Genomic DNA, 72,089 nt, shown 5'->3' on the forward strand with positions numbered 1-72,089 from the left:
TGTATGAATCTTTATATAAGTTACCAAGGTGTGATTTTTACTATATAAGTGACCAAGTGGTGATTTTAACTAACAGACTTTTTTAAATACGCAACAAACGAAGATTGGCTATATTTTTTTTGGAAATCTGCATCTGTTAAATATAACGTCTAAGGGGAAGTTGTTTCACATTGTATTTGGCCAATGGATTAACAAAGTTGACCTCTGAGCCAAAGCTCTACCTTGTTATAGGGTTTAGCAAAATGCGGGATATAAAACAGTTTTATGTTGACACAGTTACAAATCTAAGTAAGCCTAAGTGAGCAGAGAGAACTGTGCAAGCTACAGGTCAACGGCGTACATGATTTTTAATATTTTGGTAGATTTTGTCTAAAATCTAATGAACATATCTTTTAACACCAGAAATTTAAGCTATATAATCTACCATTTGAGTGTCCAAAGATTTATTAAAACACTATATTTATTTATATATTCAAAAACACTTTTTAATTACCAAAAAATACAATCTCACACAAAATTTATCACTAAATTAAAAAATCAAAAACATAAAAAATCAAAAACGTCGAATAAAACTATGCCTATGTGTTATGTGGAATCACTATCATCATTTGTTTCCGTTAAAGTTTTCGTGTCAAAGTGTCTGATCACAAAATCTCTTTGTGAAAGTGTCCATGTTGGCTGATTTTTCTCCTTAACTTTACATAATGGTATAAGAATTTTTTTTGTTACTTTACCTTTCTGAACGCGGAAAGTATTTTACAGTGTATGCTACAAACATTTAATTTGTTCTCAGCGTACTAAAATATGATATGATGACTGTGATACTTAACATTTGAAGGTTGGGCGAAGTAAATGGAGCTTAAGATAGTATGGGTTTGTTGTTAATTTGTTTTTTCATTCTTATCAAAGACCGTAATTATTTAATTCAAGTAATTATATGGTTTTGTAATTAACATAAATTTATATTAATTCTAGATTTATCATGGACAGAAACAGATGAAATCTCTAGAAATGTAAACATTTAATTGATTATTTACATATTAGACGATGATAGGTTCCTTACGATTTCTAACCTAAGTATATTTTTAATCACAAAAGCAAAGTGAGTCTGTTTGTTTTAGAACTTTCAGAGGATTCTCTCAAAGTATTCAAATTTCTAAAATTTTATCCAAAAAGAATCAATTTTATGTACGAAAATCTTTCCCATAGAGTTCTTAATTCACACTGCGAGACTGTAAAAAAATGGAGCTGATTTATTGCATTGTTACCTTATGGTCCAGAAACTTTATTTTTAAGTTTTAATATATGTTGATCTTTTCCATTATTAATACAATCTCTTTTTCAGTTTTATAATTTCTCCATTGATGGTCATACTTAATATACTTCGAAATTTAAGGAGCTTTATTTTTCATTTCATTGGACACACTGTTTTGCACCTCCTGTATATGTTCTCAAATTGAGTTGGCATTTTGAAAATTTCAATATCTGATTGTTATACTGGGCTCGCATACTATGACAAATCCAATTTTATGTTAGATGGGTTATGTCCTAGTCTCTTGAGGGAAAAGTTTGGAAAGTGAACTGCTTGATTTGAATTTTTGTTGATTTGATGAATTATACTTGTATCTGTGCAGTGCATCAAAAATTGATGAGAATTGTTATACTTGAAAGGGTTTTTCTGTGACCCAAGAAATGGATGGGAAACAAATTGAATCTTAAATAAAAGTTTAGAGAGTTTACATGTATCCGATTTGGTGATCAAATCTAACACTAGCCAGTGAGATATATTATCTTGCCCAATACTTGTTTATGCGGGTAAAGCTCGGGGTATCATATTCAAACCCTGTTGCTTTTTAATTCTACCCAGATTAAATACTATGTTTTGACCAGGCATGCAACCCCACTTTATTTTACAGTGAACAAGGGAGTGAAGATTACCGTCAATGGCTCTACAAAGTAGCAGTGATAGAGAATTCATATGTAATTTCTCAAAATTTGTTAATTGATAAAAAATGTCATCCCAAAAACAAAAGTTTGGAAACCTCATAAGTTATCTTAGTTCAAGTGTTTCTACTTTGTTCTAATACAGGTTACAATCTAGCATCAATATCTTTTTTTAATAATTTACAAATATTTATTATTATTAATTTCACAAAAATACTCTAAATAACTTAGATTTAATTTAACAATTACTAACATAACACAAATACACTAAACTTAAATTTAATATCACAATTAATACAACTTTTATAATTTAGTCTTTTACACTTTTTAAACGACTACTTCTTACTCAATAATAATTCAATTAACATATGAAAAAAAAGTAGCAAGTCCATTATTCATTATTAAACCAATCATAACCTAACTTAATAACTACCCTACTAGCTGCTAGACAAATGTGAATAGCCACGACACATAGTTGTCAGGCCGTGGGCTGCCATGGATAATGGCATTTACATTGTTAATTGTCACTCTCGTCATTCCGGTAACCCTAGATGTCTCCAATCCCCAGTAACCCTGCATTTTTTTTCAGCAAGGCCGGCCATTTCCCAATGACACTGTAGCATTGTATATACCCATGAAATGTTTATTAGAAGGATTCGAAATGACGATCTCGGTCCAGAGAATATCTTTAACTATACTGGAGATCTTGATATCTTGATAGCTCGTGAAGTTTCAAGGTATCATCCAAATATATGCGATATAATCTACCATTCATTTTTAATATGACTTTTCATATGACTACTAGTTATGATGATTAATAACATGCAATTTTTTAAGAAGTTATTTGTATTATTTATGAAATTAAAAAATAGATTATGAAAAATAGATTATTAGTATTATTATAATTTTTTCAAATAATAAATTATAAAAAAAAATAATTAATTATACTATTGTTTAAGCTTTTTATTTATCTTTTTTATGTTTTTATATGTTCACTTTCACAATTATGTATTGGCATTTTTTTTGTTTAGCTAAGTAAATTTTACATTTATGTTTAAATTTGTGTTATTGTTTGAATTTATAAATTGAAACTATTTATAAATGAAGTTTAATTTATAATTTTTTTTAATATTATATATATATATATATATATTTTGTAGAAATTGGCAATTGAGTTAACCTTGTATTCACGTGACATAAGTCAATTTGAATAGTCTTCCTCTCCATTGAAAAATTTACTCGAAGGTATTTGAACCTTGGACCTTTTAATTTACACAATACTTCATCTCATCACAATCTATGATAATAATTTATGTCAAATTTCCCCCCCCCTCACAGCTGGTGCGAGTACAGGCTAAATGTCATACCAGTGATAAACTTGAATGGTGATTCCAATCACCTGCCTAGTCACATGCGCATTTGAATGCACAGGTATAGTTTGATAACTCTTCACACACCATGGGCATTAACGGATTCAATGGACATGTACACTTTCCTGACTTTAAATTATAGGTAAATTATGGCCAACTATAATGGCATGGATTGGAAACTTGAAGTGCGAGAAGGAAGCTATGATAGAGCATGGAAGCTTCCATATTTGGATCAACAATGGTTACAACAAATTTGTATTGTTTATCCCTCTCCTTTGCAGGATATGTTGGCCCTTAATTATCATGTCGTCATTTTCCGTTTCAGGTATGTTTACATTTGTCAGCCCCTCCTTATTCCTTCTTTGGTTTTCTCAAAGTTGGTGTGTATGCATCTCACTACACCTCTTATTTTTCCTTCAACACACTATTGCATTTGCATGAATATTGTGGGGATTAGGATGGCCGGATAACCTAACCTACTGGTTCGTCTCTCACCTAGGATCTTTTGTCTCCTTTTCATCTATCAGACACAACAGGTGGAAGTCTCCAAATCACAAGGGAATTCACCCTCTCCGGGCATAGTACCTCACATTGGAAGTTTACTTTCTCGATTAGTAGCCAAATAGTGATGGCTTCAGGTTACTGTCAAGAATTCTTGCACCCTACAGTAATTGGCACATAAGTGTCCCATCTGTGGAGCTCAATTATCATCATTTCTTTAGCTCAAGGCTCTCAGTTATGTAGGGAGGGGCATCATATAAAAAGAAATAGTTGTCAAACACATGGTCGTCATGACGCTTGTGACCATGGTGCTCGTAGTTAGGTTGCTTATAGTCGTGGTCACACTGATCTTTCTCGGGGTGCTCGTGGTTTCAATGCTCATGGCCGATGCTATGCTAAAGGTTGGGATGTTCGTGGCAGAGGATATGGTTAAGGCACACATGGTTTGAGGCAAGGCATTGCTCTTGCTCTGCCTGTTCATCATAGAACACGTTTTCTAGCTAAGTGCAACCTTATGCACATCGTCTATATTTTTAGCAAATGAAGTCTTTTAAAAGTTGCAAGCTCAATTTTGTTGTTTTGTATGTCAATTGTTGGTTGGTAAATCCAATATATTTTGGAAACTTATTTTTATAATTTGGTTAAACTAAGTCTTCACAACCTCATGGTGATTTACTTGTCTTAATTTCCCTTAGAGCAAAATCAATAAAACAAAAATAATCGTTTGTAATATCTATTTGAAATAATGAAATATCAAGCTTAATTTTTTTAGATGAAATTTATATTTAATTTTAAATTAAATTATTATTTAACAATCATAAACTTTAATATCTTGAAATTCTCCTTAAGTTAAAATGTTTAAATCAAATCCTCTAACATATTTTTTTATAATATAAATTTAAATATTATCTCAATTTCTATATGCAATTACCCAATAAATTTTATAATATGCATTTCAAAATTTCAAAATTTTCATATTTTGGTTGTTTTTTTTAACTAAACTATAATACATTTGAAATATTAATTCAAGAAACAAAAGTTGATGTAAATTTTAAAGTTGATATCAAAATAAAAAAATTGATTTAAGGAAAAAAAGTTAATGCAAATTTCAAAAATTAATTAAAAATAATGTAAATTTCAAAACATTTCTTTTATATATATATATATATATATATATATCACAATTTTAATTATAGTGAAACATCTAATTATATGACTAACTATTTTAAAATATTATATAATTAACTATAATCATAAACAATGATGTATAATCATATACAGACCACTCACCTGATATATATTATGATCACTAAATTTTACCAAAATTTTCATAGTGACATTATATTAATATATATGAAATTCAATTATTTTGATGTAGATTCAAAACACTTAATTTCATAATATTGTATTCCTAAAAGATTACCATAATTTTAAAATGTAATAAAAGATTAATTCATAAGGATGTAAATTTTAAAATTTAATTAAAAATTTAATGTTTAATTGAATGTAATAAAAATAATTAATATATTATATATTTATTTTTAAAATTAATCTATATATTTGCCACTTTTAATTACAACTAATTTAAAAAATATATATATCTCTTAAAAAAAATATAATAATAACTTTAGTATTCTTTAACTTTTATTTATTTATTACAAAGAGAACCCATGATGTTAATATATATCAACCCCTCTCATATATATATATGATAATCACTAAATATTTCAGAGTTACACCATATTTTAATACATAATATATATTAATAATTTGATTATTTTATAATGGAGTGATTAAAAAGTTCAAAACGATGATCGAGTTGTAATGCTTTAACTTAAGAGACTACCATGACTTAGTATACTTTGATATTTCAAACCTCTGTTTATCAGCGATAGCACGAGCGTTGAAATCTGCTCTTCCCCAAACTTATATAAATAAGTTCCCAATATAGTCCACCTTCGCATCTAGTGAGAAAGAAAATAGGTTTGTCATTAATTGAGACTGCGCCTCCTTGATGGCGGAGTTGAATCCAAATCCAACGGCCAGAGATGATGAAGAGAAAGTATTGTTTAACGCCACCCTCCATAAGCATGAGCTCTTGCTGTTTGAGGATCTTCCGACCTACACATGCAGCGGATGCAAAGAATACGGAGCCAACAGGGGTTACAAGTGTAAGAATTTCACTCTTCACGAGGTTTGTGCCGCCCTTCCTATGCCATCCAACACTTGTTTCGCAGCAACGTGATCATCAAGTTTCGTGCCAAGATGTTTTTTAGATATCACTATTGTTGTTGGTGTACATGCGGCTAGTTAGTAATTAACCTAAGTTCAGCTCTAGTTATTGCATGTGATGTGTACTTGATATTAGTTAGTTAACTGTGCTTACACATGGTGTGTTTAGTTAACTCTAGTGCTTGCATCTGCATGTGCACATTAACATAACATAAAGCAGGCTTAGCTTAAGTTAGCTTTAATTATCTACAATTATTGCATGTACAACTAAGCTTAGCTTAGTTTCTTTATGTATTTATCTTGAAGCCAATATTGAGTAATCAAATTTATTATTGGTTACAATTTTCCATTTCAATTTTTTGCAAATTTTTGCATTATTCTTCAACTAGATCCATATTTGTGCTCTATTAATATTACATGGTATCAGAGCTACAGGGGCTTGGAGAAGGTGCATGAACAATATTTTGCAAGTTTGAAGATCAAAGGATTGGTAATTTTTCAGAAATTTGATTGGAGGGTCGAAATATTGGAGAGTTGCCACAATTGTTGCTACAACTACAAGTGAAAGAATGGAGTTCTCATCTTCATATATTCTTACTCCATATAACTACTTCCAATTGAAGGCAAAGACTTTGCTTCACCTCAGAGGGAAAGGCTTGTATCAGATAGTTATGAATACGGAAGCTTAACCAAATTCCGCCATTGAAAAATACAAATAGTTCAACATGATAGATGAGGCTTTTGGTCTTCTATTGTTGTCCATATCTCTAGCATTGCATCTGTGTGTGGACACATGCAGCACTCTGAATGAGGTATGGACAATCTTGGAGAATTTATTTGGAAAGTAGGGTGAGATGCGGGCTCATATTCTCGAAAATGAGATAAATTCCTTGATCCAAATAACTTTGAGAACATTCAAGATTTATTTATGAAATTAAAATATTTGTTTCTACAATTACATTATTGTAGGATTGATAAATCCAAACACGAAGGTCAATTGATCCTTTCTATTTTTTCCAAGTTAGGCCTTGAATATTTTGTTTTTGTTTCTACATTTCATATAGATTGACTTGCAACTGGAGATAAATGGAAAATGCCTAAACTTGGTGCATTTATTGAGTCTCTTATTCATGAGTAGGATAAATTCATCAAAATGGGTTCATTAAATTCTCCAAATTCACATGCACTTGACATGCATGAGAAATGAAGGTCCAAGTCAAAACTAAATCAACAATCCAAAGGCAAGGGAAAGGCAAGGGATCCAAATCCAAGAAAGGGAAAAATTCCAAAACCTCCATATGATTCTTCCAGATCCAAGCGTAAGAAGGGAAAGAAAGGAAACTCAAAGTGTGATTATTGTAATAGAGGTTATCATCCTAAATCCTCTTGCATGTAGAAGACTATTGTTTTAATGGCAAAGACTCTTCAACAAAATAACCTTGGTCATCACATTCCAGAAAGTGCCAAGAAGAAGACAATGGAAAAACCATAAAAAACAAGAGGTAATGGCCATTCTTTGATTTCCCTTCATTCTTGTCACACGGAATGAGTCGTTCTTGCGGGCAAGACTGACCTCCCTAGTACCTAATGATGCGACAATCGAACCAATCAAACTCTATCTTTCACTAAATATGCAATTTACAAATAAAAGAAAACAAGTGTTTTAGGCCTACCTTGGATCCTGTGCAAGTTTGTAGAAGCCAAGCTCCTTTGATCTAAATGAGCTCCTTTATGTAGAATCTGCAGACACAAACAAGAACACACATTAAATAGCACCTGAAAAGCCAATATAATAAAGCATATCCATCATAATGATCACGGAATTTATGAAACAAATCACATAAGACAATTTGTTGAGAAAAATGAGTTTGATTTTATTAACTTAAATCAAAGAAGAACTTTACAACCTATGCCTTGATGCTGTACAAGCTCCTCCCAGGGTCCAGCAAGAAGTTTCCTCTACTTTGACAAGTTCACTCTCTTCCCAATGAAGCCAAAAGATATGTGATCTCTCCTCTCAAGCTTAACTAGGAAGTCTCAATTCCACCAGCATTTACCCTTAAAATTGTTCAACTTCTAACCTCCTTAGCAACTAGCCCACTGCCTTAATTTATAGTGCAATGGAGGGAAGTTACTAGGTCCACCTTCAAAGGGATAACTCCTCTCATCAAGGGATTAGCTCCTTTAATATTGGGATGCATGAACCACCTAGGAGCGAACCATCCACGCCAAGAATCCTTCTAGAATCATCCAGAATCAACCACAAGTAAATTTTTTGAAGATAAACTTGCGCCTTTTTTACTTTTACAGGGGTCCGCACCCACCCCTTTAGAGACAGAGCGGGTAGGTCCGTAGGTAACATGAACAAGAGGTGCGGGATCGCAGGCAACAGTTAGAGAAAGTGCGGAACTAGAGATTTATTGATTTTTAAAGGACTTTCTCTCTTTTAAAAAGATTGACATGAAGAGCTGAGTTTTGGGACTTGCCAAGGAGGACAATATGGATGATGATGGACCCATACTGACTGCAAATAGTCATGGTGACAATATTTTGTGTAACAGATTGCCCCCTAAAGTGCGAAGTCTGTAGTAGATAAGGGTTTCATGTATCATCTAAGAAGAGTGAAGTACTTTATCATTTCGAGGATTATCTTGTGGAGAGCCAGGTTGGAACCTGTAAAAACATTCAATGCAAAATATATATATATGAGATCATATCATCGCTGAGGTAGGCATTCCCATACTCAGATCAAAACTAACTAGCAAACTAACTAGTGCTCTGATATAGGAACGATCTTGCAATACATCGTAAGCATAGACACATGTAGACACAGTATGGACGCAGCCATCTATTTATGAATAGTCTACAGTATAATGAATACAAAATTCCTCGCAGCCTAGATGGTGGAAACTAGATCCAGGGTCTTGATTTCTACTTCCCGAAATAGTACGATTCTATCCATTTGAATGAATGTGTCGAAGTCGAACATGGTAGAAACCACTTGATTATCGGTCAATGATGTAAACCGTTAACAAGTGTGAGAGAAACCACCATTAATGTCAATGGCTCTCAAAGTACTCAGTACAATCCATGAGATGTGAATAGATGTGTTGATGTCTAACATGTCACGGAGTCCTTTGATCGAAGGTCAATGATGCAACCTGTCGTCGAAGGCGAGAAACCTGCCATTGAGGCATGCAGATCCCAAGGTACTGACGATTTCTAGATCATCTTTCTAGATAATGAGCTGAAGTCGATAGAAAGCGATCCATCATAGGCAAGCCCACAACACGAAATCATAGATCAAGTTTGAAGAAATATTGTTGCAAGGACTGGCTCAGGGATGGTCAAGATGAATGATAGATATTTTGGAGATGAATGGCTTATTTGCACGAACCTCTTGAACACATAACGACACAGCAGATGGTTTGGTGACAATTGACCCAAAGTTAATACCCAGAAACCAGCTGAAGACTTTCAATTATGGTTTGATCAACTGTTAGGCAAAGGATTTCCCAACCCGGGTGAATGAAAAGTGTCATGTTCAAGAGTGGTTAAAAGGTCTTTTTTGAGACAAAGTATGACAAACAGGCTCATTTTTCTCTCTTTTCCCCCACCATTTCTGGCAAGTACCTCTTTATTTTTTAACAAGCTTGAGGAGGATAACATTTGCTTAATTATAAGCTCATCCTTCGGATGAGTCCAACTTAGTTTAAATTCGAACCTTAAGAAGGAGTGGTTCGTTCCTGTTTGTAATTGAATAGGTCCTTTACTGTTAAATTTTAACGAGTCCAGTATAGGAGAAACTCGGCGTTTTTCAATTTTAGGAAGTCTAAAAAACTTAAGGAAACTCCATGGTTGTCCTTTTTCGTAAATTTGTGTCTCCCAAGCCCGAAAAAGTATAAAATAATACTTGAGAGAACCGCTTGATCATTACGACCAAGGAGTATTTTTCATAATTAGTGTCTCTGATCTGAAAAAGTAAAAAAGCGATCAAGGACACATCGTTTTATTACCAATATCGAATTTGAAAATACAAAAATCCGACAATCTTTTCGTGTTTTTATGGTCAGAAAATGGCTGTAAGAGGACTATCTTTTTAGTTCCGTTTTAATGAGCTTAAAAAGCAAAACTCGACAATATTTTCATATTTTAGGAGTCAGAAAAGAGCTTAAAGGTGACTCTAATGATTTTTCGTCAAAAATGATCAACTTTAGCTGAAAAATCTATTATCCTACACAAAAGTCGAAACATTACTCATACCTATTTGAAATAGACAAAAATGCTTCAAAAATTACCTTTTCAAAGTGAAAAATAAACAAATTAGCAATTCATTTATCCAAAAAACTTATAAAAATGGCTTTCGTCAATTCATTTTTACCGTTTGACTTTTGAGGTGAGAAAAGAGGGCTTTTGGTCAGAAACTTCCTGTGAAGATTGCGGAAAATCTGACCGTTGAAATCGAATGTCGTCTCCTCTAGGTAATCCACATCATCCTACTCTTCAATTTCATCTGTTTCAATTTGATTTTTAGGGCTTTAGATTATTTTTTTGGGAGGTTTTAGGTTTAAAAACCCGCACGCGGGGGTCCGCAGGTGTAACACTGGGGACCCGCGGACCTCGACTTTTTCGCATATGGAAAAAATTCGGGGGTCCGCACCTGCCCTTAAGGCAGGGTGTAGACCCACGCACTGTCTCTAAAGGAGAGGGTGTGGACCCCGTGCAAAGGTTTTTAAAACCTAATAAACTCAAAATTCACCGACAAATTTTAATTCTATATATTCTAATCCGCCTTTTTACTAAATGTAGATTACACATCATGCTTGATTGGCGAGAACGAAAGCAGGAGGATGTGGATCTGGCCGTCATTAATCATCAACCTTCGATTGATGCGTTGAAAGCATGCAGCTTGTACAAATTCTGGGCCATACCTAGCATGAGGGCCTAGGTGGACTTCTTGCAGTGGCTGGTAGACAAATGGAACGTCCAGGATCAGTGCTTCTTTATAGGTGGTCACCAGCTCGAAATGGAGCTGAAAGACATTTACTTTCTAACTGGTTTGCCTAAGAGAGGTGAACATTTGACTCTATTCGGGACTAGGCCAGGTGGCCAGTCTGTCGATAGCCTCTGGCTAGAGTGCTGCAATGTCCAGACCAGAGACAAAGGGATAGATATCAAGACCATATCCCATCTTGAACTTATGGTTATTGCTTTTACAGTTACCAGGCTCTGCAGGAGCGCAGCACTACATGCGGCCACTAGATCCTAGATGCAGATGGCAGTGGATTGCTTTCGAGGCACCATCTTCAACTGGTGCGCGGCTGTGTTGGCTAATATAAAAGGCCAACTGACCAGAGCCAAGAATGGACAACTGAAGACCTTTGGATATGGTGCTTTAGTCGTGATCTTTGGTCTGGAGAGGGTCCCAATGTTAGTCTCGCAACATCTTACCGTTGAGGTTGGGCTTCCTCGAGAGCCCAAACTGATGCGATGGGTTGTAGTTATGGCCCGTCTTCTTGAGGAGGAGACGAAAGTTGTTCGATTTACTCCTGAGTACTTTCATTGGTTAGAGAACCAAATCTTTTCTATTCAGGACTTTCCTTATGTCGGGGTGGATTGTCAAGGTGACCCGGACATGGCTCTTCCACCAGGAGAGCAATGGGATGACTCAGGTAACATCATTTTTGACATTTTCTAATTTAATAAATTTTTTTTGTTTTTATTTTGTCCCAAAATTGATAACAAAAAGTTTCAAATTCAGATGTAGGTCCACGACAACCAGCCACTCTCCGGCCTTACGAGAGAAAACAACCAGTTGTAGTGGAACCAGCCCCACAGGACGAAGCCACAGAGACTTTGGCCGAGTTGGAGAGCCATCTAGAATGGCTGACAATGGACATTCCAGAGACCACTATAGATGACATTCCTCTCCAGCTGCAGTGCTATGTGATCGGGGTCCTAGGACCTTTTAGGAGGTTCCTTTGTAGGGTGGCCCGTACAGTGGTTTCATATCGTGATCATCACCAGTGATAGGATGATCGCTTATTGTAGACACATATGACATTTTTTGCTTTTTGTATTATCATTTTTGCTGATCATAAGGTGTTTTTCAACCTATGATCGAAGACGATGTATATTTGACACACTGCTATGGTATACTATATCATTAGTACCGGCTTATCTTGCAAAACATGTTATGGAATGTTTTTAAATTTACTTGTATGATTTATTGCAAATGTCTATTTAACATTCGAGAAGCAATTGCATCTGCTAATGTGTTTAAATATCTTGGAATATGCTGATATTCAATGTAATCAAACTCACGTTCCAAGAGACGAACTCTCAACAATAATCTCAATAATATTGGATTTCTAATGACATATACTCTATTAAGCTATAACACAACGAGTTCAGAATCTAACCTCACTATCAAACTCCGAATCCCAAATGAGATGGATTCGGATAATAACTCAATCACTGCACTATACTCTGCAATATTGTTTGTTGTTTGACCGAGGCTTACCCCATGCATAGATACCAACTCGTTAGAGGGCGAATAGATAACCCAAGCAGTGGAAGAAATGTTCCGTGTATTACGACAAGCATCATCAGTGAAACCAATGTATGTTTGGAGAGACGTTGACATCTGCAATATCAAGAGTAAAATCAAGATAAGCAGGAATGATGACAAAAGCATTCTCTAAGCTAAGCACACTTTTAATCTAAAACACACCAGCTATAAAGAAAACTAACCTAACTAAGATCTCCATACCCAAATTTACGCATAATATTTCTTCAAGTAAAGACCATTTCTGGGTTCACTTAAAGAGACCTTGTCAAAATCTACCAGTTCATAGGCCCCTTTTTCCAGCTTTCGCTTGACAACGTAAGGACCATGCCACATGGGTACGAATTTTCCAGCGCCTAATTTATCATTTTCTTGATTGTACAATAAAACTAGGTCTCCTTCCGAAAAATTTCAAGGGGTAACATTTCAATCATACTGAGCTTTAATACGTTTGGTGTGAGCTTCGATTGCTAATGCAACATCTCGTCGATGCTCATCTAGCTGAGATAATTATAACAAACGTCTCTCCTCTTCGGAGATGGCTAGAAGTAATTCGATGGCTATTTCCAATGACGGGATTTCGCATTCAATAGGTAACACAACTTCCAAACCATAAACTAGTTGGAAAGGAGTGAAACCGGTTGACGTTTTTACTGAGGTTCGATATGCCCAAAGCGCTGAAAATAGCATGTTATGCCAATTTGACCTATGAATCCCAATGATTTGTCAGATCATGATAACTAAAACTTTGTTGATGGCTTCAACCAGACCGTTAGCCTGTGGATAATATGGCATTGAGCTATCGTGACGCAAGCCAAGTTGATCTGTAAGTTCAGTCATCATAACATTTCGAAAATGACGCCCATGATCAGTGATAATTGCTTGTGGAACACCAAACTTAGCAATTATATGATTGAACATGAAAATCGCAGCAGTTTTACCGTCTGCCTCAAATGTAGGCATCGCCTCGGCCTACTTGGTAAAATAATCTACCGCAAGGATAATGTACGCATGCCCCCCCGCCGAGTGAGAATTTCGTGTAATAAAATCGACACCCCATTTTGCAAAAGGACTGACGACAATTATAGGGTGGAGAGGAGCATGTGGGGCGCACATCTTTCGATCAAATATTTGGCAGTTGTGGCATTTTCGGACCGCGTTAATACAATCTTTAAACAAAGTTGGCCAAAAATAGCTAGTGCAAAATATCTTTTGGGCCGTGGCAAACCCAGACATATGACCGCCACACGCTCCAGAGTGGCAATCATTTAGAACCCTTTCAGCTTCCTCATGAGTTAAGCAACATAGGAAAACAGAGTCCGCCCCACGACGATAAAGTGTGTCTCCAATAATTTTGAATTGTTGGGACTGGAATTGTATTTTTCAATGCTCCGATCTTGAAATTTCAGGCCGAAAGGATTGGGTTTGGAGATAAACTATGATATCCCCATACCATGGATCTAAAGTGCTAATTAGAAACAAAGATTCATCCGCAATGGGTTCCTCTGCCACTATTTCTGTCTCAGCACGCGGGAAGTCACACATCAACTCTACAAAAACTAAAGATTTCTTTGACTTAGACTTTTCAAATTCCAAGTCAAACTCGTGTAGGATGACAATCCATTTGGAGTGCTTTCCCCCTAGCAATTGTTTAGTTAGAATATAGATCATAGGGTTGCAATCGGAAATTACTGTAGTTTTGCGTAGTAAAATGTAATGACGAAAACGCTGGACAGCTTGAACAGCTGCCAGAGCCAATTTCTCCACATGTGAGTATTTTAGCTCAGTGGGATTTAAAGTCCGACTGAGGTAATATATCAGTGTTCACTATCGAATTCATCTTCCTGAACTAGGACCATCTTGATGGTGGAATGCGAAGCGGCGAGATATAAGAAGTAGTCCTGGTTGTAGTTGGGCGGATGCAACAGCGGTGCATGGGTTAACGCGTGTTTTAAAGCATCAAAAGGTTTGTTAGCTATCTCATCCCAAAAGAATGATGTATTCTGTTTCAACAGCCGGGTAAAACCCTTAGTGATCTCGGTGTAGTTAGGAATGAATCGGCGTAAAAAGTTTGCTTTCCCCTGCAAACTTTGGAGTTGGCGAAGACTCGAAGGAGAAGGCAATTTGATAATAGCTTCAACCTTTGAGGGATCGACGTGAATGCCGGCTTTCGAAACAACAAACCCAAGTAACCGACCCGATATTATACAGAAAACACACTTATGTGGATTCAACCTAATCCGATAATGCCTACACCTCATAAAGGTTGCTCATAAATGGATGAGATGATCAACTTGATGTAATGAATGAGCAGGTGAATCATCGAGATAGGGTTGCACAATGTATTTGATGTCATGAAACGCGTAAGACATGGCCCTTTGAAAAGTTGCCCCGGTGTTCTTGAGCCCAAAAGGTAATTTGCAATAAGAAAATGTCCCCCATGGACAGATGAAAGCCGTTTTTGGTTGATCAGTAGGTAGAATATTTATTTGATTGTATTCGAAAAAACCATCCATGAAGGAAAATAATTCACTGCCGGTACAATTATCAATGATTTGATCGATATAGGGTGTTGGGTAATTGTCTTTTGGATAGGCTTGATTAATATCCCTATAATCGATACATATTCTTATTGTTCCTTGTTTTTTGTTAACAGGAACAATATTCGATACCCAGTCCGTTAATGGAATTGGATAAATGAACCCTGCTTTGAGTAATTTTTCAACTTCTGCTTTAATGGCAGCAGCTTTTCATGGGTGGATATGATGCAAACGTTGCCGGACGGGTTTAGCATCCGGGTAAGTTTTGATCTCATGAACAACAATTGCTGGGTCAATTCTTGGCATTTCCTCATATGACAAGGCAAACACGTCACGAAATTCTTGAAATAGGGCCTTGTATGTTTGAATTTCATCTTCTGTACAAGAGGCACCTATATGAACGTTTTCAACAATTCCAAGTTTAACCGAAATGTCAATAGGATTGGTTCGAGAAATGTTTCCCAAATTTAACTCAGAATCAGGATTTTTCATTGGACTCTGAGGTTCCTTGACATAATCGGTCGAAAAAATAGATGAAAAATCATTTTCAAAATGATCGATCTCAGGTAAAAACGAAGATCTATGATGAAGATCTTCCCATTGTAAATCATCAACGCATAGGATTTCACAAATTTTCTCATCAGTGTGAACAGGTTCGGAAAATGCTATTGACTCTGAGTTCGATGTTGAAAGTGATTCGTCATGGACCACATTCATTAAGTCAATTTTGGTCGAAGAAGGGTCAAAAAATGACTGTACGGCTTGATAAGAAACTTCGTATGGACTCAAAGGCATACCATCACCGAATGAATCTATCTCAGATTCAGAGGGTACGATCCAAGGATCGTCATAAACAATAGTGTCGATGAAACCATATGAATAGTTGCTATAGAAGACGATATATTTGGAGGAGGAAAGGAAAAAGTTCCCAGTAAACCGGAATCTTTAATGAGTCCTACTCCAACATCCTTATAAGGGATGGTTGTTTTTCCGACATGTTGAATACTTTCAGAAGAGGTTGGATCGGATGAAAAGTAACTCAGCTGATCTATAGTTACGATCTTTCCATTATGACGGAACTTTACAAGCCGGAAGACCGATGAAACAACAGCCGTCATAGCATAAGACCAACTACGACCCAAGAGAAGGTTGTAATCCAGAGGGGCATCGACCACTTCCACATCTAGATTAACAGTTTTGCCTTCAACCCCTATAGGCAAATCCTGTAGAATGCCAAAAGGATGGAACCCACGGCCATCAAAGGCCTTTAGAATCATCGGGGATTAATTAAGTGTAGGAGAGCCAAGCGTTCTCCAACACTGGATCGACATAATACACGTTGAGGCTCCCTCATCAATCACAGTCCTATAGCAGGGCCTGTTTTTTACTAACACCGGAATCTGGAAAGCCATTTGATGAGGCAAGCGAGGTGTACTATTTTCTAGATCAAAAATTATAAGGTTCGAGTCCTGAACGTCAACAACTCTTATAGCCGACAATAGCAATTTACGCTGTGCTGGACATGATTGCAGCACTTCCAAAGCCGACATTGTTGAAGGTGAAACAACTAAATCTTCAACAATGTTATAGTTCTGAGCCGCTCTCGCATGAGGATTGAAAGCTGACTTTCGAAGTATACCCTTGGCGGGCGGTTTGATTACTAAGTTTGGGTTAGGTTTCTTGATTTGTAGTGGATCGGAACCGGGAGTTGAAGTTGATGGATTTGAATTAGAAGATTCTGCTTCCTTACCACCAACAGGACTTTTACTTCCATAATCTTACGATCGAGTCGCAATCCTAACATGGGACATCATCATTATGGGTTCTTCAGAGGCATTCGAGGAAGAACCTATCATCTTACTGTCTTGACTAGGAAAAGGATCCTTCAAAACAGCAGGCGTTTGGGAACCTTTGACGATTTTCGCAACCTCAGCTCGATGAGGGCAGTCTCTTGTAAAATGATCTTCTTCACAAATGAGACAAGGATAACGAGGTTTGCGTTTCTCATCAGTAGATTTCGCTTTTTCTGGTTTCTCTTTTGAATTTTTATCTGCTTTATTTTTCTTCTTCCCTTTCTTTTTGCCACCAGCTTTTGATTTGGCTGTAGATGAATTTACAACATGAATATCGGTGGAAATTTCTGTGGAAGAATCTCCTGTCGGGGAATCTGGTGAGGTTATGATAGGAGAAGAATTCTTGGAAGATTTCTTCTTACTTTTAGTATTAACCGTACCAATCATGCCATCAGTAGCATGAGATCCTGAAGGAGCTGTAGCTATTTGATTTTGTTTGGGAAGATTAGGGATTTTCTCGTGCAACGTACCCGACTGCATATAAACTAGGTCAAGCTATTGGGCTTGAGAAATTACTTGCTCTTCAATAACTACTCTCACCTTAGCTACATCCTCAGTAATTTTCGGTAATAACGATTTGACAAACCATTCAGCTAAGATTTGATCCGGGATAAAAACTTTCACTAAACGTCGTCAACGTCTCCATTCATGACTGTGATCTGAAATGTAAGTGGACGTTGACTATTTTAATGAAGTTAATAACTCCGTGCCCTTGTCATACCTGACTGGCAACTGAAAATGAGTTAAAAACGAAGTAGCTAATTGACTAAAGTTATAAAAAGCGGCTCGCGGTAACTCAATGTACCACTTGGCCGCAAGACCAATTAGAGTGCGTTGAAAAAGCCTTAAACGGATTGAATCATCTAAAATGGAGTTAGAGGCACACCAGAGGTGATAAGTCATCACATGGTTTCACGGGTCCTCTCCTGATTTGCCTTCAAACTTGGGAATATCACTAGGAAACTTATTCGGCATTGGCAGCCAAAACAGAAGATAGTTAATTGGATCGTTCGTAAGGCGCGACGAGTCAGGCAAGTCCAAAGTTGCGATAAATGGTAACTGACGATTAGGGTCCCTAAAACTCTGGGTCATTAGAGCAGCCCCAGGAGGAGGATATCCAGGATAGCTAGGAATTGGAATTGCATTTGGGATATTATATCCTCCCAGGAAAGCAGGATTAATCGGATCGTACTGGGGTTGTTGAGGTTGTTGATATGTATATCCAGGGTATGGTTGATACTGATAGACTAGCTATTGCACAGCAAGACCGAATTGGTACTGTCCCTGGTACGGTTGATAAGTAAATTGAGGTTGACTTGTGACAACCGTACTTGGACCAGGTTATCCTACAGGTATTTGAACCAAAGTCTGAATTGTGGGTCCAGACTGAGGTAAATATACTTGAGGAATTGATACAGGAACAGTAGAAAACGGGGTTGTAGATACTCCAGAAGTAGGTGGGGTAGATGGAACAGATGTTGCAGCAGTTGCAGCAGCCGTTTGAGGCGGAGTTCGAGGTGAACTAGGCCCAAGCTGAGAAACCACAGAAGGTGCAGAAGTTTGAACACTAGACTGGACAGGTTGCTAGACTGAACCAGATACTAAGGGTTGTCCAGTTTGAGATGACAACTGCACATCCGATTGCAAGACCTGTTGGGATTGTGATGGATCCCACATTAATTTCATTTCGGGGTATTGACCTATAGCAGTTTGAACATATTGAGGACCATAACCGGGTTGAGGGTAGGGTTGATAATTCAAAGGTACATTTCCAGTTCCTTGAACAAATGATTGACCGGAAGGTGGTTGGAAACCTTGGGTTGGGTAGTGACCTTGGGGTTGATAACCCTGAGGCACATACTGATACTGAGGTGTACCTTGAGGTACATATTGATACTGGGGTTGACCTTGAGGTACATACTGAGTCTGGGGTTGACCTTGAGGAATGTACTGTCCCGTAGGTATGTACTATCCTTGAGGTTGCCCCCCAGGCGGTAATTGGGTACCTTGAGGTTGCCCCCAAGGCGATAATTGAGGACCTTGAGGCTGCTCCCCAGGCGGTAACTGGCCACCTTAAGGTTGCGGATTAGGAATAGTACCTGACATCATAAGAATATCTTCTACACTCAATGGTTTAGTTTTGTTACTACCAGTTAATAAACCTTGTTCAATAGGTTGAGGAGATGCTCCCAAAAAAGTACCGGTAAGTGACTGATACCTAGAGGGAAAAGAAGGACCGCCATATAAAAAGGTTTCTGGAGATTGAGAAAACATGGACGACTGTCTCGACATATTTAACGGAAGATAATAACCCCTAGGTGTTGGGTGAAAAGGAATACAAGGTGGTGAAAAACTTAGTCCTGGGTTTTCCAAAAAATTGGTCAATGAAAGATACGAAGCGTCCCTCCTAGGTGGACTGTAAAAGATCGATTCACGCTCCCTAAGTTCTATAACTGGTTGATTTTCAGGGATAGGGATACCTTCTTCTTCTGGAGTAGCAATTTCTTCGATAGCAATAAGTCCAGAAGGAAGATTTTGGGTAATAACTCTTTCTACCCTGGGTGAACCAGGACCACTGGAAGTTGGAGAGGCTAACCTCGATGTTGGAGTAGCAGGAGGTTCAGGTTTAGGTTTAGATATTTCAGGTTCCTCAGCTAAATCACTAGTAGATGAAAAACTACCAGTAACTTCGAAAAATGAAATAGACTGCGGATTATAATTTGCTACTAAAGCTTGGTAATCAGGATGTACAACCAAAGAAGACTCTGCTTCTTTAGGTGACCCTATTCTACTATCAGTAGGAGTTACAAGGGCTCATAGCCCTTCAAGCTGGCTCGGTGAAAACTCAGGAGGTTGGCCCCGAAGTCTATGGGACTTCCTTGGTAATTCAGCCACGATTAAAAATTTTAACTACTTCAAACGCAAACAAAGAAAAATCTCGATGAAAACCACCTAAAGTCTCTAAAGAACCAAACAATTTTGAATCACACGCCTAAAGAATCTAGGAAGTCAAACCACACACAAACAGTAACTTTCCGTACCAAAAACACTAGTTGGTGATGAAATCCAATGTCGTAGAATTCGATACAGAAATGGCAGTTGGAACAGTTACCCCGACAACTTGCTTAATGAATAGACTGGTACAAGTTCCTCCACTAAACCGTCTCGAGTGAAGAGAACCCCCCAGAAAATCCAAGTGAGTCTAGCTGACGTCTGCTCCAGGTACAGTGGGATCTTCCCTCCACCGTCACCTTAGGAAAGAATCCTATAGAATATGGTCTCTATGCTCACCAACGGAAACAAATATGACTGGGGGAACAATCTACGATCCGATACGCACGCAAGGGCAAAGTAACCAGCTCAATCCCCTTGAAGGCTCCTTGACATAATCCAAGGTTTACCAACAAGTGACCCTAGGCTCCTCGACAATGGTTAATCCGAGGTTTACCATTTTTAATATGTGAATATCTGGCGTCGTTCCCAATGAGGAAGGATTGATTACCTCACTAGTTCAAACACGATATCGTGCTTCTCCTTTAAGAGGAGCTTTCCCAGAGCATAGATTTAACAATTGGATTTAATCTCCTACCATAGGATACAGCTACTTGCTTGTTTTACTGTCTTGGAGTGTTAACTAAAACCTATTCCAAGACACTAGCCTAAGCTAGATTGGTGGAAAGAGCCCTAAAAATAAAAAGATTACTAGATAGATTTTACTTTAAGCATTATTTTTATTGGTTTGTCTTTAAGTCAAGAGGTGCGCAGATGAAACTTGTGGTGTGAAGACTCGACTTGAAATCACTAAAAAAATGCACTTAAGATGAAAAGTAATCCTTTCTCTTCAATGAATTTCTAGCTAGGAGAGAGTTTGAGAATGCAAATACTTGTAAAAACAAATCTTTCCTTAACAATGAAATCAAAAGAAGAGATTTTCCAATACACTCAAAACGAGACAACTAGTTATATTCACGAAAATTTCCCTTTTCATTCAAATGCTACAAAAACAAACTTTTCTTCAAAAGAGATTTTTTTATTTTTATAAAAAACTCAAAACTATTGACAAATCTAATCTTGAGATCTATAAACCCTAAAAAACTATTGAAGTAAAAGCTTACAAGATTTATTTTCAAGGATGTTTTACTTAGCTATAAGCAAACTAAGGACTAATTTGTCCAGAATCACAAGTCAGTCAAAAAACAACTAGCTTTTGTTTTCTTTTCTAAAAATGAAATCCAAAATTCCAACACAAATTTTTTCGAAGTCTCGCAAGGAGAAAAACAAGATGGATTCCTCAACAAGGGCAGATTTTACCAAACGGTCAGACTCATAAGAAAGCTAGTAAAAACCAAGGTGATCTGAGCTATCTAAGGCTTTCAAGCTCCGAGCTACTACAAGACTAGAACAAAAATCAAGCCAACACACAAAGCTTCTAGGAATTTCACCTAAAACCCTAACGCCAATGGAATCAACCTAAGAAAAGTTCTGGAAAAGTCACATGCAGATCTAGGCAGAGGCTAAAAACATATAAACAAATCCTAAGCTGACTGAAAGATAAAATTTCAAGTTTTTCAAAATTTTGACAGGGTACGCAGGCACCCAGTTCACACAGGTGCGGTCCCGCTCTGTGTGCAAAGCAAAAGTGCGGATAAGTCCGCACTGTGCTACAAGCAGAGGGTGCGGTCCTCTCCCAAAAGTATGAAAAACAAAAAATAATTCAAGATCTACTAAATCTACCCAATTCCACACACATCGAGCCAAAAACTAGAAACGAAGACATAGTTTCTGAAGCCAAAGTACAAGCAAAGGAAAAATCAAGTCCCCAGCGGATTTTGTCACACAGATGAGTCATTCTTACGGACAAGACCGACCTCCCTAGTATCTAATGATATCTAGATACAAGAAAACCAACCAAATTCTATCTTTCTCTAAATATGCAATTTATAAATAAAGGCAAACAAGTGTTTTAGACCTACCTTGGGTCCAGCGCAAGTTTATAGAAGCCACACTCCATTGATCCAAATGAGATCCTTTATAAAGAATCTGTAGACACAAACAAGAACACATATTAAGTAGCACCTGAAAAGCCAATATAATAAAGCATATTCATCATAATGATCAAGGAATTTATGAAACAAACCACATAAGACAATTTTTTGAGAAAAAATGAATTTGATTGTATTAACTTTAATCAAAGAAGAAATTTACAACCTGTGCCTTGATGCTGTACAAGCTCCTCCCAGGGTCCAGCAAGAAGTCTCCTCTACTTTGACAAGTTTCACTCTCTTCCCAATGAAGCCAAAAGGTATGTAATCTCTCCTCTCAAGCTTAACTAAGAAGTCTCAATTCCACCAGCATTTACCCTTAAAAATGTTCAGCTTCTAACCTCGCCAGCAACCAGCCCAATGCCTTAATTTATAGTGCAATGGAGGGAAGTTACTAGGTCCACCTTCAAAGGGATAAGCTCCTCCTTCAAGGGTATAAGCCCCTCTTATCAAGGGATTATCTCCTTTAATTTTGGGATGCATGAACCACCTAGGAGCGAACCATCCACGTCAAGAATCCTTCTAGAATCATCCAGAATCAACCACAAGTAAGTTTTTTAAGGATAAACTTGCGCCTTTTTTACTTTTACAGGGGTCTGCACCCACTCCTTTAGAGACAGAGCGGGCAGGTCCGCAGGTAACATGAACAAGGGGTGCGGGACCGCAGGCAACAGTAAGAGAAAGTGCGGAACCAAAGCTTTATTGATTTTTAAATAAGTTTCTCTCATTTTTAAAGCTTGACATGAAGATCTGAGGTTTGAGACTTGCCAAGGAGGACAGTATGGATGATGATGGACCCATACTGACTACAAATAGTCATGGTGACAATATTTTGTGTAACATGATGTATAAGATAGTAAATTTGAGGCACCTTCCAATATGTTCTTAAATATGAGGTTAGTTGATGTCATTCATAAGATCTATTGCACAAACTTCTAGATTGTGTAAATAGGCCAACACAACCTTTGAAACCCTCGAGAAACTCAATTAGAGAAAATATTTGATACCTTGTGGATTTACCTATTCCTAGGTGATCATTGTCCTAATATTTTGTTAATCAAATAATTCTTGCAAGAATCATCTAGTCACTTAAAATAGTAAATAGCATAAGCATAAAATAATTCAGACACATGCACATAATTTTCTTTGTCAAATCTTCTTATCATTCAACTAAGTATTGCTAACAAGGAAATCTCCACAACTACTAAATCCTAGCAGTTGCAGGGTAAACAAATCCACCCCAACTTGAGTTGTATGGCCTACTAAAGATTTACAACATGTAGGGAATTGATCAAACAACAATTGTTATTATACACCTTGTTGTATGGTTGTATGACTTGTGATTCAATACAGTATGACGTTGTACAAATTTATATGGATGTGTGTATTTGTTCTATAACCTTTGTGGTATGGTAATGCTTCTCCTAGCTAATGTGCTTTACTCTCTCGTTCTCTTTCAGTTGTTGTCCATGTATAATAAGGATTGTGCTTGAACCCTATCTTGATTTGTCTTTTTCCTTTTTGTTAAAACCACGACTTACCAAAACACTAATCTCTTGGTGAGATTTATGATTGAGATTAATATTATAGTGTAAATCATTAATGACTAAAATTTCTTTAGACTCAACATCTAAATATAATACTTCTGAAACATTCACCTTGAAGATACATGGAAGTTCTTGTCGAAGCTATATTTCTCAACATAGATAGATCTATTATAAATTTCCCTTGTCTAGTGCCCTACCCCTTACGGTTGCTTGAGAAACTAGGTTTCTATCAAGAATCTCTTTCCCACAACCTTGAATGTCAAGGGAGTTAGGCTTCCATTTTCTTCTGCTTGTGATTTGATCATATGGTCATTTCCTCTAAGTATCGTTGACTCATCAAAGGATACCATTTGTTATGTGTTGGCCCCTTTACAAGTATTGCTAACTCTATTGAGGAGTTTTTATTGTTGCCTCCTCACACATCTTTGGTAGCCAGCATTAGCTTTAGCTCTAGATTAAACTCTATTGTAAGTTTTAACTCTAAGAACCAGTGCTAGTGCTACCCTCCATAGAGCTTGACATTCTCTCTTTTTTCTTGCATTTATACTTTCCAGGACTTTCACCTTCTTTTATATGTTCTCTTGGCTAGATATTTGGGTTTTTAGGTAGACACTTAGCTATTCAATTATTTCTCTTTATCTACTTTGATTATTGTTATAGGAGTTTCTCTAATGCTACCACATTGTATTTACACTAGATGTGTAGTACCCCTTAGGGAAAAACTGCTCTTAGGGTTAATAATAACACATGATAAGATCTATATTCTAACTAGTATCACAGTGTTCTTTCAATATTTGCAAATAGAGCCAATATTGAATACAATAAACAATGTAACCAGCATTAAATTCCACCAATCTTTCATATGCATGAAACCAATACAACAATACATAATGGGTTATAAACCCATAGTCCTTCCAAATTTCACACTACAGTTTTAGATACACAACAATTGCTAATGCATCAACAAACCCTATTATATTAGTACTTTTAGTTTGACCTTAAGCCTCAAGAATAAGCCAAATTTCATTGCCTCTTTGTTTCCACAGTCCAATCACTGCCACAGAACAGCCTCATGGCCTAGATAAAGCCCTAGTCGATAGATTTCCTTAGAGAATGTGATTTGTTGCTTCAACAATCCTTGAAATAGCCTATGCTTCCCCAAATAGTCCATCACTGCCCCAAACTAGATCTCAGGAAGGTTTGTTGCCACAGTTTCCATCTCAGATAGACCCATTGAATTCAATAGAATTTCAAGGTTGATGCATTGATGTTATGTATCAACTGTTGTGATAAAGAACCCTTATGGGGTAGTCTGCAACGATCAACCTCAATAAGGTTTAAGAAATCCCTTATTGTCACAAAGGGTTCCTTTGGATATCTGTTTTCCAAATTCTGTCTTCCTATGTTAGCATTTGAAAATGGGATGTTGCCTCATATTTGGTCTCAGGGCTATTTTTTTGCCCCAAATATTTACCCTTTAAACAATTTCACTTTCCACGAAATGACACTTCAAGGTGGGCCACATGCCTCAGATATGGTTTCAGGGTTGTTTGCTACCAGAACTCACTTGCGAACCCTTGATATCCTTGGAAATGCCTTGAATAGGCCTATGTTGTCAAATATTAGCCCTTTGTAGCCTGAAAAAGGTCACATAATTTTTTGTTGTCTAGCTCCATCAGAACTTGTGCCTTCACATCTTCTACTACATTAAGTTGTTTTTTTTAACTCAGGGTCACTTTTTTGCATCCTATGAAGATCATCCTTAATAAACTAATGGTTCTCCATGTTCAGAATTCTTGTGCTTTCAACTATTCTTGCAAACATGGCAACTACCTCTTTGACTTATTCAAATGACGTTGCAGTGCCTATTTCATCTCTATTTATGATCACATTCTCTTTTGCATGATCATGCCGAGGTGGACAATTTTTTTTTTCACATGGCACAACTACCCCCTTTGTTTGAGAAACATTGGGTTGGGCAGTAACTAGCTCAACGTTATTCTACTTCGCCACTCTTTGTTTCATTCAGGGGTGTGAATGGCTTAGCACTGCCCATTCGACAATTTTGCACCTCAGTAATAATCTCTTCAATTTTAAGTTGTCTAGTGGCACCTATAACTATAATATTTTATGTGACAGTTTCAATTCCATCAGATGAATTTGGGATAGAACAAGGATTAATATTCATATTCTGAGATCCACTAATCATTACCTCCTTCAAAGATACATTTTCAAACTCTTTTCTTGCATATGATGGAAATATAAAGATTTTGTCTTATACTTCCAAATTTTTCCCTTCTAATGATGAAGAAGCATTAGACAGTAGGCACTAATGGCAACCCAACATATATTTCATTTATGTTTCTTTAATGATAAGGTAAAGAAGAAGGTATAGTGGTCGCAACCCCTTCCATGTCCTTTTCTATCGAAAATATTTCATGTTCAGTTGAAGGAATATGACTCATGTCTTGAATGCAAGAGCTTTTAGACATCTGATATAACCCATTATCAAGATAGATTGAGTGTTCTACCAAATCACCCCCTGGAATGGTTTACAAATCTTTTGGTTAATATTGGATTGGGCTAGAGTCTTCAACAAAAAGCCCCCCAAGTTGATTTCTAATGATAGGCATCAACTCCTTGCTATTGGGATCTGTTGGGATCAGACTAGAAGACAAGCATGTGATTGCTTGTACAGAGGTTTTGGCACATATCTATTCAATTTTGGCCTTCCTTGCTTGATTTATGCAGGCACTCTGCGTACTCCTTTCCCAATGGGGAAACTTCTTAGAGATTGTATAATACAAAAGTATATTGTATGTCCTCAAGGAAGGCTTAGAATTAGTCATGCAATATTCTTGTACACAGTTAAGGCTTGATTAATTTCATAGAAGGAATCAGTTGTCTTGCTCTATTTTCCATATCTTTTAATCATAGGTATAAGTTTTGTTAATCCTCCATATCATGAAGAAAACTTGTTCTTGGAAACATCCATTCTCCTCCATAGGAAGTCAATACTTCTATTATGATATACTTTGGACTGTGGGTAAGATTGGTCACCCACAAGGGATATATGAACCTTACTTTTGACCTCAATCCAACCACATCCTAGTTGTTCATTTTTCACTTCAAAGTCATTCATCACATTTCTTGCATTTCAAACCTCAACCCATCTAACAACTGCAATATACATGTTGAATAGAACAATATATGTTGTGAAAACTTAAGGTTCCAACTCAAACGTGTATTCTGCAGTCAATTTTCTCCCCATCGATATGGTCCCTACAAGCAGAAAATAGGGATGCCAACAGAACATGTTAGGTCCAAAGGGCATGACTTAAATGAATACCTCTATGTCATATAGATGATTTGCATGAAAATATGAGCAAGGTAATCTGTCTTAGGTGTGATTGAAAGATCTATACTCCTAGAATTAATATAGTGGTAACCTCCATCCAATAGGACCAAAATGATTACATGTAAAGAGAACACCTATCATGGTGATTTGGTTAGGCTAGAAGCCTGCCATTCCCATTTCCCGAAGGAGTTGAAGGGCATCATTTCCCTTACCATCAGGGAAAAACCAAAGATATTTTTTGTGCCTTCTTGTAGTAGTTATTGTACCTATCTCATAAATTCCAAAGGGAACAAAATGAGAGTTCCTTCATTGAAGGACAATAAGTAATTCTGAAAAAGAAAACCCCTTCCTTTTCCTTTGTCATTACGCCTTCAAGTGTGAGGATGCTCCATACTTTAATGGTATTATATTATAGCTTGGAAAAGGCATGTACATCAGGTATAAGTATTGTTCCCTGACATATCATGAGTGCACATACAAGGCATGGGGTAATTGGTTATGATGTCGTATTAAGATAGTTTCATACTTGGAAAGGATTTAAAGCTTATCATATTACATAGTAGAGTTGTAAAGCTTACCAGATTAGATAGTTATGCGTGTTATCATTGTTGTCTATCATTTGTTGTTGGGAAGGATATTTTATCAAATAATTTTGCATTAAGAAAACTGAATTCATTAAGCCCCAAATGGAATAGTGTCAAAGATTGGGGAACCTCTTCATTTCCAAATAGAATATGGAATAAATTACCCACTTGCAGATAGGGTTGTGTTTTATGTATACATAGTCATTTCTATAAATCAAGGAAATATTCAAGAGAGTATAAGTGTTGAAGGAAATTCTCAAGAAGGGCCATCCTTTCTAACTTTCTACTGACTTCTCGATTGTGTACAAAAATTACAAAAAAAAGAGTGAAATTTGCAGACCCCATCCTCATAATGGTAAATTGGGAATTAGATTAGCATGGTGACCATCTCCAGTTCTCAGAGTAGATAACAGGGTGTGTTACAATGATCCTCATCAGCAATAGGATAAGAGTGCATCTGCACTTACAATTGATAGCAGCCTGTCAAACTCATTCCGTGGAAATGATCAGGTATACAGTATGATGGGGCCAAGACGTGGTGCCAACAGTATTGGTCCAGGAAAGGTAATCATGTGGAAGTATAAGAAGCTCAAGAATATTTAGTTGATTTGCATATGTTTTTTATGGTGTAGACATGTACTGGTACATAAGATATATTTCCATGGTCAATGATAATAGTTTTTATGTTTTTTTTAGTTAAATGAATGGAATTGACTCCAAAATGTAAAATCTGCAAGTTTTCATATTTTCCATTTGAAATTGGGCTTACCTTTGTCATGTTGCGGTCTTGAAAGGATGTCTCCGAGACTCAAAATTCAAGAACAAGTAAACAACCTGGTTCCTCTTCCGGTCCTACAATTGGTTTTGGAACAATGAATAATGATGGCCCTTCCCTAAGCTTTTCACTCTCAACACCATCTAATTAGACACCTAGTGATGTGTTGTCTATGGCAGGTGCATTGTAACACAATGCTAGCTCATATAAGCCTCTACTCATGTATGGATCAGATGGGGCGCTTGCTTCCCCATCAAACCAATTGGTAAGGATATAAAAATTTATTTACAGTTCTGTAAATAATTTTACTAAGCTTAAATTGAAACTTCTTTAGCAGGTTTCCTAGTAAAGTATTCTAAAAAATGTTACATACAGTCTCATGAGCACTCTATTTTGGCAGTATGATGATAAATAACTTTAACTGCAGGTTGATATGGATCGCTTTAGGGAGGATGGAATCTAGATTGTTGGATGACAATCTGGAGTCATTTTTTCATGATGATACATATCTAGGAGATCTAAATGGGAGATGCATGGATGTCACTAAAGGTATGAGAAATAGGTCCAAGCTAGAGCTGTACAAGTAGGGAGATTACTAAATCACTATAAATGTTGCATCAAGCAAGAAATAGAGAGACTATTTGTAAATATTCTATCATTATTTGAGGTTCTCGTGATATTTGTTGGCATCCTTTAGATGAAATTAAATGTTATAAATACCAATCATTTCAACACAAACACATTTTTTTAACTTAAAGGGTTTTCCTTTAGTGGGTTTGGTTGCCTTTGAGCTAGTACGAGTAAAGTTTTATAATGCCACTTCTTTTTTAATGGTAAATTACTATTCAGTGACGGACATGAGCAGAAGGCAAGGAATGGTTTCCATCTGTGTCTGACATTCACAATTCAATTTGTATAAGGACTGGAATGGTGACTAATTTATTATGAAATATTATGTGGGAATGTAAGCAATGTTGTGGAATATGGAGACACCAAGAGTTTGAAGTACCCTTGAACAACATAACTTATTAATTATTGATTTGTGTTTTAGTTCCAACTCAGCTCGCTTGGCTACATCATCATTAAATAAAACAATCAGGTTTTGGGATGAAAAGAATGTCAGTATGCAATTCATTTCCCCTTTTCTACTTTTGATATGGATATTAACTTATAGTTCATCAATGTCATTATGTAATTCATTTCCCCTTTTCTACTTCTGATAAGGATATTAACTTATAGGTCATCAATCATGTGTTTAGAAGCAAATGTTTCCAATTAAAGATAAATGGGTCAATGTTTGTTCTTCCAAATGATATATGCCCTAAATTATTATTTTTTTTTGAATAAAAATATCAATCTTGAAAAAATTCACATGTTTGATCTTTGTACGTGTGTTACTGGGGAACTATCTATTTTTTTTTCTACATATATTTGAAACTTCTGGTACATGCCTCAGAAACATTGAACAAGGAAGACAATAAAATAATAGATTCCATACAGTTAACTTCTTTAGCTTTCAACATAAGTCATCATGAATAGAGAGAGATACTAACAAGAAAAATTCGTGAAATCGCTTTTTATAGCACATTTTTTATTCCATTCATGTGTTTTTCCTTTTTTCAAGTATTGTTTTACCTTTAAAAATTAAGAGATGGTTCAATTATCCCCTCTCAAATAATTCCCATTAAGGGACATGCAAAATAGATTTGCTTCAGATCTTAGCAGCACATTTGATATATTGTTGCGTCTTTCTAATGATCAAGGGCCTTGCATGATAGATTTTCTTGAGATCTTAGTGGCATATTTGATATATTGTTGCAGCTTTTGAATATCGTTATCCTCTTAAAGTTTGAAGACGAACAATTCATCCTCTCACAAAATGATGCTTGGTTGTTTCATTTTCTCTTGTATTTTTGTGACATAATGGGCTTAGAATTTTGTTTTCCTCTAGATATTAGCATTACTTTAGTTATAAATTCGAGAAAAAAAATTCATTCAACATGAAAATACATTTCCTGCTTGATTAACCATTTCATAAATATTAACCTTGGTTTAAATAAATTCTAAGTAGACTAGTTTCTAAATGATAACCGTGTAGCACCTGTTGTTGCTCTCATTAATTGGGCTGCTTTGGTACCTTCTTGGTACATGCAAGCATTTGAATTTTATTTTATTTTGATTTTTTATAATATATTTGGGTGGAGGATGGCCATTATAAGTTGATGTCATCCAAACATTTACTCAATGGGCATTCTCTCTTAAAGAGTGGTTGCTCCCAAATCTTGTATTAGACAAGTCAAATCATTTTAACATATTGTTATTTGTTAAATCCAAGCTATTCATTGAGAATGTTTACCGGTCATTTACGAACCATTATGTCTCTTGTTTTCCACCTAAACATTGATTTTCTCAGCTCTTGTGATGGAGAAAATGAAATGGGTTATTTTAGTGTTAATTAGGGCATTTTCACAAGAACATTTAAGGTAGGCAATTTATAAAGTATAGTTTTTTAGCTTTATGTAATTAATAGTGATGAATGCACTATGCTAGATCAGATGTTGTACACATTAAATTATGCAGGAATTATTATTTATTTCACTTACTTCATAGGGTGGTATGATTCAAGTGCGATTTCAAATAGGAGTTGGCATATTTCTTGCAGCAACTACAAAAAATGTTGTACTGATTTTTTTATGTTGGGACTGAGCACTATTTTCATACTTTACAGGTATGTTTGTGTTATCATGCATTCACATTCAGTCTTTTGTTATGCACACTAAACTTCTAAGTAATATTGGATGAATATTCTGAGTTTGTTGATTCTCTTAGTTTTGCTTAAATTGGTTTACAGGTATCTATAGTTTCCACATCTGATGCTTATATCTCCTAATTTTTTAAATATGTTCTGGAAATATCTTCAGTGGTTTATCAAATTTAGATAAATAAAGGATTGGAAATGATTAGTATCTTTAATATATTTTTTATTTCATAGGCATACAAAGCCCATGCACTCAGGTTGTTGGAATACAAGTGGAGAATATTTTGTGGCTATAGTATGGTCTTTTCATTCTAGAAAACAAGGTGAACATGTACATGAACTAAGCTATATTGGAAATAAATTCCATTCAATGTTCTTTCATCCAAGCTATCCAAAACTTTTGGTAATCGGATGTCAAGTATTGGTTTACCTTTAAAATTTAAGAGATGGTTCAATTATCCCCTCTCAAATAATGCTCGTTAAGGGATATGCAAGTTAGGTTTGCTTCAGATCTTATCAACACATTTGATATATTGTTGTGTCTGTTTAATGATCAAGTGCCTTGCATGATAGGTTTTCTTGAGATCTTAGAAGCATATTTGATATATTTTTGTAGCTTTCCAATACTATTGTCCTCTTAAGACAAACAATTCATCCTCTCACAAAATGATGCTTGGATTTTTCATTTTCTCTTGTACTTTTGTGACATAATGGGCTTATAATTTTTTTTACCTTTGAATCTTTGCATTTCTTTTGTTATAAATTCAAACAAAACCTTCCATTCAATGTGAAAATGTAGCCCTTGCTTGATTAACCATTTCAGAAATACTAAAGTTGGTTTAAATAAATTCTAAGTACTCTAGTTTCTAGATGATAACCATCTAGCACCTGATGCTACTTGCATTGATTGGGATGCTTTGGTACCTTCTTGGCACATGCAAGCATTTGAATTTTATTTTATTTTAAATTTTGATAATAAATTTGGGTGGATCTGGATGGCCATTATAAGTTGATGTCATCGAAGAATTTATTCAATGGGCATTATTTCTTAAAGAGTGGTTGCTCTAAAATCTTGTATTAGATAGGTCAAATCATTCTAACATATTGTTATTTTTTACAACCAGGCTATTCATTGAGAACATTTACTAGTCATTTAGGAACTGTTGTCTCTTAATTTCCATCCAAACAATGATCTTCTCTGCTCTTGTGATGGATAAAATGAAATGTTTTATTGTAGTGTTAATCAGGGCATTTGCACAAGAACATTTAAGGTGGAAAAATTATAAAGTATATGTCTTTTAGCTCTATGTAATTAATCACAATGAATGCACTATGCTAGTTGAGATGTTGTACACATTAAATTCTGAAAAAATTATTCTTGATTTCAATTACTTCATAGGGTGATATGAGTCAAGTGCAATTTCAAATAGGCGTTGGTATACTTCTTGCAGCCATTGCAAAAAATCTTGTATCAATTTTTGATGTTGAGACTGAGCATAATTGCATTTTTTACAGGTATGTTTTGTGTTATCATGCATTCACATTCAGTCTTTTGTTATGCATGCTAAAATTCTAGGTAATATTGGATGAAGATTCTGAGATTGTTGATTAAATTGGTTTACATAAGGAGTTTGCGGTTTCCACATGTGATGCCTATATCTTCTATGTTTTTAAATATGTTATGGAAATATCTTCAGTGGTTGTAAACATTGATCATATTTAGATAAAGAAAGGCTTGGAAATGATTAGTATATTTAATATATTTATTATTTCAAAGGTATACAAAACATGTGCACTTAGTTTGCTAGGACACAAGTGGAGAATATTTTGTGGCTGTAAGTGAGTATTCTGTTAGGGTATGGTCTTTTCATTTTGGAAAAGAAGGTGAATGTGTGCATGAACTAAGTTGTAGTGGAAATAAATTCCATTCATGTGTCTTTCATCCAAGCTATCCAAAAATTTTGGTAATTGGATGTCAAGTATTGTTTTACCTTTAAAATTAAAAGATGGTTCAATTATCCCCTCTCAAACAATGCCCCTTAAGGGACTTGCAAGATACGTTTTCTTTAAGCCTTGGCAACACATTTGATATATTGTTGTGTCTTTCTAATGATCATGGGCCTTGCATGATAGGTTTGCTTGAGATCTTAGCAACACATTTTATATATTGTTCCAATTTTCCAATATTGGTGTCCTCTTAAACTTTGAAGACGAACAATTCATCCTCTCACTAAATGATGCTTGCCTTTTTCATTTTCTCTTGCATTTTTGTGGCATAATGGGCTTATAATTTTGTTCTCCACAAGGCCTTAACATTGCTTTTGTTATCAATTCAAGAAAAACCTTCCATTCAATATGAAAATACATTTATTGATTGATTTACCATTTCATAAATACTAACCTTGGTTTAATAAATTCTAAGTACACTAGTTTCTAGATGATACCCATCTAGCACATGTTGTTGCTTTCATTGGTTGGGATGCTTTGGTACCTTCTTGGCACATGCAAGCATTTGAATTTTATGTTATTTTAATCTTTTATAATAGATTTGGGTGTAGGATGTTTGTTATAAGTTGATTTCATCCAAGCATTTACTCAATGGGCATTCTCTCTTAAAGAGTGGTTGCTCCCAAATCTTGTATTAGACAAGTCAAATTATTCTAACATATTGTTATTTGTTACAATCAAACTATTCATTGAGAATGTTTACTTATCATTTAGGAATTTTTATGTCTCTTGATTTCCAATATCCAAACAATTATCTACTCTACTCTTGTGATGGAGAAAATGAAATGTGTTATTATAGTGCTAATCATGGCATTTGCACAAGAAATTTTAAGGTGGACAATTTATAAAGTATAATTTTTTTAGATGTGTAATTAATCATGATGAATTCACTATGCTAGATAAGATTTTATACACATCTAATTTTGAAAGACTTATTTTTGATTTAACTTACTTCACAGGGTGGTATGAGTCAAGTGTGATTTCAAACATGAGTTGGCAGACTTCCTACGACCACTACAAAAAAATTTGTATCATTTTTTTATGTTGAGACTGAGCACAATTTGCATTCTTTACAGGTACATTTTGTGTTATCTTGCATTCATAGTCAGTTTTTTGTTATGCACATTAAACTTGTAAGTAATATTGGATGAAGATTTTGAGTTTGTTGATTATCTTAGTTTTGTTGAAATTGCTTTACTTAAGGTATATGTAGTTTCCACCTGTGATGCATGTATCTTTAAAAAAAAATGGAAATATCTTTAATGGTTATAAAAATTTATCAGATTTAGATAAAGAAAGGCTTGGAAATGATTAGTATCATTAATATATTTATTATCTCATATGCATACAAGGCCTTTGTACTCAGTTTGTTGGGATAGAAGTGGAGAATATTTTGCAATTGTAAGTGAGGATTCTGTTAGGGTATGGTTTTTTCATTCTGGAAAAGAATGTGAATGTGTGCATGAACAAAGTTGTAGTGGAAATAAATTCCATTCATGTGTATTTCATCCAAGCTATCCAAAACTTTTGGTAATTCGATGTTATCAGGTTAGTCACATTCGGTATTTGACTTCAAAACATTACTTATATAATATGGGTTTTTTTTCGTTGTAAGAGTTGGTAACTTTTGGTAATTATCAGATTATTCATGTTCAGTATTTGAATTCGAAACTATTACTTATTTAATATGAGATTTTTCCTTATAAGAGTTGGTAATGATAGATGTTGTGATTGAGATATGTGATTTGTTGATCTTTATTGTGTTTGATTGCAATCACTGGAGCTATGGAATATGGAAGAAAACAAGAGTATGACCCTTCTTGCACATGATACCCAAACAAGAATTGAAGAAAGAGGAGAATAATAACACTAGAGCAACAAATGCAAAAAGAGAGAGAGAAGAGAACCAGTCTAGTGATACCCTTAAAGCCATATCTTGCATGAGACACACGCATAAAAATTGATGGTCATGCCTTTAGAGTTGGTGAATTCACCTGCAATGCCTTGACAACACAATGATAATGTTTTGAAGTGATGAAACAATATTTGATGTGTAAATTGTAGTCCAACCAATATTTAGTTGGAAATTCATATTGTAATACTTGACATTTCATATAATATAATTTATGTGGTTGAAGTTATTTATAGTTGTACTTGATATTATTTAGTATTGTAATTAACATATGTAATTATTTCGTTTTCATATTAGATGAACGTCCACATTGTATGACATTTTTTTTAATTTAGTCACAAAATAATACTAATTAATTTATGTTGATTAACAATGAACATATAAAATCAATCCAAAAATACTGAATTAGTAGTTTATATTGATTAATGATGAACACAAATAAAATGACAAAATTAGTCATTTATAATAATTATTAATGAAAGAAAATGAAATGAATATAAACTACTAAATCAATCGTTTATATAATGAATATGAAACTACTAAGAAAAGATAAATGACTAATGGAAATGGTAAATTTGTGATTACAAATAACGACTAAATTCTTCATATATATGACTATTAGTAGCTAATTTACAATCTCTTATAACATGGCTGAAATTTAGTCATATTTATTTTTTAACGTACCTCTTCAACCTACCTCTAGAAATTAGCCCCTATGCTCCAAAATTTTAAAATTTGCTTTATTAATTACAATTAAGTTTCAGGGGTTTTCAATGTCTACTTAACCAATTATTGCATACACGGTGATCATCCCGGCTATTATACTCAAAATCTTAACCAAAAATACATCACAAAGGCAATGAGCCCTTTACATACTCTTTGGATCAATCCTCAAGCTTAAATCACAACTTCTTCAAGGTTTATATGCAATTTTTATCTTGCATCTATTCCCGCTAGCTTGGTCATGAATCATACCCCTCTGGAATATACATAAGGATTAGTGAAGGTAAGGTTTAGACAACATGCTAGAGTAGCTAAGCTGGCTATATTGTATGTAAGTATTGAGATATGCATGGTATGGAAACTTCTAAACATTATTACTAGTAGCCTTTCTCCATTGCAATTCCATATGCATTCAGGTCTTAGGCATATATGCATGTCAAGCTAACCAGGAGTATCACTTAAAATCAGAGGCATACTATATTCCCTAAAATGATAATGATCACATTTTAGATTCAGTAGATGTCTCGCACACCCATATAGGGGTAGCCCACAAGCAAATTAATATAACTAATTAAGATAGCTCCCCAACCCTAGGCAAATAACAACTACCTACTACGCTTCTATCTTTGTGATACAGTCGGAGTCACATGCATAAAACAAAATCCTTCATCATACATAATTCATTGTTCTACCACCCTACTTGCTTGTCAGATTAATATGGTTATCATATAGATTATGCACGAGTAGTCAAAGGAACAACATTGGACACTTAACCTAAAAAATTTGTACCATAATTATCCAGTTAAGCCTTACCCACAATTAATAATGAACCATACTATCACATGCATCCATATAAGGAATCTCATGAAATCCATTAATAGAGACAAATCTAATCATACATAATGATTATATACAATTCCTTCATTCATTCATAGCTAGGAAACTCATGCAAATTATTTCATAAACTAAATGAAATTTAGACAGAGAGGGAAGAAACATCATACATAACATTTTACACAAATGAATCCCACTAAAACATTACTTGGAGAGCAGAGCACCAACACCCAACCATGAATCACCTTTGATCCCCCCCAAGCCGAGGTTCTTGCCATGGATCAACTGTCCTCAATTGATCAATGCACTGGGTATTTAATACCCTCTTTCATGAATTAGTTTCCATTAGAGGTGTCCCACTTTTATGGATTTTTTCCATTTTCCTAGGTCTTTTTCGGAAAAGTTCATCTTTATCTCCCATAAGGATTTTCCTCATAAAAGCTTGCCTTTATCTCCCACAAATATTTTATGTCTAATGGATCTTTATCTCCCATCCATCCAATGGATCTCCAATCCATCCAAGCTTTTCTAGAATCACATCTAGAAGCTTTATCATGAAAGATTCATCTCTATCCCATTCCTCAATTGGATTTGGCAAGAATCTCCTCTCTCTTGGTGCTCCACCCTCCAAGATTTATTTTATTAATTTATTTAATAACACATTTTCTTTTCATATTACATATCGCCTAGCTTTCCTCATTTTAGGTTTAGAATAGTTTAACCCACAAAGGAGGGTATCGCACCTAGCTTTAACTCAGCTTAGGTTTACAAAAATTTAGCACGCAAGGGAGGGGTGTTACATACTCTCCCCCTTAAATTTTACACCATCCTCGGTGTATCATTGCATCATGTCCTCATTCACAGGTAGATTCTAAATCAACAGCTCTCATGGCTCTACCATCTGATGTACATAAGAAAGCCATCTGATGCAATTTTTCTGATGTACATCGGTCACAAGGAGTGCTCCTCTTCCATAGCTACATCAATCTGAAGGAGTGTTCTCCTTTCATAGCTACGTGTAACATTGTTTTCAAACCATTTGTGAAAATATATGGATGCAAAATTTTAACTATCATACATATCATAATATGTTACTTAATATTACTAAAGAAACTATTGCCCATTTTTCATTTTATCTGAAGAATGCATGTTTGCTTCTAGCATTCTTTCAAGCCTTTGTGTTCTTTTTTGAACACCTGCTTCTACAGTTTCTTTGCATACAACACATATGTTAGCATATTTTCCACATCAATATGCTTGTAATGTCATAACAAATTAGTTCACATAAAAATATATATATTCATCATATATATTCTTCGAAATCATATGTATGCCAAACTCAACCATGGTTACTTATCCTTGAACCACTTCTTAATTTTCTTCTTCTGTGTAACTACCTAGTCAGTTGTCCTGCCAGAAATCTACCCAATGTCTTCATGTATACCTGCACACATCTACCCAATTTCTTCATGCATACTTGCACACAATGTGTATTATACACACTGATATACATATCATATTTCAATCATGTAACATTTGTAGTCATACGAGTATGGTATGTACTATTGTACATAGTACCATCTGTGCTACAGCCCATCATACCATTCCCATGGTATCACCTACATGACAAAAACTTTATCCACATATTTTTCTACCATGTTAATATCATGCCAAACATTCCTTTATCTTTTTCTAGCAATTAAACAATTGGACTCAGTTGACAAGGAATTTGTATGAGTATGGTTCATTTATGTAATCAGAGAAAGTTTTGTCAAGTGTAAATCATTTTCAAATTTCATGTGGTTGTAACACAATTATTGTATATATTTTCATCTTAATCATACCTTCTGCTTAATGTTCTAAAGCAGACTATTGACTCACAGATTTTGAGGTTTAATAATGATCAAATCATACTTCATTATTAAATAATTCATCCCATATGATTTACTATTGCCCTTTGTATGCCTCAACAACTTGTTGGCCATGCATAATTTAGTGTAGTTATACTTTCAATCCTACACCCCTTTTAGTTGTAAGTGTTTATGAACTCAGGGTACTTACATGTTAGCTCCTCTTTAACATTAAATCACCCTTAACCCAAAAGATGAGTTATCCATTTTATGAATTCCTATGTGAATTAGGCAACATTTCTTATGTTGTCCAGACACATTATCCATGCAATCCAATAAGAGAATCTCCCAAAAAAATTTGGTACAATCTATGCATTTCGATTTATATGATATCAATCTATTTAAATAGATTGTTAAATACCGTTTAATTGACCTAGTGGACCATACCATTTGTGTTTCTTCATCAATTATTATGGTTTGTACTCAAGGATACTTATAGGTTTCATTATCCATATCCATCGAAAGATGCATATATCTTGTAAATATGTTAAAGTTAAGTTTCCCCTTAATCATACATTCTTCCAACCGAAGAACAAATCACATTGTATGTAGATGCATTAATCAAAGGATTAATTTGAACGACAATTTGTACAACTATATAGTGTTGTACTATAACCTTCAGTTTCCTTGTTCAACCTATCTCTTAAACATAATCATAAGTTATTCATGCATACTTTGCCTATTTATTGTTGGCACATAACAACCCATGGATGTATAGCTCGATTTAGACTCAAGACATTTTCTTATATGGATGCACGACACCAAGACCATCCTATCATTAACCAATTGATAAATACATTATTCTTACAAGTCTATAATACTTCACACGCATGTGCTTGCATGGTAAATTCATATAACTCATTAATATGCATGGATATTAAGTATTCTCCTTTCAACATGTTTATCTTAATTACTACTTAACCAGACTATGGTAACAACATGAAAAACTATCCATGACAATGCACAGGTATATTACACAACAAGTAAGCCCAGATACAACCATGGACTTCCTCCATTATATAATCCTCTTTTCAGGTATTAGGTGAGATTTTCTTTTATTCACCAATCCCTATTTAAATCTCTTACATGTTGGAACAATCAATTCCAATATAGTTTTCCACATGGTTCATAAACCGGTACATGTCATGATTTGGGATGTTGATCCAATGGTAGAAATTGTGTTAGAGGTTTTAACCAAAAGATTTCTAATTTCTCTTCATCATTCATAATACCAATTTTTCCAAAGTTTTCCTTATGTACATCCAGTTTATATCATGCATATATATGTATTTTACCTTCACTTCCGAAACCACAATCTTTGCATGCTCAAGCATGACTAATTTGGAGATTTACATGAAAAATCAACCCACTAAAATATTGCAGGTAGAAAATTTCCTTTGCTCATATATGGAAATCATTATACATAAGGATTTAACTCTTCTATGCAATTCCAATTAAGCAGTTATTTTCTTATGCATAAATATTTATATAGTTATCCATTAGAAGCATACTATGTTCTATACTAAACATAGTGATGATCAAGTTCTGATTTAAAAGAGGTCTCACCCATCCATATACGTTCAACTCATAGAAAAGAAAATATAAATATAATTATTTCTGCTTATGCATCATAGTCCATGCAGATGCTATCATGAGTAGGATAGCTCTATGGCCCAAGCAATAACAATTACCTACTATGCCTCTTACTACTAACTCTACTCTTTGATGCAATAGAGATACATGCTCTTTATATTCTTAACATTGTTCATGGGAACCTTTTTCATTGCATAACACGTTACTAAGGTTTAACATTTCCTCTTTTATACAATCATCCTTTTATTTAGTCAATTCCTTTCGTAGCACTTGTACGAGTTTCAATTTGCTTGTATTGTGATAACATGATGACTATATCATTAACTTCATCAATTGCTACCTACCTATTGGATTAATTTATTCCAATATAATTTTCTAGGGGTTCTCTTTTCCCCTTGCAACTTAGTTATTCAAAACTTAATTAGTTCAACTTTTCTTAGACCTATATGGTTACTCACTTAACCTTTTTCTGGATTAAAGCTTTACTTAATTTTTGGGCAATATCCATATTTCAATTTTTTTTCTTGGTCTGCGCATATTGATAATCAATATTTAAAACTTGGCACTTAGCAAGCAATCTCTTGAAATTCAAATACCTATATTAAGACACAACAGTCATGTGAAAATAAGATTGTCTTCACACTGATGTGAATCTTACTATAAGTTGGCATTCTAGGATTCAGTTTTGTTGGGTTTCAACTATATTCTTTCTGATACAATTTTATACTGAATGAAGTACAATATTCTATTTATAGAGTGGTTAAATCGAGCACATCATTCCATCTACAAAAGCATTAAAATAAATCTCAAGTAGATCTGTTATTATGGTCATGGTGAAATATATGAAATTTATAGATATTTGGTAAGCATTTCCTCTTGCATACTATCATTTAATCTACGCATCAGAAGAACATATACCCTTCTTTCAGAATTTATGTAACTACCAATGAATGGCCAGGTTGTGGCTTTAGATCCGCCTGGCCTTTTGCTTTCACAACTATTCAACCCAGTAACAAAACATTTCATCTATAGTTGATATGTTTTATATTTGCACATGGGTCATCCATAACTGTACATCAAATTTTAAATATACAAGTAAACAAATGAACTCATTCATCGTGCTTATGCAGAGATTTCTCATGTCAATCCACCACTTACTGTCAGCCACCAGAGGGGAGACAGATCATTGAAAGCGTTGTATCAGCCCAAGAGGTTTTGAATCGCCAAAGAAACCATTGTTCATATTTAGAAATGAAGCATCACTAAACGGTTACAATCCATACATACGTACAATACATCCATGCTCATAATTAGAGCTAGAGTTATATCCTACCACACCATCTTGACTTATTTATACAGTTATAATTTTTCTTCAGAATTGGCGTCCCAAAACAACCAATGCGCCCACACTTATTCAATCCACTGATGCATGGTGGTAGCACTTTTTTTTATATGTACTAACAAATTCAAAATTACAGTGAATTCTTTAATATATTGTCATGCTTTATAACTGTGCTATTTCAAAGGTGGAATATGAGAATCCACATTAAAATTTTCAAGCACCATAGTCAACACATTTTTAAATTCTATAACTTAACCATGAACAGCTATACTAAAATATTGTTCTGGTATTATTTACAGCAGCAATGCCAGAGATTTTATAATATTCATGGGGATAACCACATTGTTGAAGAGCCACTGCAACATTCCCATTTCCATTTCCACAATTGCATGGATGAATGAAACAACTTCGAGTTTTCTATCATGTAATTTCTCACCAGGTCCATTTATCTGGTACAAGCTATTTGCTATTGCCGTCAAAACACCGAAGAATTTGCCAATTGAGTTCCTCGGTCCAAACAATAACCGAAGGGATGTTTAACCCTGAGATTTTTAGATTGAAGCCATTCATATGTCATGCCTTACACTACTCTGTGTTAAAAAAATATTGACATTATACCAAAATCGCCGAAAAAAACATTAGATGGTCCACATGCAACCAAAAATCGCCAAATTTTCCAATCAATAATTTATACATGGAGAAGATACATGAAAAGACCTTCCTGGATAACTACAAACCCCATTTTATTTTTCTTTGTAGAAACTCGACTTATGTGGCTTAAAAAAAAAAACAAAAATGCTTAAACTGTAATATAGTCAACAGAATAATAATAATATTTATATATACCATTGATAATGCGTATTAGGTTATAGGATCAGAATTTACGACTCCAATTCAGTATCATGATCAACCTTAAAAAAAAGACTTGACAATAACTGGAAACAAGTGACCTTTTCCATTTCTATGAGATCACACCAGAAAATTCTGAGCATCCTTTACTACATCCTATCACCTTCTACGGGGTATCGGAGGTAAAGTAATCGAAGGTTGTTGTGGCCTTGACTACATTTTCATTTATTTCTGAAGTGACGTATTGCAATTGGGAGCATCTTCTCCATGGCTACCAAACTACGACAAAAATGTATAATCTTAGCTTTCAACACGGCTGCCCTCATTCATTTTATGTATAAGACAACAAAGGGTCATGTCAAGGAGCTAGAGATACTCATAGCTACAGCACTAGATATTTTATTACAGGATTTACCAATGTGTACTTTCTACATATTGGACGATGAGGATAAGCATTATCCTAGATTTTTATCGAATCGTGAGGATATTTCTTAACTCGACTCAGGATAATGATCACCCCAACTTGGCACCTACGCTGCTAACAGACAGTTGAATAAAGAAACAATGACTACAGTTTTTTCCTTGTGATCTTCTGTGGACAGTGACGTTGGATCTATCACCAACTCACATAACTCTAAACTATGATAAGGCACATGAAAGGCAGTAACAAAAAGAAACAACAACCAAGATTTTTTGTGGTGGCTTACACACTATCCTTATCGACGTAACTCCTTTTCAACATGTTGTATGATAATCTCTATCCAAACTCACGATAATAATGCCTCGGATGACATTATCCACTCCTCCATTTTTTTTTATCCTTTCCATGCTTGTGGTAACTCTTATCCGCACATAACTTCCTACAGTGAAGTGGAACAACAACAACCGAGCTTTTGTTTTATGATTTACACCTATCCTTATTGACACATTGTATGATAACCTCTACCCACACTCATGATAATAATGCCCCAGATGATATTATCCATTCCTCAGTTTTTTGTTCCTTCATGCATGCGGTAAAGCAAACCGAAAATAGGAAACAACATTTACTAACGTGATTTTCTCCATAAAATCAAATGAAAGCCACTATCTCTACTTTGGCATGGCTTATACGTCTATGGTAGTTAAAGAATGATTATAAACAAGTTGCATAACCACATACTATTGGACTACGTGCAAGTTGCTGAGATGGTTGGATTATGATCCATCCATGAATCTGCATCGAAACCCACTGTTATTACTTCTAAGTCTCGGCAGAAGCATTTGTTTTGCAACACTCCTTTATATGGCCAAAAGATGCCATACAACATATTCAAGCTTCTCCTTTGGTCATTTTATCACCTTCATATCGCGTTGTAGTTGCTTTAGAAGGTGATGGGGACAGAGGGCAGAAGGAATGATAGCAAACAAATGAGCACCACTATATTTCTCACACAACAACCAGAAGCCATTTTGATAATAACTTGATTAAACTAATTTTAATGCTCCCATTAACAATAAAATTGTTCTTCTTTGCATTAGTACGATCAACAATTTTGGCATTAGACGGTGCTCTATAAAAATCGGATTGAAAACGTGCTTGGAAATCACTTTAAACACCCGTCTTCCTTGCCGTGTTATTTTTTCGATTGTTCCAGGTGTAATATTACTTGGATGGTCACACGTATTGACTGTTAACTAACGGTTATGCACAATACATATATTTGTCTTGACATTTCAATACTACGAATGAGGCCAATTGTGCTATTTAAAATTTAACAATATAAACCATCATGTACATATATACATCACATGGAAATCGATCCATAATGCATGTATGAAAGGTTGTTCATTTTAAACTTTAGATTTTGATTCCAAATCTTAACCTCATACTATCCACTTCATATTCTCAGATCTTGGGAAGTTAAAACCTGTCAATCAAAACACTTCGGAGGTGGATTAGTCCATAGTCCTCAGTGTTTTAACTTTGCTCTGATACCATTTGCAACGTACCTCTTCAGCCTACCTCTAGAAATTAGCCCCTAAGCTCCAAAATTTTAAAATTTCCTTTATTTACAATTAAGTTTCAAGTGTTTTCAACGTCTACTTAACCAATTATTGCATACACGGTGATCATCCTGGCTACTATACTCAAAATCTTAATTGAAAATACATCACAAAGGCAATGAACCCTTTTCATACTCTTTGATTAATCCTCAAGCTTAAATCAAAACTTCTTCAAGGTTTATATGCAATTGTTATCTTGCATCTATTCCCACTAGCCTAGTCATGAATCATGCCTCTGGCATAGACAAAAGGATTAGTGAAGGTAAGGTTTAGGCAACATGCCAGAGTAGCTAAACCAACTATATTGTATGTAAGTCTTGAGATATGCATGGTATGGAAAATTCTAAACATTATTACTAGTAGTCTTTGTCCATAGCAATTCCATATACATTCAGGTCTTAGGCATATATGTCTTTCAAGCTAACCAGGAGTATCACTTAACATCAGAGAAATCCTATATTCCCTAACATGATAATGATCACATTTTAGATTCAGTAGATGTCTCACAAACCCATACATGGGTAGCCCACAAGAAACTTAATATAACTAATTAAGATAGCTCCCCGACGCTAGGGAAATAACAACTACCTACTAGGCTTCTATCTCTATGATACAGTCGGAGTCACATGCATAAAATGGAATCCTTCATCATACATAAGTCATAGTTCTACCACCCTACTTTCCTATCAGATTAATATGGTTATCATATAGATTATGCAAGAGTAGTCAAAGGAACAACATTGGACGCTTAACCTAAATAATTTATACCATAATTATCCAGTTAAGCCTTACCCACAATTAATAATGAGCCATAGTATCACATGCATCCATATAAGGAATCTCATAAAAGCCATTAACAGAGACACATCTAATCATACATAATGATTATATACAATTCCTTCATTCATTCATAGCTAGGAAACTCATGCAATTTCTTTCATAAACTAAATCAAATTTAGACAAAGAGGGAAGAAACATCATACAGAACATTTTACGCAAATGAATCCCACTAAAACATCACTTAGAGAGCGGAGCACCACCAACCAACCATGAATCACCTCTGATTCCCCCTGAGCCGAGGTTCTTGCAATGGATCAACTGTCCTCAATTGATCAATGCACTAGGTATTTAATACCCTCTTTAATGATTTAGTTTCCATTAGCGGCGTCCCGCTTTTATGGATTTTTCCATTTGCCTAGGTATTTTTCGGAAAAGCTCATCTTTATCTCCCACAAGGCTTTTCCTCATAAAATCTTGCCTTTATCTCCAACAAAGCTTTTATGTCCAATGGATCTTTATCTCCCATCCATCCGATGGATCTCCAATCCATCCAAGCTTATCTAGAATCACATCTAGAAGCTTTATCATGAAAGATTCATCTCTATCCCATTCCTCAATGGGATTTGGCAAGAATCTCCTCTCTCTTGGTGCTCCACCCTCCAAGTGATTTATTTTATTAATTTATTTAATAACACATTTTCTTTTCATATTACATATCACCTAGCTTTCCTCAGCTTAGGTTTAGAATAATTTAACCCACAAAGGAGGGTATCACACCTAGCTTTAACTCAGCTTAGGTTTACAATAATTTAGCACACAAGGGAGGGGTGTTACATCTTTGGTCGCTAATTGGTTACAAACGATGACTAAAATTTGCATATATATGACTAACACGACCAACATTTTGGTCATATTTCTTTGGTCATTAATTTGTTTTCTCGGGTGATCATGTAGTGGTATATTTTGTTATGTATTTGGTCATTAATTGTGGCAATTAATGACAAAATTTATGTCTAAATATACTACTAGATGATAAAATTGAGACGACCAATTAATGACTAAGCTAAATATGACTAAAATTTGGTCGCATTATAAGATATTGTAAATTAGCCACTATTGGTCACCAATTGAAAAATGGCTGTTTATATGCAAATTTTAGTCATTTTTTTAGTGTTTGAAGGGGAATGAGAAAGTTAAAGGGAAGTGGCCACCGAAGCGGGGAAGAGCTCATGATGCAAGTGAGAAAGAAAATGTTGCTCCTTACAAGAAGTTTAATGCAATTGAGAAGGGACATGGGCCGTAGCCTGGAGAGCAACAAAACATAGGTGATGGTAGGGGATCATTACAGTGTCAGATATGTGGCAAAGATCATCTCAAGAAGGATTGTCCATTGTACTAGGGTTGCAAGCCTCAGATCTATAGTGCCAAAGAGGCGCAAACAGTTGGGGATGTTGGTCATAGAATTCCTTGGATTTATGCAATTGTGGACAACAAGCAGGCAGATCATTAGGCATCTATTATTGAGATGGAAGGTATGCCTAGTCGTCAAGTTGTTTCTATTTTGATTTGTCCTTGATCTAATTATAGTTATGTTAATCCTAACCTGGTGGATAATTGTGGCTTGAAAAATGAAGTGCATGAAGAGTCTTGGTTGGTGTAATTGACTACATGTACTAAGAAGAGAGCCCATCATTGGGTAAGAGCTTGTGCATTCGAGGTGAATGGTATGTGTATAATAGGACATATGAATATACTGCCATTGGGATCATATAGTATGCTTTTGGGTATGGATTGGTTGTACCTGTTAGCCTCCTGCTGCATCAGGTATTCATCTTTCATGATTGACATTTTTTACATGCCAAATATGTCATACCTTGCATGCTGCAACCCTCCATATTTCCGAAAAAAAGGCCAAAGAAAAGGCCATGAAAGTGTGCCAGTCTAAGTGCCACTGCTGTATTCCAATTTTGATGAGTTATTCCATTTTTGAAGAATTTTCAGTTAAAGGGAGGGCCAAACAGTTTAATCTTGGTCTCCCTAGGTTTCAATTTCCTGTTGTAGAATATAGAGAATCATTATCTGTCCAAACAACTTAACCTTGGCAGATTTGTAGATAGGTAGAGAAACAAGGGTGCTCAACAGCCTAATCTGAGCCTCTGGATGAAATAAGTGTAGATGTAGATAGGAGGATAGTTGAAAAGAAAAAATCAATTAGGGTTTTCAAGTTTAAGTGCACCCTTCCTGAAGTAACAAAAAATGCTAGGTGTATTAGGCTGGGTAGGTAGCCTGGGGTTGCAGAAGCATCAGTTTTGGCATTGTCAAAGAAGGCTCATTCTATCAATGGCAGAAGTACCAGTGTTGTGTTGTGATGGAAAAGTTTATAAGCATATATAACTCCCCTTCACTCCCTTTGAAAAGCTCTTACTAACATTCCCCTAAAGGACCTTGGGATCTGCCCAACTAGTCCTAGTTTCATTTCATTTTTGTGGAACAATAAATCAGAGGTTTGACTTTCTCCATGAAAAGAAGCCACATTTCTTGTGCAATGCCTATGACTATCATCACTTCATAGACTTATCATTGTTTCCCTTGCATTTCCACTCCACCAAGTCATATTAACTCCTAATTCTACTATCTAGCTCCTTAACTGCTCCCCATCCCTATTTACTATTAAAAATATATGAAATCCCCAAAAAATATTAAATAACCCTCCCTTTGGCACTATAGCCATATTCCCTAAGTCCGGGAAATGTTGAGTTCATCTGGGGCTTGGCATTAGCTCTCACGCGTCCTAACCCGGGGTTAATTTGACATTTGGTTAAATTAATAACCACAGTTTCCGCCCCCCACACATAAACTTTGCACTAATGTCCCCCGCGCTTACATATCATTTGGCATTAATTTGATATTCGGTCAAATTAATATAACTCGCGCCTATTCACAAACCCATATAACCCATTGTCCTAAAGTTTTCCCCTGCTAGATTAAAACAATGAATAAAATAACGATGTGGGCCCCCGTCTTTATCCTTCCGCCGACTTGATCGTACCGCTAGCCGTTTGATGCCCAACACTCCAGATCCACGGTGGGCAGGTCTTTTCGTGCCCCGATGTGCCAATGGTTAGCGTCCAGAAGATGGGCGGTTTTCTCGTCGTACTCCTGCCACGCGTCACCCTCTCGGCTGTGGCGGAGCCCCCTCCTCCGAAACCACTTTTGTGCAAAGGTGGTGCGACAAAACCTGTTTGAAATAATACTGAGAGGGGGGGTGAATCAGTATTATCTAGCAATTTAACAAATCTTCCTTATTTGATCTTTTGAATTATTCTTGCATATCAGTACCATAAAATAATGAGCATGAACAAAGAAAATAGACAGTCACACCAAAGAACACAAGATGTAAGGTGGAAACCCAATGTGGGAGAAAACCACCTGCTGCAATATGTCTCTATCTTCTTTCAATTTAGAAATTCTTTTACAATGATTTTGTACTGGTGCAGTCCTTTACCAGTATGCAGGCTGCAACCTGCAGAGAGCTACAACTCTCTCTCGTTTTCCAGTCTCTCCTGGAAGGGAGCTACAACCCCCTACTTCTTTTCATACAAGGACCACTTTTCATAAATTTTCAAACTGGATCCATAAGCATTAATTGATCATCAAGTGTAAGAGAATCACCCAATCAACTGTAGTAACCAGATCACCAATAATAGGACCAAAACCCAGAACACAACAATGATAAACAAGGATTTTAAGAGAAGGAAGCACCCTGCTCAACTGCCAGCCTGAGTCCGGACTCACCCTGTTCAACTGCTAGCCTGAGTCCCTGGACTCACCCTGCTCAACTGCTGACCTGAGTCCCTGGACGCACCCTGCTCAACTGCTAGCCTGCGTCCCGGACGCATCCTGCTCAACTGCTAGCCTGCGTCCCTCGCACTGAGTCTATTGAACTGCCTGCGTCCCGGCGCACCAGAACCCTTCCTGCACCTGCGTCCGGCGCACCTGAAACGCTTCGCTCCTGCGTCCCGGACGCACCTGAACCCTTACTGCACCTGCGTCCCTCTGGGCAAAGATGATTTCAAGACTTTAGAAGTAACCCAGACAATCAGATCTACAGATCCGAGCAAGAGCCGAAGAGATCTCGGTCCATCAGATTCGCCTTGTTTAGATCTAGACCAGATCTTACCCTCATAAGATGTTCAACCAAAAACATGATTAATCCAAATGAACTCCTTTGCTTTATATAGGCAAGCTCCTCCCCAAAACATGGAACAATACCACGAGCCGACACCATAGAAACACAAAACCGTCGGCTAGAAACCACACAAGAAACCCCCACGTGCTTTTCTCTGTCTTGAAATGTGTGCACTGGGTGGACGCACCCCCTAAACGAATGGCCTGCGTCCCTGGACGCGGGTTCTGCATGGTATACCTGCGGGGACGCACTTTCTGAACAGATTGCCTGCGTCCTTCTTAAAAATAGAGAGCTGATCATCAAGAATAGTGATCTATCACCTGAATGGGTTGCCATCAAGGACAACACCTGAATCATAATGCCAACAAAACCCGGATACCGCCCTCCCCTACATGACATCAGCGCTGAGTTTCACCATGACGTCACCTCCACGCTTCCGCTACTGTGCCACAATTGCCGCCACCTCATCCTTCACCCCCTCACCACCCTGCCATCGTGTCATCGCCATGTCACCGCCCTGTCAGCTGCCACATCACCCGTCTGTACCCGGGACCCGCCAATGACGTCATGTTGACGTCATTCAGGAAAAGTGCCAAAAGCGCCAAAATGACTGTTTTTTGCATAAAAACGCGTGAATGACCGTTGTTGTTTCATTTCTATTTGACCCATTGGTTAAGTGCTGGTTCTCCCTTGTTATTGTTGCATTCCCAAAGCTAAAAATCGTCCAGCTGAGCTGCCGCGGCCTGCAAATTTGGCTTCTTAGCCTGCCTTCGCACCAGCTCGTCCACTCTCGGTGCTGTTTGAACCAGGTATTTGCCATTTTTTCCCCTTTTCACTCCCGTTCTTTTATTTTCCTCACTGTACATACTGTGAGCCTACAAATTTCCCCAATTGGCAGCTCTGCCACACCTAAATCTTCATTAAATTCCACTGGAAACCCCTCACTTCAGAAAAACCTTGTAAACCTCGTGCCCATTTACAATTTCACCGACGAAGCTCCTTTGCATTGTTCCTCACAGTCTCCAACTCCAGAGAATTCACTAAGAGAAGGGAAGTTGACCCAAAACCCTACAAAGTTTGTCTCTCATAGCATAAGTCCCAAGCAGTCAAGCTGTTGTTACATTTGAGTTCAGTTCCACTTACTTCTGCTAGTAATTGCAAACAAGTTTGTTAGTCAGTTATTGCCTTAGTCATCATTTCAAACTCAAGCATTCAAAAGTTGCATAATGGCCTCTCCATCAACTCTTAATGTCGCGCCCATAAATCCTCCTAGCAAAGAGCTTGAGTCAATGGACTTGGCAGACACAGAATACCTTATTGAGGACCTAGTCGGGGACAGGAATCATCTACATACCTACTGCCAACTAAGAAAAAGCTTCATAAACAACTTTGACACATATGGCATATGGGAGTCCAATCTGCCACATTATTTCCTCCCCTCTGTCAACATTTTTCCAGAGATCATTCATCTATGTGCTGCAAACTATGAGCAAGTTCAGAGGGCTGTCAAGTCTCCATCTGGGATCATACTGTTCTACATCGCTCCTAACTCCATCAACAAGATGTTGAATTTCAAACAGACTCAGCTGCTGTTTCCTTTCTCAATGAAGAATTTGCTGGAAGAAGCCTCCTGGCTCCCTGGCCCCAAAATTGATAAAATTGCTAAGATATTTATGAAAGCAGACTGTCATCCTAAGGAGCCACCTCCATTCTTGTATAGCCATTTCAATGATGTTGGTACATTGTTAATAGACATGATATCCTATGTATTAGGCTTCAAAACAAGTGAACATGTGGATGAGACAGTGCTAGTGTTGTTGTCTTCATTCAACCAAGGGTAGCCCCCTTCTATCAAGTATAACTATGCCAAGTTCATAGCAAACAAAATTTAAGATCAACTTGTAAAGCTTGATAGGGAAGGAGTCTTTAAATATTCCTCATACATTTACCATTTGTTCATGTATTATCAGTCTGAAAGCTTCCAGTGTCCCATCAAAAAAATGGATTCAAAGGGAGAAAGGAGGTCTGTTATCCTCTGGACATCAGTATTTCATCAAGTCTAGCATTCTCCCTACTCCTACTGTGAATTTATAGAACAGTTTGTCTACCCAATCTCATGCCTCCTAATGAAAGCTCCTCCTCCTAGAATATCCTATGAGATGCAGAAGACATTGCAGTTGTCTAAAAACTACAAATTAGGTGATTGGTATCTATACCAGGACCACACTGTCATCAAAATATATGGCTGTGAGCTCTGTCCTTACAGGCTCCCAAGATATGTGCCTATGAGGCTGTTTTCCTTGGAATACTACAGGAAGCTAATCAATTCAGATCTTACCCATTTTCACAGCACCAGGAAGAAAGCTCGCCTGAAATTCAAATACCACCTAGGCCCCTTCGTCATGAACAAGAAGGAAGGTTGGCAAGAAGTTGATCTAATACTGAGGGATCAACTTAGGTTGAAAAGAAGTTTCTGGTGGGTCCCTTATGACCCACTTGGCTTTATTAATGCCAGAAGATTCAAATACAGATTGACACCCTATACACATTACAAAATCCCACACATTGAACAATATGCTAACCAAGATGCGTGGGCACAAGGCACTTTAGTTGAAGATCTCACTCAAGAGGAAATTATGGAACAAAATGTTAAAGACATTGAAAAGACTCTTGACTTAGATTCTTCTGACCAGGTAGCATTCAAGTTGCCACAACAAATTGGAGAGGGCACATCAGCTACTGCAGCTCCACCACCTATCCAGGCTCCATCTTCACCAAAAACAGGTACACCAAAGGGCAAAGAGCCAATGGACACAGAACAGGTGACTACAGAGTTGCCTGCTATTTCAATAGAGCAGTCCCAAGAACAGGCTCCCCCACAGCAAAAAGGGGCACCCCAAATGCCTATTTTACAAACTCCTGCCCATGAGGATAGAGGCAGAAAACATGACAGAGAAGATTCCACACCTGCCAGTGGATCTACACAACAGCCTGAATCCAAGAGGCAGAAAGTTGATTCTTCATTTGAGGAGGAAATCAGTGAAGATGTCCATGAAAGCCCAAGAAGAGACAGAGAGGGAAGCCAACCAGCTCCTACCAGCTCTTTCCAGCAAGAGCTAGACATACAGCAGGTCATGGAGGTGTCTTCCTCCACACAACGAAGCAAGAAGCCAGCCAGCGTTAAAGCCAGCTTCAAACAGATCAAGGCTCAAAATGAGTTGCTAAGAGTTCAGTTATATGACCAATTTCTAAAAGAAACACCTGCCAAGTAGGAAAGATTGATGGCAGCATATGATATCAAGGAGGAGAAAATGATCCTCAGCCATTTCAAGCCCAAAGTTCAGCAACCTCAAAAAGCCGCAGATTATATCAGGACAAATTTGCAGGTCATGGCAAAAGACATCCACCCAATGGACCAGATTGAGCTACATAAGTAGACTGGTGAGATGGTCTATGCCACATTGGCAGACAAGGCTACGCTAGCCCATGAGTTGAAGGAATCATTGAAAAATATTAACACTCAGTTGGATTTAGAAAGAATGTCCTCCACAGCTAAAGACAACAGGATTAAAACGTTGGAGGAAATAATAATTGACTTAGGACATGATCCTAAGGATCCCAAGGGTGTAAAGGACCTTATGAAAAAGAAATATGATGATATTTTTGCATTGAAAAAGAGATTGAGGTTGCCTCCTGCTGAGCATCCTCAAATTGCAGAGTTAGTACAAGAGAAAGAAACTGAAGACACATTGGATTTGCTGATGAAAATGAATCAAAGAGTACTCCAGATGGAAGAAGAATTAGAAAGAGCAGCCCAGAGTAAGCAGGGAGATTCATCCTCCCAGCCGCCTCTAGTAGTTCAGACTAATGTCCCTGTTCCTCCTATACAGCCAGCAGTAATCCCAGAGGCCACATTAGCAACAACAACAGTAGCAATTACAACATCACCTGAATCAAGCATGAGCATGGAGCAAATGATGAAAGCTGTCAAAGAGGTTGAGCTACAGACTACAGAGATAAAGGAGGCCAGAGAGAAATTGGCCAATCTTGAAGGAAAATATGATAAGTCTAAAATGACTGTACCTGAAAAAACGAGAGAAATTAAGGCCTTGAATGACAAAATTAAAGCCTTAGAGAAAGAGCTAGCTTTGGACAAAACCTTGGCTGAGATTAAAAGGATTTTATGGGGCAAAATAAATCAATCAATGACCGGCCAGTGGAGATCAATTCAGGCCATGTATGAACAAGTAGAGCTAATTGGCCAAGCTCGTTTTGAAGTTCAGAGAGCAAAAGAAGCATTGGGAAATATGCCTGAGCAGGCTAACAAGATGATCAACTTTTTGAATCATCAAACTAAAGAATAGATGGCAGCATTGCAGATCATGAACAGAATAGAGGCCATACTGACAGCTAAAAAGGTGCTAACACTAAGAGGCTTTGTGCAAACTCTAGAAGCAAGATGCAAAGAAATGCAAAGGGATGTAGACCATTTTGAAATAAACCTTGCAGCACTACAGACTAAAGGGTTGCCCAGCTTATTGACCGGTTCTGGAAGATTGTTAACACGTGAACAATATGCAACTAGGGTCAATAACTATGTGACAAATCAACTCACAGCCTCATCAAGTGCTCCAACGTAGGCAGGACCTCCTTTAGGGCAAACTCTCTATGACAAGCTGGAGAACTTATTTTATATGGAACATGAAGTTAACCACTTGTTTGAAATGCCACCTAACTATTACAAATATACTGAGGCTGATGAGACTCTCATCAAGATACAAAGGCATCAACTTCCTCCCGAGGATTGGTGGCAGGCAATGCTGGCCATTTTACCCAAATGATATCAGGCTTTGACGTCTTTTTTGCAAATTTTTGAATGACCGCTACAGGACAACAGCAAGCGCCGCATAGAGCGGAGAACAACAGGTGGAGCAAGTCGAATCATCGACAAGACAAAGAGCTGGCACAGCAAGCCCAAAAAGCGGGAATTTTTAAAAGCGCAACTCCAACCGACTCAGATGGGCCAAAAAGTCAACACTTACTGACAGAACAGAACAACTGTTACTTTTGTCTTTACTTCTGCATTTACTTTCTCATCTGCCGCTCCTTAAGAGTTGGTGAAAGAATTTATGAGATAATAACTCATCCGCTAGATATTTTGTATCTTCTTTTTGTATAAATAGCCCCTCATAGAACATATTAAGGGTTGGTTGATTGATGAATTTACTTCAGAAGAGACTCGCTCTGTATATTTGATATTTTTCTTTAATCAAAGACTGCTGAAAATCTTGGAGGACCAACTGTTTGCTATGTTCAATGGTTGAAGGATGACTGTGAAATTCTTGTGCTGCTACATGAGATAATAAGTTTACTTTATTATATTTTCATTCAGTTTTCAGTTTATGTATGTGTTATCCGCCATCACCATCTAAGTAACAGGAAAAATGAATAGCCTAGACTTTGTTTAACTGCACTCTATGCTCGATCTCTGTTGTTTCTATATGTTTTCTCCTGAAATAGCTGTGAATATGAATTCCTATTGGCTCATATTTCCCCTAATTCACCCATGAATAACAATTATCCAGGAATTCTTAACTGCTCCTAGATAGAGTTTATTCACCTTCCCCCTGTTATGCTAAACGAGAGATTCTTAGTTGCCTCTCATTCATTAACTTTCATCCCATCCTTATTCAGCTTGAATGTTGTTTCATGTGCAGCTACCCTGCTCCACAGTCCTCTTGTGACCAAGAAAACGCACCAGCAACCCTACTTCATGACTCCATGCCCAATGGTTTGAAACTTTTACATTATGCATGCCTCCCTGTTTGAAGACGTCAATCATCCCACCAAAATTTAAACAGACACAAAGAATTTCATAATTAGCCTAAAATCTTTTAAAACAAAGCTAAATCCTAAAGAGAGAGCCCTCTCTGATTGCAGGTAGGCTAGGACCTGCAGTCCAAAGATTGGTTTGTGGTTACCTCGGCCGTATTCCCTTGGGAGTCAAAGGGAACAACCTGAGTGTTAGCATAATGGCGACTCCACTGGGGAATCTCTGAATCATTTGTTCTTTGAAAAGTCCCAAAAAATCAAATAATCACAAAAATCTCAAAATATTTTGTTTCCTGGAGAAAATCTCCCTTTTTCTTCAAATTTATTTTATCTTTAGCTCTGATCTGTGTTGGTGGACAGATATCAGATCAGACCCTTCTAAGTTAGTGTATCCACCTGGCGACTCCACATCATCCTCATAATAAAGACTTCGCTGGAGAAATGAACCCGAAACAGATATATGAGCAGATCAGGCTTTTGGCCTGGATTATTATCCAAGAGGTCATGTTCTTTCTCTTCCATAAAATTTTGTTGTGTATATTGTATTTTAGAGATGATTTTAGACTAGAATTTTATGATTTGCCTTTGGAAAATGTTCATGAAAAGCCTCTTTGCATATTAGAGCAGTAGTCTTTAAACGCTGTTGAAGATCATCATACAGCCAAGGAGGAACCAAAAATCAAAGCCAATCTTCCTATCCCTGTTCATTTTCAGCCCAATATTCCAATCCCTGTACATGTTCCCCTTCTTCATAAAGCTCCTGAAAGATATAAACTGCTCATTTTGCCTCCCGTACTCAGTCCTTTGCCTAAAAAGAATCCTGAGTACCTCCCAAGATTTGATGGAGAGAATGGTGTTACTGCTCAAAAGCATATCCAAGCTTTTGAAGACTATCTTAATATTTTTGAAGTTGAAGATGAGGATGTTAGTCTTAGGCTTTTCGCCCTTTCTTTGCAAAGTGAAGTTAGGACTTGGTTTAAAGCATTGCCTGAGGCTAGCATCTCTAACTTGAGCAGTTATTCAAACTCTTCCTTGATAGATGGATGATCAAAATTAATTTCCTATCACTCATTGAAGAATATGATCAATTAAAGAGACTTTCTAATGAATCTGTTCAGCAATTCTCAGACTGATTCAATCGAGTTTATCATTCCATGCCATTAAATATTAGACCCCCTCCTGATTTAGCCCTATTGCATTATCCAAGAGATTTTGATGTAGAAATTGAATATCATTTGAGAGAAAGAAGCACGTCCACTATGAAACAGATGCAAGACATGGCTGTGGACGTGGAGGCAAATCTGAAGATGAGGGAGAAACAGCCAAGGCAGAGCAAGAATAAAAACTTCATAGTTTGTTACAAAAGTCAGAAGAAATGATGCAGAAGATCACACTGAAATTTGAAAGTTTAGAGCACCAGAACACATCTGTTGTGCAAGAGGAAAGTAGTGACATTCACGAACAAACCTGCCCCAAATCAGATGACATATTCATAGAGACATATGTGAAGGAGCAATCTCATGATATACTATGTGAATATGATAGCTTTTCTTCTTTCAGCTGTCTGCCCAAATATGATCAGTATGATGATGATTATGTGCTTGAAGTCCAGTTCTGCCTTGCAGAGGGATCAGAGCCTATTTTTGCAAAAAGCAGCGTTCAGGTTCAGCAGGCTGAGCCCATTGATCAGCCCATTCATTTCAGCTATGAGGAAAAGGAGGAAAATGCAGAGAATTTTGATTGCAGCGAAGGAACTTTACCCTTTTGTTTTGAATCTTTTCAGTTTATTAGGGATAACTATCATGCAGTTTGTAATCAAGTATTATCAAGTTTTGATACTGACCATCTAGAGGAGAGTCAAACCCTTGCTCCTGATGCATTACCTCTAGATTTGCAGCCCCAAAGTGTCATTCAATGTCAGATTGAAGAAGAAGATTCAGAAGCAAATGTTGATGATCAAATCATCCAAGTAGCTCCTCTGCCTATTTGTTTTCAGTCATCTGAGTTATTTGAAGAAAAAGAGGAGCAGCCTGTGCAAATCAGTCAGGTGCCATCTGGGCCTGTTTGTAATGAGTTGCGAGTATCATTCCAAGTTTGGTATGATCCATCTTCTGGCAGGTTGGATGATGGAATAAATCAGTGCTCTTCTCCATTAACAAGCTGTAAGGCTCATTATCAAGATGCTGTTGGTTTCCAAATTCAAAGGCATGATCGCAATCCTGAACCATTGTACAGTTCTTCAATTCAACTAAGCAATTGTATATATATGTTGCAAGACCCTTTGGTACAGTTTTTTGTTCCGGCAAAGGAGATCAGGACAATCCTTCTCTTTGCAAGGATTAGCAAAGCCACATATGATTGCAAGATCTCCGTTTTAAGCATCAGCAAGCACAAGCAGCAAAGCCCACTCATGTTTTTATTGCTTAAGTGGCTGCATTGGCTATTTCATTTCACCTAACAGCAAAGTAAGTGCTGGTTAGGGTAGGTAGGTAGGATTTTTGTCTTATAGTAAGCTTGCTGCAGTTGAAATCCGAAGTGAAGGCCCTAAGATCTTCAAGCATGTTGTCATATATATAAATAAGGCAACCAGCAAGGGGAATTTTGTAGAGCACATCAACAATAGAAGATCAAGGCAATCTGACCTGCTGTTCTTGGCTTTTCACGAGGAAAAGCCATCCCCAAGTGGAGCCACTGTTAGCCTCCTGCTGCAGCAGGTATTCATCTTTCATGATTGACATTTTTTACATGCCAAATATGTCATACCTTGCATGTTGCAATGCTCCATATTTCTAAAAAAAAGGCCAAAGAAAAGGCCATGAAAGTGTGCCAGTCTAAATGCAACTGTTGTATTCCAATTTTGATGAGTTATTCCATTTTTGAAGAATTTTCAATTAAAGGGAGGGCCAAACAGTTTAATCTTGGTCTCCCTAGGTTTCAATTTCCTGTTGTAGAATATAGAGAATCATTATCTGTCCAAACAGCTTAACCTTGGCAGATTTGTAGATAGGTAGAGAAACAAGGGTGCTCAACAGCCTAATCTGAGCCTCTGGATGAAATAAGTGTAGATGTAGATAGGAGGACAGTTGAAAAGAAAAAAGCAATCGGGGTTTGCAAGTCTAAGTGCACCCTTCCTGAAGTAACAAAAAATGCTAGGTGTATTAGGCTGGGTAGGTAGCCTGGGGTTGCAAAAGCATCAGTTTTGGCCTTGTCAAAGAAGGCTCATCCTATCAATGGCAGAAGTACCAGTGTTGTGTTCTGATGGCAAAGTTTATAAGCATATCTAACTCCCCTTCACTCCCCCTGAAAAGCTCTTACTAACATTCCCCTAAAGGACCTTGGGATCTGCCCAACTAGTCCTAGTTTCATTTCATTTTTGTGGAACAATAAATCAGAGGTTTGACTTTCTCCATGAAAAGAAGCCACATTTCTTGTGCAATGCCTATGAATATCATCACTTCATAGACTTATCATTGTTTCCCTTGCATTTCCACTCCACCAAGTCATATTAACTCCTAATTCTACTATCTAGCTCCTTAACTACTCCCCATCCCTATTTACTATTAAAATATATGAAATCCCCAAAAAATATTAAAATAACCCTCCCTTTGGCACTATAGCCATATTCCCTAAGTTCGGGAAATGCTGACTTCATCTGGGGCTTGGCATTAGCCCTCCCGCGTCCTAACCCGGGGTTAATTTGACATTTGGTTAAATTAATAACCACAGTTTCCCCCCCCCCACACATAAACTTTGCACTAATGTCCCCCGCGCTTACATCTCATTTGGCATTAATTTGATATTTGGTCAAATTAATATAACTCGCGCCTATTCACAAACCCATATAACCCATTGTCCTAAAGTTTTCCCCCGCTCAATTAAAACAATGAATAAAATAACGATGCGAGCCCCCGTCTTTATCCTTTCACCGACTTGATCGTACCGCTAGCTGTTCGATGCCCAGCACTCCAGATCCACGTTGGGCGGGTCTTTTCGTGCCCCGATGTGCCGATGGTTAGCGTCTGGGAGATGGGTGGTTTTCCCATCGTACTCCCTCCACGCGTCACCCTCTCGGCTGTGGCGGAGCCCCCTCCTCCGAAACCACTTTTGTGCAAAGGTGGTGTGACAAAACCCGGATACCGCCCTCCCCTGCATGACATTAGCGCCATGTCTCACCATGACGTCACCTCCACGCTTCCGCTACTGCGCCACAATTGCCGCCACCTCATCCTTCACCCCCTCACCGCCCTGCCATCGTGTCATCACCACATCACCGCCCTGTCAGCTACCACATCACCCGTCCGTACCCGAGACCCGCCAATGACGTCATGTTGACATCATTCAGGAAAAGCGCCAAAATGAGTTTTTTTTCATAAAAACGCGCAAATGACCGTTGTTCTTTCATTTCTATTTGACCCATTGGTTAAGTGTTGGTTCTCCTTTGTTACTGTTTGCATTCCCAAAGCTAAAAATCGTCCAGCTGAGCTGCCGTGGCCTGCAAATTTGGCTTCTTAGCCTGCCTTCGCACCAGCTTGTCCACTCTCGGCACTGTTTGAACTAGGTATTTGCCATTTTTTCCCCTTTTCGCTCCTGTTCTTTTATTTTCTCCACTGTACATACTGTGAGCCTGCAAATTTCCCTAATTGGCAGCTCTGCCACACCTAAATCTTCATTAAAGTCCACTGGAAACCCCTCACTTCAGAAAAACCTTGTAAACCTCGCTCCTTTGCATTGTTCCTCACAGTATCCAACTCCAGAGAATTCACCAAGAGAAGGGAAGTTGACCCAAAACCCTGCAAAGTTTGTCTCTCGTAGCATAAGTCCCAAGCAGTCAAGCTGTTGTTACATTTGAGTTCAGTTCCACTTCTGCTAGTCATTGCAAACAAGTTTGTTAGTCAGTTATTGCCTTAGTCCTCCTTTCAAACTCAAGCATTCAAAATTTGCATAATGGCCTCTCCATCAGCTCTTAATGTCGCGCCCATAAATCCTCCTAGAAAAGAGCTTGAGTCAATGGACTTGGCAGACACAGACTACCTTATTCAGGACCTAGTCGGGGACAGGAATCATCTACATACCTACTGCCAACTAAGAAACAACTTCATAAACAACTCTGACACATATGGCATATGGGAGTCCAATCTGCCACATTATTTCCTCCCCTCTGTCAACATTTTTCCAGAGATCATTCACCTATGTGCTGCAAACTATGAGCGAAGTCAGAGGGCTGTCAAGTCTCCATCTGGGATCATACTGTTCTACATCACTCCTGACTCCATCAACCAGATGTTGAATTTTAAACAGCCTCAGCTTCTGTTTCCTTTCTCCATGAAGAATTTACTGGAAGAAGCCTCCTGACTCCCTGGCCCCAAAATTGATAAAATTGCTAAGATATTTATGAAAGCAGACTGTCAACCTAAGGAGCCACCTCCATTCTTGTATAGCCATTTCAAATATTTTGGCAAGCTCTTAGTAGACATGATATCCTAAGTATTAGGCTTCAAAACAAGTGAACATGTGGATGAGACAATGCTAGTGTTGTTGTCTTCATTCAACCAAGGGCAGCCCCCTTCTATCAATTATAACTGTGCCAAGTTCATAGCAAACAAAATCCATGATCAACTCGTAAAGCTTGATAGGGAAGGAGTCTTTAAATATTCCTCATACATTTACCATTTGTTCATGTATTATCAGTCTGAAAGCTTCTAGTGTCCCATCAAAAAATTGGATTCAAAGGGAGAAAGGAGGTATTTTATCCTCTGGGCATCAGTATTTCATCAAGTCCAGCATTCTCCCTACTCCTACTGTGAATTTATAGACCAGTTTGTCTACCCAGTCTCATGCCTCCTAATGAAAGCTCCTCCTCCCAGAATATCCTATGAGATGCAGAAGACATTGCAGCTGTCTAAAAACTACAAATTAGGTGATTGGTATCTATACCAGGACCACACTGTCATCAGAATATATGGTTGTGAGCTCTGTCCTTACAGGCTCCCAAGATATGTGCCTATGAGGTTGTTTACCTTGGAATACTACAGGCAGCTAATCAATTCAAATCTCACCCATTTTCACAGCACCAGGAAGAAAGCTCGCCTGAAATCCAAAGACCACCTAGGCCCCTTCGTCATGAACAAGAAGGAAGGTTGGCAAGAAGCTAATCTAATACTGAGGGATCAACATAGGTTGAAAATAAGTTTCTGGTGGGTCCCTTATGACCCACTTGGCTTTATTAATGCCAGAAGAATCAAATACAGATTGACACCCTATACACATTGCAAAATCCCACACATTGAACAATATGCTAACCAAGATGCGTGGGCACAAGGCACTTTAGTTGAAGATCTCACTCAAGAGGAAATTATGGAACAAAATGTTAAAGACATTGAAAAGACTCTTGACCTAGATTCTTCTTAGCAAGTAGCATTCAAGTTGCCACAGCAAATTGGAGAGGGCACATTAGCTGTTGCAGCTCCACCACCTAACCATGCTCCATCTTCACCAACAACATGTACAGCAAAGGGCAAAGAGCCAATGGACACAGAAAAGGTGACTACAGAGCTACCTGTTATTTCAATAGAGCAGTCCCAAGAATAGGCTCCCCCACAGCAAACAAAGGCACCCAAAATGCCTATTTTACAAACTCCTGCCCATGAGGATAGAGGCAGAAAACGTGACAGAGAAGATTCCACACCTGCCAGTGGATCTACACAACAACCTGAATCCAAAAGGCAGAAAGTTGATTCTTCATTTGAGGAGGAAATTAGTGAAGACGTCCATGAAAGCCCAAGAAGAGATAGAGAGGGAAGCCAACCAACTCCTACCAGCTCTTTCCAATAAGAGCTAGACATACAGTAGGTAATGGAGGTGTCTTCCTCCACACAACGAAGCAAGAAGCCAGCCAGCGTTAAAGCCAGCTTCAAACAGATCAAGGCTCAAAATGAGCTGCTAAGAGTTCAGTTATATGACCAATTTCTAAAAGCAACACCTGCCAAGCAGGAAAGATTGATGGAAACATATGATATCAAGGAGGAGAAAATGATCCTCAGCCATTTCAAGCCCAAAGTTCAGCAGCCTCAAAAAGCTGTAGATTATATCAGGACAAATTTGCAGGTCATGGCCAAAAACATCCACCCAATGGATAAGATTGAGCTACATAAGCAGACTGGTGAGATGGTCTATGCCACATTGGCAAACAAGGCTACACTAGCCCATGAGTTGAAGGAATCATTGAAAAATATTAACACTCATTTGGATTTAGAAAGAATGTCCTCCACAACGAAAGACAACAGGATTAAAAAATTGGAGGAAATAATAATTGACTTAGGACATGATCCTAAGGATCCCAAGGGTGTAAAGGCCCTTATGAAAAAGAAAGATGATGATATTGCTGCATTGAAAAAGAGATTGAGGTTGCCTCCTACTGAGCATCCTCAAACTGCAGAGTTAGTACAAGAGAAAGAAACTGAAGACACATTGGATTTGCTGATGAAAATGAATCAAAGAGTACTCCAGATGGAAGAATAATTAGAAAGAGTAGCGCAAAGTAAGCAGGGAGAGTCATCCTCCCAGCCGCCTCCAGCAGTTCAGACTAATGTCCCTGTTACTCCTATACAGCTAGCAGCAATCCCATAGGCCACATCAGCAACAACAGCAGTAGCAGTTACAGCACCACCTGAATCAAGCATGAGCATGGAGCAAATGATGAAAGCTGTCAAAGAGGTTGAGCTACAGACTACAGAGATAAAGGAGGCCAGAGAGAAATTGGCCAATCTTGAAGGAAAATATGATAAGTCTAAAATGACTGTAGCTGAAAAAACGAGAGAAATTAAGGCCTTGAATGACAAAATTAAAGCCTTAGAGAAAGAGCTAGCTTTGGAAAAAACCTTGGCTGAGATTAAAAGGATTTTATGGGGCAAAATAAATCAATCAATGACCGGCCAGTGGAGATCAATTCAGGCCATGTATGAACAAGTAGAGCTAATTGGCCAAGCTCGTTTTGAAGTTCAGAGAGCAAAAGAAGCATTGGGAAATATGCCTGAGCAGGCTAACCAGATGATCAACTTTTTGAATCATCAAACTAAAGAAGAGCTGGCAGCATTGTAGATCATGAACAGAAGAGAGGCCATACTGAGAGCTAAAATGGTGCTAACACTAAGAGGCTTTGTGCAAACTCTAGAAGCAAGATGCAGAGAAATGCAAAGGGATGTAGACCATTTTGAAATAAACCTTGCAGCACTACAAAGTAAGGGGTTGCCCAGCTTGCTGACCAGTTCTGGAAGATTGTTAACACGTGAACAATATGCAACTAGGGTCAATAACTATGTGACAAATCAGCTCATAGCCTCATCAAGTGCTCCAACGCAGGCAAGACCTCCTTCAGGGAAAACTCTCTATGACAAGCTGGAGAACTTATTTTATATGGAACATGAAGTTAACCACTTGTTTGAAATGCCACCTAACTATTACAAATATACTGAGGCTGATGAGACTCTCATCAAGATACAAAGGCATCAACTTCCTCCCGAAGATTGGTGGCAGGAAATGTTGGCCATTTTACCCAAATGATATCAGGCTTTGACGTCTTTTTTGCAAATTTTCGAATGACAGCTACAGGACAATAGCAAGCACCGCATAGAGCGGAGAACAACAGGTGGAGCAAGTAAAATCATCGACAAGACAAAGAGCTGGCACAACAAGCCCAAAAAGCGTGAATTTCTAAAAGTGCAGCTCCAACCGACTCAGATGGGCCAAAAAGTCAACACTTACTGACAAAACAGAACAGCTGTTACTTTTGTCTTTACTTCTGCACTTTCTCATTTGTCGCTCCTTAAGAGTTGGTGAAAGAATTTATGAGCTAATAACTCATCCGCTAGATATTTTGTATCTTCTTTTTGTATAAATAGCCCCTCATAGAACATATTAAGGGTTGGTTGATTGATGAATTTACTTCAGAAGAGACTCGCTCTGTATATTTGAGATTTTTCTTTAATCAAGGACTGCTGAAAAGCTTGGAGGACCGACTGTTTGTTGTGTTCAATGGTTGAAGGATGACTGTGAAATTCTTTTGTTGCTACATGAGACAATAAGTTTACTTTATTGTATTTTCATTCAGTTTTCAGTTTATGTATGTGTTTATCCGCCATCACCATCTAAGTAATAGGAAAAATGAATAGCCTAGACTTTGTTTAGCTGCACTCTATGCTCGATTTTTGTTGTTTCTATATGTTTTCCCATGAAATAGCTATGAATATGGATTCCTATTGGCTCATATTTCCCCTAATTCACGCATGAATAACAGTTATCCAGGAATTATTGACTGCTCCTAGATAGAGTTTATTCACCTTCCCCCTGTTATGCTGAACGAGAGATTCTTAGTTGCCTCTCATTCCTTAACTTTCATCCCATCCTTATTCAGCTTGAATGTTGTTTCATGTGCAGCTACCCTGCTCCACAGTCCTCTTGTGACCAAGAAAACGCACCAGCAGCCCTACTTCATGACTCCATGCCCAATGGTTTGAAACTTGTACATCATGCATGCCTCCCTGTTTGAAGACATCAATCATCCCACCAAAATTTAAACAAACACAAACAATTTCATAACTAGCCTAAACTCTTTTAAAACAAAGCTAAATCCTAAAGAGAGAGCCCTCTTTGATTGCAGGTAGGCTAGGACCCGTAGTCCAAAGATTGGTTTGTGGTTACCTCGGTCGTATTCCCTTGGGAGTCAAAGGGAACAACCTGAGTGTTAACAGTACCTTCACAAGATCAAACTAGTTATGACAAGGCTATTGAGTGCTTGGATGATAATGGGGAAAAAATAATCTTGCGAGGAATGAAGAAGCCTGCATTAGTTAGGATGGTCACAGCTATGCAGACTAAGCACAGTTGCAGGAAAGGATGTGTAATGTTTGCAGTTCATATTTCCAGTGACAAGGGTAAGGATGATGAGGATGTAAAAATATTTAAGAGGTACCCTATATTATAGTAGTTTCAAGATGTGTTTCCAACAAAGATTCAAAATTTTCCTCCACATAGGGAAGTGGACTTTTCTATTGAGTTGATACCAAGAGCTGCATCAGCATCAAAGGCTGCTTACAGGATGAGCACACCAGAGTTAGTAGAGTTGAAGTTGTAGCTGAAGGAAATCCTTGATAAGGGATATATTAGGCCAAGTGTATCGCCTTGGGGTGCACCAGTATTGTTCGTAAAGAAGAAGGATTGTACTCTCAAGTTGTGCATTGGTTACAGGCAGCTGAACAAGGTCATGATCAAGAATAGGTAGCCATTGACGAGGATTGATGACTTGTTTGATCAGTTGAAAGGAGCAACAATGTTCTCAAAGATTGATATGAGATTAGGATACCATCAGGTATGCATCAAAGAGGAGGACATCTACATGACTACTTCCATGACCAGGTATGGGCATTATGGGTTTGTTGTGGTTCCTTTTGGTTTAACTAATTCCCCAACTACTTTTATATGCTTGATGAATAGTGTATTGTGTCCTTATCTGGACAAGTTTGTGATTGTATTCATTGATGATATATTGATATATTCTAAGAATGAGGAAAATCATGTTGAACATTTAGCAACATTATTGAGATTAGTAAGAGAGCTTCAGTTGTATTCCAAGCTTAGCAAGCGTGTCTTCTTTTAGAAAGAGATACATTACTTGGGACATATTGTCTCCAAGGAAGACATAACAATGGATCCAGAAAAGATAAGGGCTATCATAGAGTGGGCAGCTCCTAGGAATTTGGATGGAGTAAGGTCATTCATGGGGTTAGCAGGTTACTACAGGAGGTTCATCAAGAAATTCTCACAAATCGTATATATCCTATAACATCATTACAAAGAAAAGGTAAGAAATTCGAACGGATGGAGGAATGTGTAGACAGTTTTGAGCAGTTGAAGTAGTTGTTGACAAATTCCGTAGTTCTTAATATTACAGATCTGGATAAAGAGTTCATAGTGTGTATAGATGCTTGCAAAAGAGGACTTGGTGGAGTCTTGATGCAGGAGGGATAGGTGGTGTATTATGAGTCCAAGAAACTGAATGAGCATGAGCAAAACTATGTGACTCGTGATCTTGAGTTGACAACTATTATTCATGCCTTGAAGATGTGGAGGCATTATCTTCTTGGTACGAGGTTTGTATTGATGAGCGATCACAGTAGGTTGAGATATCTGTTTGACCAACCGAATTTGAATTCCAGGAAGGCTAGGTGGTTGGCCACGCTCAGTGAGTTTGACTTCAAGAAAATATACATTAAGGGTTAGGAGAACATGATTTCAGATGCTCTCATCAAGAGAGTGAATATGAACCATGTTGCAGTTGTGAGCTCATATGGGATAGATTTGCAAGTCGGACCTTAAAGTCCGGACAACAGGATGACTGGTACAAGGAGCTTATGCACATGTTACAACAGGGTACATGTGATCAAGATGTGGATTATCATCTCACAGTAGATGGTTTGGTGAGATTCAGAGACAAGATCTCTGTGTCAGGCAAAAATGAACTCAAGAAGCTTATCTTGAGGGAGTTTTATGTCAAGCCATATTCAAGTCACCTAGGATATCAGAAGACATTGACAAAAATGAAGAAGTTCTACTATTAGCTGAATTTGAAGAAGGAAGTGGTAGAGTTTATGGCTGGATTTTTCAACTGTCAATGGGTGAAAGTAGAGTGTAAGCATCTAAGTGGGTTTCTTTAGCCTATTTTGATTCCAGAATGGAAATGGGAGGTCATTTCCATAGATTTCATTACAGGTCTTCCGAGGACATCGAGGCAACATGATTCTATCATGGTTATGGCCGATAGGTTGAGCAAGGTAGCTCACTTCATTCGAGTGAAGCCTACTTATTTAGCTAGCCAGGTGGCATTGGTTTTTATCAGGGAGATCGTGAGGTTGCATGGTGTTTTGAAGAATATTATGTCAGACAGGGATGCTAAGTTCACTTCCAAGTTTTGGAAGGAGTTGTTTGTAGGTTTGGGGATAGAGTTGACCTTCAGTAAAACTTATCAACCGTAGACAGATGGATAGACAAAGAGGGTCAACAAGATTCTGAAGGATATACTGAGGATGTATGTCATGCACTAGCAGGGGATATCGGAGGAGTACCTTCCATTGGTTGTGTTTGCTTACAAAAATGATTATCAGGAATCATTGAGGATGAGTCTGTTTGAGGCACTATATGGGTAGAGTTGTAATACTCCCATCAGCTGGAGTGATCCAGTGAATAAGGTACTTGTTGAACTAGATATGCTGGCAAAAATGGAATAGGAAATGCAAGTTATAAAGAAGAATCTAAAGGCAACACAAGACCAACAAAAGAGTTATGCAGACTAGCACAGGGAATTTTTGGAGTTTTAGGTTGGGGAGCATGTGTATTTGCACATCAAGCCCAAGAGGAGCTCCTTAAGGATTGGGTAGTGCCAAGTTGGCACCAAAATATTGCGAGCCTTTTGAGATCCTTGAGAGGATTAGACCTGTGGCCTTCAGACTTGCACTTCCTCTGACAATGAAAGTCCATGATGTTTTCCATGTTTCATTTCTTAAAAGATATGTAAAGGATGTTGATCATGTTATTGATCAGTTCATATTGCAGGTGGAACCAGAAGAAGCATTCCAGCTGGAACCTCAATGCAAATTGCAGCGGAAACAACTCATGCTTTGGAACAAACCAATCGAGTAGGTTAAAGTGAACTGGAAGCACTTTGGGCCCGATGAAGCTACATGGATGATGGTTGATCAGATGTAGGCTATGTATCCTTCATTGTTTATCGTTGAAGGCAAATGAGTTTTTAGTATTTGTACATATTTATGTATGGTTGCTATTATAAATACCATAATGAGTTGTTTATAAACTCCAATAAGTGGTATGGTTGTCATGATGGTTTTTTCTTTTGAGTAGGTTGTTCATTGTAAATATTGCGATGAGCTAAGTTATAAAGCTCCATAGGCATTATGCTTTTGGTTTTCAATGGTTTTGTTGGTTGTAGGTGTCATAGAACACCGAGGACGGTGTTCCCCTAAGGGGGAGGGGTCTGTAACAACCCCGAGGATGGTGTTCCCCTAAGAGGGAGGGGTCTATAAGAACCCCGAGTTAAAAGTTCATGTAATGAAGTTAATAAAGGAAAAATAAGACCAAGGTCATGGGACATGTATTCCAATCTGAATGTTGGGAAAAATGTCCTAGTGGCTCCAAGAGTGATCCAAGAAAAATCTAAGTCTCTAAGAGTATGAGGGAGAGAGAATAATGAGAGAGCTCTGAAACTGAACTAACAAAAGGTTACATTGACCAAGCCTGAGCCAAGAGCTTACCAACTAATCCTCATAAGCCATTTTATCAATGAGGCCTCTATTTTTTTCATTTTCCATTATTTTCCTTAAATTTCCTCCTCACATTCAACTTGTGACCTTTCACCTTCCTTTTCTCCTAATTTCCATTATTTTTATAAATAAATGAGCCAAAATTCCTTTTTTCCTTTCCAAAGCCCTATCCATTTCCTTTGCTAATTTCCTTATCCATACTAAGCTGAATCAACACCCACGAGGATTTTTTCCCCACCATTCAACTTGGAATAAGTGTCCCATCATCTGTGGTATTTATATATTTTACGTGATTTTTTAACCAAGTTTGTTACACAGATGAGGGGCTCTGAAGGCAAAACCAATTTACATTTTTTCCATCGAACTCGAGAGCTCAGTCCTTGCATGGTGGACCATGTAAAGGTCCAATGGGACCTGTATAGTCCTTGTCACTTGGGACGATGCATCTTCTATGTGTCTTTAGTTTCCCTTTTTGTTTGATCAAACTTCGGGCCAAGTTTTCTCCAAGAGGGGGAGTATGTAGCATCCCATTTAGCCTAGTACAGTTTTATGACCCCTATTGAGGGTGATGTTTTCATGGATTATATATGACAGCCTTATATGTTATGGACTTGGATTGATCACTTGATTTGGCAATACTGTTATATATTTTATATACATAGTTATATTTCCTCTTATTTGTGGTTATGTGATTGATTATGTGTATCATATCTATGTTGATTTACATCTCCTTTTGTTTTATATCTATATTATGACATATTTTTGGAAGCTACTATGTCGATTAGTTAACGGACCATAATTTTGTTGATGATTTATGATGTATATGATTATACATCCTTGGCCTTGTATATATCAGGATTTGGCAAGGAACTTAGTTATTGTCGAGAATGATGCTCAAATGACTATGGAGGTCATGTATACATTTGGGTAAAATGTGATTGAATTAAATTCATTATGAATTTTTTTGATGCTTTTAATCTATGAGGTTATGATGTGCAGGTCTGGGAAAACAAGGCCTTGCCAAAAGATCATCATATGCATATGAGCTCACAACCAAGACCTTGAGGAAAACCATGTCTCTTGAAAGAGGAATAAATGAGAATCTATGGGAAAGATTAGAGCGCAGAGTCCTAACTTTGGAAAGATCAAGGCATGGAGACTTGGATATTTGGAATAGAACAAGGCGTGGAGTCTTGATTCTACCAAGATGTGGAGTCCTAAGTACAGGGAAAGGGTGTGGTGTCTTGAAAAGTGAGGAGAGGTGCACAATAGGGGTGTGGGAGTCCTAACTTTGGAAAGATCAAGGCATGGAGACTTGGATATTTGGAATGGAACAAGGCGTGGAGTCTTGATTCTACCAAGATGTGGAGTCCTAAGTACAGGGAAAGGGTGTGGTGTCTTGAAAAGTGAGGAGAGGTGCACAATAGGGGTGTGGAATCCCTATTCTTTGACTGAAAAGTACCACTTAAGGGCTTACATCAACTAGGTGAATTAATCTAAGTTAAACGTTAAGTTGAATTAAATCAAATTTACCCACTTTAGAGGATTATTCAAAATAAATATTATTTTAATGAAAAGTATTAGTTATCTACTTTTTAAAAATAAATAATAAGAAAAAATCCTTAAGTAGACACATGGGCCGTAAATATTACATAATTTAGGTACTTAAATAAAATAAGATAAAAGGGGAAAATTTGGAGAGGTGCCACCTTAGTGGGTGGTGAATATTACAATTTTTAATAGATAAAAAATTAGTTAATTTTTGCATGAAGGGGGTGAGGTGTCACTCCACTCCATGCTTATAAATATTGAAGGATTTTTCCCCATAAGGAGAATATTAGAAAGAGTAGGGAAATGGTGCCAAAATGACTACCCAATTCCTAAATTAAAATTCTAGTAATTTATCCTTGTTGATTGAGACTAAGTGGTGTGAGACGAACATATGATATCTTCCTTAGTTTGCCCAAAATTTCTCACTATTATTGAAGTTGGTATTGTTTGTGAACCCATAGAGCTCAGGGGTTCTAAGGAAAAAAGTTTCCATTGGATATGGTTCGATGGTAAATCTCACTTGTCTGTTGGATTTGGTGAGCAGAGCTACTGAACAAAGTAGAATGATTGAGTATCATGTAAAATTTCTAGTTTGTTATATTTTTCTTTAATTAACCTTTCTTGGATGAACATGTAGCTAGTTTACCTTTAAAATAGTTCTAGTTGTTATAAAACATCTGATCATAGTCAACCGTTTACCACTCATTTATTTTGGTTATACATATGTTAAAATTATAGAACTACAAGAATATGTTTTTGTTTTAACTGATGGGTGAATAGCGGCTCTAATTAGTAATTTTTCATTTAAATGGATCGTGAGTGGATAACGAGGTAATGTTAATTGTAATCTATATATCTTTTATCCATTATAAGTTTACTGTTCTTATTTTCAATTTGCGGATTAATGCTTTATTAGACATTTATATTTATGAAAGCATATGTTGAAGAAGAGTTCCTATTCTGTTAATACATTTTTGTCCATGAAATCCTATATTGAAGAAGAGTTAATATTCTGTTAATTTTTGTTGGAGAAGAAAAAAAAATTACAATTTAATCTTGTAATTCAAGTGAGTAAAAAGAAAACAAACCATGTCATGTAAACTATAATTGGAAGAGATAATGTTCATGTTCATATGCTCTGACATCCTCCTTACACCTAGTTGGTTTTCTTTATGGTTATATATTTATCTTTCATCTAATAATAGTTTTATGCAAAAGTCTTGTTTCAGAGTTAGCAATCATTGTTTTGGAGGCCCTAGGTACATTGTTCCTACTCTATGTTTTCCTGGATATATACTCATTCTTTTTGTAGGAAATAAATCTCTCTTGATATATAACATTTATTCTTTTTGCAGAAAAGAAAGTATTCTTTGAAATGTAATGCTTATTCATTTTGCAGAAAAGAAAAAGATATATCTCTTATTTTTTGTTTACTAATGTCAGTGTGCTAATTTAGAATTTTACAGAAAAGAAAAGCATATATCTCTCCTTATTTTTTGTTTACTAATGTCAGTGTGCTAATTTAGAGAGTCTTATCATTAAATTCAAAGGTGGATGCTAATTTAAAGAGTCTTATCATTAAATGCAAAGGTGGATAATGCTTTTAGCTTGATGGGTGTATATCTTGGTTTGTTACATTTACTTTGGTTAATGCTTGAGATAAATTAGCGTGGTAATGTTTTGCAACTTTTACTATAAAACTTTACAAGATAAATTAGTGCGGTAATCCTCTATAACTTTTACTATATGTACATTCTTGAAAAATATGAGTTTATGATTCCTCCCTTTTCAATATGTAGTTTGAAGCTTTCATTATTGCCAAAAGTGTTGTTAATCTTGGTAATCTTTTATAATGTTGGTAATTTTTTATATGCATTCTTGGAAAATGAGATTTTATGATTTATCCATTTGTATTATGTAGTTTAAAGTTATTACTTTCGTAAAAAAATATTATTATGGATAATTATTTAAGGAAGATATTATTAAACATTTTATACACTGGGATTTTTCGTGATTTTGCCAATACTTAATTTTGAAATGAGTTTAAATCATTTATTATTATTTTAATGTTCACTCTACAATACACCAACCTATTTTGCAGGAAGTAATTATGTTTGGATA

The 72,089-nt window shown here is 36.9% G+C and overlaps 1 pseudogene; it reads left to right on the forward strand.

Annotated features, from left to right (window-relative positions):
- Positions 1–5,829: 5,829 nt before the first annotated feature.
- On the forward strand, positions 5,830–34,943 carry LOC149200608 (transcriptional corepressor LEUNIG-like; annotated as a pseudogene).
- Positions 34,944–72,089: the final 37,146 nt, after the last annotated feature.

Source organism: Pinus tabuliformis, chromosome 2_1, assembly GCF_031772625.1.
Source record: "Pinus tabuliformis cultivar Carrire ecotype Pingquan chromosome 2_1, CPIR1, whole genome shotgun sequence".
In the NCBI taxonomy this organism is placed as follows: domain Eukaryota; kingdom Viridiplantae; phylum Streptophyta; class Pinopsida; order Pinales; family Pinaceae; genus Pinus; species Pinus tabuliformis.